Consider the following 72,089-nt stretch of genomic DNA (forward strand, 5'->3'; position numbering starts at 1 on the left):
TATACACAGGCAGGGTCTCAGGGAGAGGTAGGGGGCACCAGTCACAGCCTCATTCTATACACAGGCAGGGTCTCAGAGAGAGGTAGGGGGCACCAGTCACAGCCTCATTCTATACACAGGCAGAGTCGCATGGAGAGTGTTAAGGAGGTCACACTTGTTTCGGACGCCATCTTGACTACTGTCCGCCATCTTGGATACAGCGGCCATGTTCCCTGACCATTGTCAAGTTAATGTCATGATTCAAACTTCATTTTATGTAACATGTTTGCTGCCTGTCAGCTAATACCCTGTGACATTTAATGAGAAGCCAGTCTGTCCTTGATGCTGCATAATAATATGATTCTGGAGCCACTTATCTTCTTCTTAGTATAAACAATATCTGTGTACAAGGTCTCTGAGAACTGAGCACAATTAATTCACTTTTTTCCCAGAATATGCTGATGTCCAATAGCTTTGCAGTATACTATTCACGCCTCTTTGATGACTCTTCTGTCTGATATATATTATGCATTTTTGATGATTAAAAGAGGGAAAGATCTTGACTAAGAGATTGACATGTCTTGGTCTCTATGTTCAATCATGAAAGGGTTAATTAGGACTCACCTTACAAAGGTCAAGAGGGCTGTTGGGGCCCTGCATTAAAAACCCTAACAGAGAGGTAGGGGGCACCAGTCACATCCTCATTCTATACACAGGCAGAGTCTTGGGGAGAGGTAGGGGGCACCAGTCACAGCCTCATTCTATACACAGGCAGAGTCTCGGGGAGAGGTAGGGGGCACCAGTCACAGCCTCATTCTATACACAGGCAGAGTCTCGGGGAGAGGTAGGGGGCACCAGTCACAGCCTCATTCTATACACAGGCAGAGTCTCGGGGAGAGGTAGGGGGCACCAGTCACAGCCTCATTCTATACACAGGCAGAGTCTCGGGGAGAGGTAGGGGGCACCAGTCACAGCCTCATTCTATACACAGGCAGAGTCGCATGGAGAGGTAGGGGGCACCAGTCACAGCCTCATTCTATACACAGGCAGAGTCTCAGGGAGAGGTAGGGGGCACCAGTCACAGCCTCATTCTATACACAGGCAGAGTCTCAGGGAGAGGTAGGGGGCACCAGTCACAGCCTCATTCTATACACAGGCAGAGTCTCAGGGAGAGGTAGGGGGCACCAGTCACAGCCTCATTCTATACACAGGCAGGGTCTCAGGGAGAGGTAGGGGGCACCAGTCACAGCCTCATTCTATACACAGGCAGGGTCTCAGAGAGAGGTAGGGGGCACCAGTCACAGCCTCATTCTATACACAGGCAGGGTCTCAGGGAGAGGTAGGGGGCACCAGTCACAGCCTCATTCTATACACAGGCAGGGTCTCAGAGAGAGGTAGGGGGCACCAGTCACAGCCTCATTCTATACACAGGCAGAGTCGCATGGAGAGTGTTAAGGAGGTCACACTTGTTTCGGACGCCATCTTGACTACTGTCCGCCATCTTGGATACAGCGGCCATGTTCCCTGACCATTGTCAAGTTAATGTCATGATTCAAACTTCATTTTATGTAACATGTTTGCTGCCTGTCAGCTAATACCCTGTGACATTTAATGAGAAGCCAGTCTGTCCTTGATGCTGCATAATAATATGATTCTGGAGCCACTTATCTTCTTCTTAGTATAAACAATATCTGTGTACAAGGTCTCTGAGAACTGAGCACAATTAATTCACTTTTTTCCCAGAATATGCTGATGTCCAATAGCTTTGCAGTATACTATTCACGCCTCTTTGATGACTCTTCTGTCTGATATATATTATGCATTTTTGATGATTAAAAGAGGGAAAGATCTTGACTAAGAGATTGACATGTCTTGGTCTCTATGTTCAATCATGAAAGGGTTAATTAGGACTCACCTTACAAAGGTCAAGAGGGCTGTTGGGGCCCTGCATTAAAAACCCTAACAGAGAGGTAGGGGGCACCAGTCACATCCTCATTCTATACACAGGCAGAGTCTCAGGGAGAGGTAGGGGGCACCAGTCACAGCCTCATTCTATACACAGGAAGAGTCTCGGGGAGAGGTAGGGGGCACCAGTCACAGCCTCATTCTATACACAGGCAGAGTCTCAGGGAGAGTTAGGGGGCACCAGTCACAGCCTCATTCTATACACAGGAAGAGTCTCGGGGAGAGGTAGGGGGCACCAGTCACAGCCTCATTCTATACACAGGAAGAGTCTCGGGGAGAGGTAGGGGGCACCAGTCACAGCCTCATTCTATACACAGGCAGAGTCGCATGGAGAGGTAGGGGGCACCAGTCACATCCTCATTCTATACACAGGAAGAATCTCGGGGAGAGGTAGGGGGCACCAGTCACAGCCTCATTCTATACACAGGCAGAGTCTCAGGGAGAGTTAGGGGGCACCAGTCACAGCCTCATTCTATACACAGGAAGAGTCTCGGGGAGAGGTAGGGGGCACCAGTCACAGCCTCATTCTATACACAGGAAGAGTCTCGGGGAGAGGTAGGGGGCACCAGTCACAGTCTCATTCTATACACAGGCAGAGTCTCGGGGAGAGGTAGGGGGCACCAGTCACAGCCTCATTCTATACACAGGCAGAGTCTTGGGGAGAGGTAGGGGGCACCAGTCACAGCCTCATTCTATACACAGGAAGAGTCTCGGGGAGAGGTAGGGGGCACCAGTCACAGCCTCATTCTATACACAGGCAGAGTCTCGGGGAGAGGTAGGGGGCACCAGTCACAATCTCACTCTATACACAGGCAGAGTCTCAGGGAGAGGTAGGGGGCACCAGACACAGCTTAATTCTATACACAGGCAGAGTATCAGGGGGTGGTAGAAGACACCGGTTACAGCCTCATTCTATACACAGGCCGAGTCTCAGAGAGAAGTAGGGGGCACCAGCCACAATCTCACTCTATACACAGGCAGAGTCTCGGGGAGAGATAGGGGACACCGGTCACAGCCTCATTCTATACACAGGCAGAGTCTCAGGGAGAGGTAGGGGGCACCGGTCACAGCCACAGTCTAACTCTATACACAGAGTCCCAGGAAGAGGTAGGAGGCGCCAGCCACAGCCTCATTCTATACAAAGGCAGAGTCTCAGGGAGAGGTAAGCAGTACCAGGCACATTCCCACTCTATACACAGGCAGGCCTCAGGGGGTGCCACTCCCAGCCTCACAATATACAAATGCAGAGTCTCAGGGAGAGGTAGGGGGCACCAGTCACAGTCTCATTCTATACACAGGCAGAGTCTCATGGAGAGGTAGGGGGCACCAGTAATAGTCTCATTATATACACAGGCAGAGTCTCAGGAAGAGGTAGGGGGCACCAGTCACAGTCTCATTCTATACACAGGCAGAATCTCAGGAAGAGGTAGGGGGCACCAGTCACAGTCTCATTCTATACACAGGCAGAGTCTCAGGAAGAGGTAGGGGGCACCATTCACAGCCTCATTCTATACACAGGCAGAGTCTCAGGGAGAGTTAGGGGGCACCAGTCACAGCCTCATTCTATACACAGACAGAGTTTCAGGGAGAGGTAGGGGGCACCAATCACAGTCTCATTCTATACACAGGCAGAGTTTCAGGGAGAGGGAGGGGGCACCAGTCACAGTCTCATTCTATACACAGGCAGAGTCTCAGGGAGAGGTAGGGGGCACCAGGCACAGCATCATTCTATACACAGGCAGAGTCTCAGGGAGCAGTAGGGGGCACCAGGCACAGCTTCATTCTATACACAGGTAGAGTGTCACAGCCTCATTCTATACACAGGCAGAGTTTCAGGGAGAGGGAGGGGCACCAGTCACAGTTTCACACTATACACAGGCAGAGTCTCAGGGAGAGGTAGGGGGCACCAGTCACCGTCTCATTCTATACACAGGCAGAGTCTCAGGGAGTGTTAGGGGTCAACAGCCACAGCCACATGTGATGCAAAGGCAGAATCTCAGGGAGAGGTAGGGGATACGAGTCACAACCTCATTCTATACACAGGCAGAGTCTCAGGAAGAGGTAGGGGGCACCAGTCACAGCCTCATTCTATACACAGGCAGAGTCTCGGGGAGAGGTAGGGGGCACCAGGCACAGCTTCACTCTATACACAGACAGAGTGTCACGGAGAGGTAGGGGACACCAGTCACAGTCTCATTCTATACACAGGCAGAGTCTCGGGGAGAGGTAGGGGCACCAGTCACAGCCTCATTCTATACACAGGCAGAGTCTCGGGGAGAGGTAGGGGGCACCAGTCACAGCCTCATTCTATACACAGGCAGAATCTCGGGGAGAAGTAGGGGGCACCAATCACAGTCTCATTCTATGCACAGGAAGAGTCTCGGGGAGAGGTAGGGGGGCACCAGTCACAGCCTTATTCTATACACAGGTTGAGTGTCACAGAGAGGTAGGGGACACCAGTCACAGCCTCATTCTATACACAGGCAGAGTCTCGGGGAGAGGTAGGGGGCACCAGTCACAGCCTCATTCTATACACAGGCAGAGTCTCGGGGAGAGGTAGGGGGGCACCAGTCACAGCCTTATTCTATACACAGGTTGAGTGTCACGGAGAGGTAGGGGACACCAGTCACAGTCTCATTCTATACACAGGAAGAGTCTCGGGGAGAGGTAGGGGTCACCAGTCACAGTCTCATTCTATACACAGGAAGAGTCTCGGGGAGAGGTAGGGGGCACCAGTCACAGTCTCATTCTATACACAGGAAGAGTCTCGGGGAGAGGTAGGGGGCACCAGTCACAGCCTCATTCTATGCACAGGAAGAGTCTCAGGGAGAGGTAGGGGGGCACCAGTCACAGTCTCATTCTATACACAGGAAGAGTCTCAGGGAGAGGTAGGGGGGCACCAGTCACAGCCTTATTCTATACACAGGTTGAGTGTCACGGAGAGGTAGGGGACACCAATCACAGTCTCATTCTATGCACAGGAAGAGTCTCGGGGAGAGGTAGGGGGCACACAGTCACAGCCTTATTCTATTCTCAGGGAGACTCTGGTTTGTAGGATAAATGAGGAAAGCCTGGTTATTTTTGCTGTGCGATAGTTTGGTGTTTAGTCGTAAAACTGTCACAAAAAGAGTGCGACACTATGAAAAGGCGCAAAAACAACAGAAAAAACAAGTGATCCACCTCTTTCTGGGCACAGGAAGAAGTGAGATCCGAACAGTCATAGGTTACACACGGGTCAATCATTCTGATGATCATAAAAGAGAAGGATAATTAGACAGATATACGCGATTAGGAAGGTCGAGAGCACACTGGTATTTTTGTCTATGTTTTATCATTGTTACATGTGTTTTTATCTGTTTTATGAGCAAGTTTTAGAGAATATACCAACATATTCCCATTTCACCAGTAGAGGGCAGTATGGAGCCGGCAGAAAAATCAGAAGAGAAAGTAAAAGTTCTGCAATGTCCCCTGTCCCAGCCCTTGTGACAAGAGACTTCTTGTAACTAGCTCCCAGCAGCCGCTCCGGTGCACAGGCAAGTGTGAGGGTGGGGGATGGACACGTACATGGGGCACTTCTCTGTCCTGTCTGCAGATAGATAGATAGATATGCGATAGATAGGAGATAGATAGATAGATAGATAGATAGATAGATAGATATGAGATAGATAGATAGATAGATAGATATGAGATAGATAGATAGATAGATATGAGATAGATAGATATGAGATAGATAGATAGATAGATAGATAGAAGATAGATAGATAGATAGATATGAGATAGATAGATATGAGATAGATAGGAGATAGATAGATAGATAGATAGATATGAGATAGATATGAGATAGATAGATAGATAGATAGATAGATAGATAGATAGATAGATATGAGATAGATAGATAGATAGATAGATAGATAGATATGAGATAGATATGAGATAGATACGAGATACATAGATATGAGATAGATAGGAGATAGATAGATAGATAGATAGACAGGAGATAGATAGATAGATAGATAGATAGATAGATAGATAGATAGATATGAGATAGATATGAGATAGATAGATAGATAGATAGATGGATAGATATGAGATAGATAGGAGATAGATAGATATGAGATGGATAGATATGAGATAGATAGATAGATAGATAGATATGAGATAGATAGATAGATAGATAGATAGATAGATAGATAGATAGATAGATAGATAGAAGATAGATAGATAGATAGATAGATAGATATGAGATAGATAGATAGATAGATAGATAGATAGATATGATATAGATAGATAGATAGATATGAGATAGATAGATAGATAGATAGATAGATAGATAGATAGATAGATAGATAGATATGAGATAGATAGATAGATAGATAGATATGAGATAGATAGATATGAGATAGATAGATATATAGATAGATAAATAGATAGATAGATAGATAGATAGATAGAAGATAGATAGATATATAGATAGATATGAGATAGATAGATAGATAGATAGATATGAGATAGATAGGAGATAGATAGATAGATAGATAGATATGAGATAGATATGAGATAGATAGATAGATAGATAGATAGATAGATATGAGATAGATAGATAGATAGATAGATAGATATGAGATAGATAGATAGATAGATAGATAGATAGATAGATAGATAGATATGAGATAGATAGATATGAGATAGATAGATATATAGGAGATATATAGATAGATAAATAGATAGATAGATAGATAGATAGATAGATAGATAGATAGATAGATAGATAGAAGATAGATAGATAGATATGAGATAGATAGATATGAGATAGATAGATAGATAGATAGATAAGTGTGGGAAAGTCCAGAGCAGCACAGCAACTAAGTTGGGTGCAAAGTCCTTGACACTCTGGCAAGAGCGTCTTCAAAGTATAATTCCAAAAAGCAGGCAGCACTCCAGAATAGTGATCAAAAGCGATGGGGTATCTTTATTCCATGTGCAACGTTTCAGCTCATACAGAGCCTTTATCAAGCATAGTGAGTATGGCCAGTAAACACACATATAAGGGCCAACCTTACATTTCATTGGTCAACAATCAGACCATAGTAATTACATTACAGAGTTAACAAAGTACAAAAACTTCATATATACAAGTGAAAGAGTGTTATACCAAGTTCAATATTGTGTTTAATATAGTGAAATGAAAACATTATATCAGTGAACGATGCATGTGTAGAAAATAGTAAACAGATAAATACCCTCCCATCAGCAATCGGACCGCCCCCTGTCTCGGCTTTTCATTCATAAACATAAATGGCAGATAATAAACAGCTGGTTCTGAGCGCCAGACAAGCAGTGTTTCTGTCGCAACTTCGTCACGTCACCGGAAATTGTAATGGTCACGTGATCGGACCTCAATCATGTGATGTTGGCGCATGGTCACGTGATCGGACCTAAATCATGTGGAAAGTTGGCGCATGTGCACTCGTGAACTGTGCATCGGTCGCCATATTCTTTGAGGGAAAAAACCACACATTCACAGTGAAGACCCCTATCAGGATTTAGCTAATATAGTGACTCTCCAAAACCAGGTACCCATGAGTGAAAACAGGCAGTATTAACACCGCCGTCAACACTCTGTGCGGAGTCGTGGGATTTCATCCGGCATCCAGAAACTGGACTACCGTTGGTCCATCCCTTCATCCTGCCCGGTATTCACTGGAGCCAGGGTCACAGAATGGGGTAAAAACCTCAAACGCTCTCCTTTTAGGGTCATATCACCGGTTAACTGTGTGGAGCAAATGGTCAAAATAAACAATTGTGGTGGTAAGCGACATATATAAGCATAAAGACAGATTAAGGTTATTGGAAGACACGAGACATGTGGGGGATTGAGATCCGTTCGGTGAGGGTCAGAAGTTCCCAAATAAATCTGGAAAACATAAATAATAATTTTACAATAGTATACACCTCTATACACAGTGTTGCTATAGTGTATTAGGAAACAAGTACATATATTTACTGGTGGAGAATTCTTCTCCTGATTATACCTAACCTACTGAAGAATTAGCAAGAGAGCTATGTCATGAGTCACAAGGCGGCATTTCCCATATGAGCACATACACACTATCAAGAGTCACTGTATACGTCTTTAGTCATACTTAAACAAGTCCACTTAAGTTGTATTCGATATTGAGACCTTGGGGCTGTAAAGTCCCCAATTTCTTTATCCATCTCAGTTCACATTTCCTAAGCATGGCTTCCCTATTGCCTCCTCTTTTGAGTATAGGGATATGGTCTATTATCACGCATTTCAGTTCACTCTCCTTGTGTCCTGCTTCGGAAAAGTGCCTACTGACTGGTAAGTCCTTTTTCTTTTTCCGGATGGTATACCTATGCTGCGTAAAACGTGTCTTGAAGTCGAGTGTTGTTTCGCCCACGTATTTAAAGTCACATGGGCAACTGAGCAAATAAACCACATGAGTACTGTTACAGTCGAGGTAGTGTTGTATTTTATATTGTGTCCCTTTGTGTGTAAAAGTGTCACCTTTGATAATGTATGAGCAATTGATACATGCCCGACATGGGTAACATCCTTTACGGATGGGCCCAGAGATGCCCCTTTGTACTAATGTCCTGGTGGGACCTGTGTCCGTTTTTACTACCCGGTCCCTGATGTTTCTGGCTCTTCTATATGAAAGAATCGGGGGGTTATGTAGTGCCGGGACTCCTGTGGGGTCACTTGATAAAATCTTCCAGTGTTTTTTCACTATAGAAGCAACACTTGTGCTGGTGTCACAGAAGGTAGAAATGAAGGGGATTCTGTCCTCTTTGTTTTTTGTTTGTGCGGGCTTTAATAGTTCTTCCCTGCTTTTATTCTCTACTCTATGTTTGTTGTCGAGAAGTACTCTGTTGGGGTAACCTCTCCGTTTAAATCTGGACAACATCACGGTAGTATTTCTCTCCAATTTGTCATTGTCACTGGCTATCCGTTTAACCCTGTAGAGCTGACTTAAGGGAAGAGAATTGACCATGGGGCGTGGATGGTTGCTCTCAAACCGTAAAATGGTATTCCTGTCTGTTGGTTTATAGAACACGTCTGTTGTCAGACCCCGTTGTGTATTTTCAACAAGTACATCTAAAAATTGTAGATGTTGTTGTGATTGGACCATAGTAAATTTAATGTCACTGTCTATAGTGTTAAGGTATTCATAAAAGTCAGTGAGTTGTTTTAAGTCACCGGTCCACAAGAGGAAGACATCGTCTATGTATCGCCACCACCCCGTTACATGCTGGAAGTTGCCCATGTGACTTTAAATACGTGGGCGAAACAACACTCGACTTCAAGACACGTTTTACGCAGCATAGGTATACCATCCGGAAAAAGAAAAAGGACTTACCAGTCAGTAGGCACTTTTCCGAAGCAGGACACAAGGAGAGTGAACTGAAATGCGTGATAATAGACCATATCCCTATACTCAAAAGAGGAGGCAATAGGGAAGCCATGCTTAGGAAATGTGAACTGAGATGGATAAAGAAATTGGGGACTTTACAGCCCCAAGGTCTCAATATCGAATACAACTTAAGTGGACTTGTTTAAGTATGACTAAAGACGTATACAGTGACTCTTGATAGTGTGTATGTGCTCATATGGGAAATGCCGCCTTGTGACTCATGACATAGCTCTCTTGCTAATTCTTCAGTAGGTTAGGTATAATCAGGAGAAGAATTCTCCACCAGTAAATATATGTACTTGTTTCCTAATACACTATAGCAACACTGTGTATAGAGGTGTATACTATTGTAAAACGATATATTGGGAACTTCTGACCCTCACCGAACGGATCTCAATCCCCCACATGTCTCGTGTCTTCCAATAACCTTAATCTGTCTTTATGCTTATATATGTCGCTTACCACCACAATTGTTTATTTTGACCATTTGCTCCACACAGTTAACCGGTGATATGACCCTAAAAGGAGAGCGTTTGAGGTTTTTACCCCATTCTGTGACCCTGGCTCCAGTGAATACCGGGCAGGATGAAGGGATGGACCAACGGTAGTCCAGTTTCTGGATGCCGGATGAAATCCCACGACTCCGCACAGAGTGTTGACGGCGGTGTTAATACTGCCTGTTTTCACTCATGGGTACCTGGTTTTGGAGAGTCACTATATTAGCTAAATCCTGATAGGGGTCTTCACTGTGAATGTGTGGTTTTTTCCCTCAAAGAATATGGCGACCGATGCACAGTTCACGAGTGCACATGCGCCAACTTTCCACATGATTTAGGTCCGATCACGTGACCATGCGCCAACATCACATGATTGAGGTCCGATCACGTGACCATTACAATTTCCGGTGACGTGACGAAGTTGCGACAGAAACACTGCTTGTCTGGCGCTCAGAACCAGCTGTTTATTATCTGCCATTTATGTTTATGAATGAAAAGCCGAGACAGGGGGCGGTCCGATTGCTGATGGGAGGGTATTTATCTGTTTACTATTTTCTACACATGCATCGTTCACTGACATAATGTTTTCATTTCACTATATTAAACACAATATTGAACTTGGTATAACACTCTTTCACTTGTATATATGAAGTTTTTGTACTTTGTTAACTCTGTAATGTAATTACTATGGTCTGATTGTTGACCAATGAAATGTAAGGTTGGCCCTTATATGTGTGTTTACTGGCCATACTCACTATGCTTGATAAAGGCTCTGTGTGAGCTGAAACGTTGCACATGGAATAAAGATACCCCATCGCTTTTGATCACTATTCTGGAGTGCTGCCTGCTTTTTGGAATTAGATAGATAGATAGATATGAGATAGATAGATAGATAGATAGATATGAGATAGATAGATAGATAGATAGATAGATAGATAGATAGATAGATATGAGATAGATAGATAGATAGATAGATAGATAGATAGATAGATAGATAGAAGATAGATAGATAGATAGATATGAGATAGATAGATAGATAGATAGATAGATAGATAGATAGATAGATAGGAGATAGATAGATATGAGATAGATAGATAGGAGATAGATATGAGATAGATAGATAGATGGATAGATATGAGATAGATAGATAGATAGATGGATAGATATGAGATAGATAGATAGGAGATAGATAGATATGAGATAGATAGATAGGAGATAGATATGAGATAGATAGATAGATGGATAGATATGAGATAGATAGGAGATAGATAGATATGAGATGGATAGATATGAGATAGATAGGAGATAGATAGATGGATAGATATGAGATAGATAGGAGATAGATAGATATGAGATGGATAGATATGAGATAGATAGATAGATATGAGATGGATAGATATGAGATAGATAGGAGATAGATAGATATGAGATGGATAGATATGAGATAGATAGATAGATAGATAGATAGATAGATAGATAGATAGATAGATAGGAGATAGATAGATATGAGATAGATAGATAGATAGGAGATAGATAGATAGATATGAGATAGATAGATAGATGGATAGATATGAGATAGATAGGAGATAGATAGATATGAGATGGATAGATATGAGATAGATATGAGATAGATAGATATGAGATAGATAGATAGATAGATAGATAGATAGGAGATAGATAGATATGAGATAGATAGATAGGAGATAGATAGATAGATATGAGATAGATAGATAGATGGATAGATATGAGATAGATAGGAGATAGATAGATATGAGATGGATAGATATGAGATAGATAGATAGATAGATAGATAGATAGATAGATAGATGTGCGAATGTATCCGGAAATTGCGGCAATGTGATTGGCTGCTGTCTTTTGTGATAATTCAGGATCACATCTCATAGTATTCACCATCCACCGAATCCAGGTCATCACAGGACAATAATCTGCAGCTCAGGTGACAAAATCCTTATCATAGATCTATTCCTTGTCTCACCCTGTCCATAGCCCCTCCCCCCACACACAGACCACACCCCCACTGATCCCATCACCTAATTAAACTTATTTAGGAGTTATTTTAAGCCGCAGAGTCGCACCAGTTGGGCTTCTAATCCTCAACAGTTTATCATACTAGCATTCAGTGGAAAATAACAGCGTGAGGCGGCAGCGAGACCCCGAGCCTAACCCACCCCCCCCACCCCCATAGAGAGAGACTAATCACAGCAAGCAGAGAGGGAACAGTCATCGACGCTAAATAGTATTAGCACTGCATAACCTCACATATACATAGGGGGCAGTATTATAGTAGTTATATTCCTGTACATAGGGGGCAGTATTATAGTAGTTATATTCCTGTACATAGGGGGGCAGTATTATAGTAGTTATATTCTTGTACATAGGGGCAGTATTATAGTAGTTATATTCTTGTACATAGGGGCAGTATTATAGTAGTTATATTCTTGTACATAGGGGGCAGTATTATAGTAGTTATATTCTTGTACATAGGGGGCAGTATTATAGTAGTTATATTCCTGTACATAGGGGCAGTATTATAGTAGTTATATTCCTGTACATAGGGGGCAGTATTATAGTAGTTATATTCCTGTACATAGGGGGCAGTATTATAGTAGTTATATTCCTGTACATAGGGGGCAGTATTATAGTAGTTATATTCCTGTACATAGGGGGCAGTATTATAGTAGTTATATTCCTGTACATAGGGGGCAGTATTATAGTAGTTATATTCCTATACATAGGGGGCAGTATTATAGTAGTTATATTCTTGTACATAGGAGCAGTATTATAGTAGTTATATTCCTGTACATAGGGGGCAGTATTATAGTAGTTATATTCTTGTACATAGGGGGCAGTATTATAGTAGTTATATTCCTGTACATAGGGGGCAGTATTATAGTAGTTATATTCCTGTACATAGGGGGGCAGTATTATAGTAGTTATATTCTTGTACATAGGGGGCAGTATTATAGTAGTTATATTCTTGTACATAGGGGGAAGTATTATAGTAGTTATATTCTTGTACATAGGGGGCAGTATTATTGTAGTTATATTCCTGTACATAGGGGGCAGTATTATAGTAGTTATATTCTTGTACATAGGGGGAAGTATTATAGTAGTTATATTCTTGTACATAGGGGGCAGTATTATAGTAGTTATATTCCTGTACATAGGGGGCAGTATTATAGTAGTTATATTCCTGTACATAGGGGGCAGTATTATAGTAGTTATATTCCTGTACATAGGGGGCAGTATTATAGTAGTTATATTCCTGTACATAGGGGGCAGTATTATAGTAGTTATATTCCTATACATAGGGGGCAGTATTATAGTAGTTATATTCTTGTACATAGGAGCAGTATTATAGTAGTTATATTCCTGTACATAGGGGGCACTATTATAGTAGTTATATTCTCGTACATAGGGGCAGTATTATAGTAGTTATATTCTTGTACATAGGGGGAAGTATTATAGTAGTTATATTCTTGTACATAGGGGGCAGTATTATTGTAGTTATATTCCTGTACATAGGGGGCAGTATTATAGTAGTTATATTCTTGTACATAGGGGGAAGTATTATAGTAGTTATATTCTTGTACATAGGGGGCAGTATTATAGTAGTTATATTCCTGTACACAGGGGGCAGTATTATAGTAGTTATATTCCTGTACATAGGGGGCAGTATTATAGTAGTTATATTCCTGTACATAGGGGGCAGTATTATAGTAGTTATATTCCTGTACATAGGGGGAAGTATTATAGTAGTTATATTCTTGTACATAGGGGGCAGTATTATAGTAGTTATATTCCTGTACACAGGGGGCAGTATTATAGTAGTTATATTCCTGTACATAGGGGGCAGTATTATAGTAGTTATATTCTTGTACACAGGGGGCAGTATTATAGTAGTTATATTCCTGTACATAGGGGGCAGTATTATAGTAGTTATATTCCTGTACATAGGGGGGCAGTATTATAGTAGTTATATTCCTGTACATAGGGGGCAGTATTATAGTAGTTATATTCCTGTACATAGGGGGCAGTATTATAGTAGTTATATTCCTGTACATAGGGGGCAGTATTATAGTAGTTATATTCTTGTACATAGGGGGCAGTATTATAGTAGTTATATTCTTGTACACAGGGGGCAGTATTATAGTAGTTATATTCCTGTACATAGAGGGCAGTATTATAGTAGTTATATTCCTGTACATAGGGGGCAGTATTATAGTAGTTATATTCCTGTACATAGAGGGCAGTATTATAGTAGTTATATTCTTGTACATAGGGGGCAGTATTATAGTAGTTATATTCTTGTACATAGGGGGCAGTATTATAGTAGTTATATTCTTGTACACAGGGGGCAGTATTATAGTAGTTATATTCCTGTACATAGGGGGCAGTATTATAGTAGTTATATTCCTGTACATAGGGGCAGTATTATAGTAGTTATATTCCTGTACATAGGGGGCAGTATTATAGTAGTTATATTCCTGTACATAGGGGGGCAGTATTATAGTAGTTATATTCCTGTACATAGGGGGCAGTATTATAGTAGTTATATTCCTGTACATAGGGGGCAGTATTATAGTAGTTATATTCCTGTACATAGAGGGCAGTATTATAGTAGTTATATTCTTGTACATAGGGGGCAGTATTATAGTAGTTATATTCTTGTACATAGGGGGCAGTATTATAGTAGTTATATTCTTGTACACAGGGGGCAGTATTATAGTAGTTATATTCCTGTACATAGGGGGCAGTATTATAGTAGTTATATTCCTGTACATAGGGGGGCAGTATTATAGTAGTTATATTCCTGTACATAGGGGGCAGTATTATAGTAGTTATATTCCTGTACATAGGGGGCAGTATTATAGTAGTTATATTCCTGTACATAGGGGGCAGTATTATAGTAGTTATATTCTTGTAAATAGGGGGCAGTATTATAGTAGTTATATTCTTGTACATAGGGGGCAGTATTATAGTAGTTATATTCTTGTACAGGGGCAGTATTATAGTAGTTATATTCCTGTACATAGGGGGCAGTATTATAGTAGTTATATTCTTGTACATAGGGGGCAGTATTATAGTAGTTATATTCTTGTACATAGGGGGCAGTATTATAATAGTTATATTCTTGTACATAGGGGGCAGTATTATAGTAGTTATATTCTTGTACACAGGGGGCAGTATTATAGTAGTTATATTCCTGTACATAGGGGGCAGTATTATAGTAGTTATATTCCTTTACATAGGGGGGCAGTATTATAGTAGTTATATTCCTGTACATAGGGGGCAGTATTATAGTAGTTATATTCCTGTACATAGGGGGCAGTATTATAGTAGTTATATTCCTGTACATAGGGGGCAGTATTATAGTAGTTATATTCTTGTACATAGGGGGCAGTATTATAGTAGTTATATTCTTGTACATAGGGGGCAGTATTATAGTAGTTATATTCTTGTACAGGGGCAGTATTATAGTAGTTATATTCCTGTACATAGGGGGCAGTATTATAGTAGTTATATTCTTGTACATAGGGGGCAGTATTATAGTAGTTATATTCTTGTACATAGGGGGCAGTATTATAATAGTTATATTCTTGTACATAGGGGGCAGTATTATAGTAGTTATATTCTTGTACATAGGGGCAGTATTATAGTAGTTATATTCTTGTACATAGGGGGCAGTTTCTTCCCCCCTCTTCCACCTTGTGTGTTCTATAATTATCCTTGGACTTATGTAGAAGTATCTGTATAAGCCTGGATTACGTGACATACACATTGTAGTAATACACATACATCTCACCAGTGATACATCAGATACTTGGGATGTGATTGGTTGATATGTTGATGCTGGGGCAGGTAGGTGGTCGCTATGTACAGCACAGGGTGATAAGCAGCAGATATCCCCCTACACCGGGGGTAGTGACCACATGTACCTCCTTCTAATCCTCCAAAGGATCAATTTTCCCTTTGTAAAGCCCTGTATAAGCTCCGCTCTCTGCTGTTCAGTAGCCAATGAACTAAATGCAGCTCCAGGAGGCGAACAACGTGAGTAGAATGTGACGATCAACCGCAGGGAGCGACTCATCCCCATCCAGTTTGTACGGGGCCTATAAGCCCTATGGGGGTCATTTACTAAGGGCCCGATTCGCGTTTTCCCGACTTGTTACCCGAATATTTCAGTTTTGCGCCGATTTCCCTTGTATTGCCCCGGGATTTTGGCACACGCGATCGGATTGTGGTGCATCGGCGTTGGCATGCACGCGCCGGAAATCGGGGGCGTGACCAAATGAAAACCCGACGGATTCAGAAAATCCTCCGCATTTAAAAAAAAAATGTCGCAAGACTTGCACTTACCTTCACTAGGAATACTTGAGTGGACTCCGGCGGGCCTTGGGGAACTTCAGCGCAGCAGCGCCACCTGGTGGACGTCGGAGGATTTACCTTAGTGAATCCCGTCCGGACCCGAATCCACCGCAGAGAACGCGCCGCTGGATCGCGAATGGACCGGGTAAGTAAATCTTCCCCTATATGTCTGTACAGGGGCGGATAAGACCCCCATGGGCCCTGAGCTGTAGGAATATTACCGCCCCTACAAGTCTGGAGTCACCTCCTACATCTGGGACTAGAAGCTTCTTGGGGAATGGAGGACGAGTCCCTTCCGCTGCTTTCTATCTGTGGTTTCAGGACCTTTTGGAGGACCTTCAAAGGTCCTGAAATGGCTCTTGTGTACATGTGTATTGAGGGCAGGACCAGATGTATGAGGATTTCATGATATTTTTCAGTATATAATTTGGTGGGTGGTTTGGGTGCCCGTGGGTCCCCTAGAAGGTTTGTGCCCCGGGCTACCACCCAATCCTCCTGTATTATAATCCCCTATTGTCCTGTACTATAATAATAATAATTCCTTTATTTATATAGCGCACACAGATTCCGCAGCGCTGCACAGAACTTTGCCAAATCAGTCCCTGTCCCCAATGGACCTTACAATCTAATCATCCTACCAGTATGTTTTGGAGTGTGGGAGGAAACTGGAGGACCCGGAGGAAACCCACACAAACACGGAGAGAACATACAAACTCTTTGCAGATGTTGACCCTGGGATTTGAACTCAGGACCCCAGAGCTGCAAGGCTGAAATGCTAACCACTGAGCCACTGTGCATGGAGTCCATGGGGTCTATAGTTCAGTATTACACTTCCCTACTATTTGGGTTGTGCAGTCCCAGGTCCCATTCTCTGTAGTCCCTGAGGTTACACACTACACAGTCCCTATGTTTCCATACTGTCCAGTCCTATGGTTCTGTACCATGCAAGGCCTATGGTTTGTGTAAGGCAGCACCTATAGCTTTGTACTCCACAGTCCTTAGGCTGGCGCCACACGCACCGCTTTGTCTGCGTTTGAAAACGCAAACGCAGACAAAGCCGCACCCACCGGGGCGGGCCGCGGCCCGATCGCATCGGCGTTTCTATGGAAACGCCTGCGATCGGGAACGAGCCGCCGGTGTTTTGCATTAAATTAACGTTCCCGATCGCAGGGGTTTCCATAGGAAATGGTGGGTGCGGCTTTCTCTGCGTTTGCATTTGTAAACGCAGGCAATGCGTCATGTGTGGCACCAGCCTTAAGGTGATGCCACACTTGGTGTTTTGAACCCGTTTTTTGGCCGGTTTTAAGCAGTCCGTTTAAAAACGCATGCGTTTTTGGTAATTTTCAATGACAATAATTCGTAAAACCTGTAAAAAACATTTGCGTTTTTTAATGGACTGCTTATAAATGGGCCAAAAACGGGTTCAAAACGCCACGTGTGGCATCACCCTTAGGCTACAGTCACATGTTGCGTTTTGTTTGCATATAACGCATGCGTTTTAAAACAGCTAAAGAGGAGATTTGCCTAATTACATTGTTGTCAACACTGCGTTTACAAAACGCAAGCATAAACGCAATGTGAGTGAATGCATTAACAAATCGTTAACAAACGTATGTGTTAACATTGCATTAATGCATGCGTTTTGTAAATGCAATGTTGACACCAATGTAATTAGGCAAATCTCCTCTTCAGCTGTTTTAAAACGCATGCGTTATATGCAAACAAAACGCAACATGTGACCACAGCCTTAATGTGCCTTAGGCCGCGGTCACACGTACCGCTAGGCGTCCGTTATAACGCGATGCTAGCGCACAGGGGGAGGTCCTCGGCCCAAACGCACATGCGTTTCCAGGGAAACGCATGCGATTGTTAAGCCGAACACATGTTCGGGCCGAGGACCTCCCCCTGTCCTCTAGCGTAGCGTTAGGAACAGACGCCTAGCGGTACGTGTGACCGCGGCCTTACAGAGCGGTCCCTAGGGTTCCCTGCTATGCATCTCTAGATTTCTCTATTATGTAGTCCTCTTCTCTAGAGCTCTGCATGCAGTCCCTATAGTGAATGACTACACAGTCCCTATAGTTCTGTACTAGACGGTCCCTATAATTCAATGCTACACAGTCCCTATAGTTCTGTACTAGACGGTCCCTATAATTCAATGCTACACAGTCCCTATAGTTCTGTACTAGACGGTCCCTATAATTCAATGCTACACAGTCCCTATAGTTCACTGTTACACAGTCCCAATACTATAGTTCAATACTACATGGTCCCTATAGCTCAATATTGCACAGTCCCTATAGTTCACTACTACACAGTCCCTATGGTTCTATGCTACACAGTCCCTATTGTTCACTACTACACAGTCCCTATGGCTTAATACAATGTGGTCTCATGCAATATTTGTAGTACACAGTCCTATTGCTTCCCTACTATGTAGTCCCTATGTTTCCATTCCATGCAGTTTCTATGGTTCCCTCCATGTGGCGGTGTGTACTATGGTGTGTGACATTGGGGACAATATATTAGGGTCAGCACTTGCTGAGACGGTCACAATTATCTGCCAGAGGTTCTGACTTGCATTGGACCAGAATAGAAATCTACACCAGGGGTCGATCCATTCAGCAGTTCAGCAGTGGGGAGATGGTTCTGGAGATTTCTATCCAATGCCCAGGACCCATAGGTGCCCACTCTCCCCCAGTACTGCCCTTATCGCTAACCTGGAGTTCCCCTTTAAGGATAAATGTTCTACTAATGATGACTCCGCACCCGGCTTAATCCTTCGTACAAACATTGAAATTCTAGAAAATTCCACGGCCAAGGTCACTGAGCGAAAAATAGCAACAAAACATCTGTGAAATCTGCCTTGATACATGAAGACGTTGGCAATCGCCGGCAGCTAAATTTAGCTCCAGGGATCAATTGTGCCGTAGAGTTTATCATTTTTATTTTTCTTCTCCTTAAAGGGACGGTGATGAGGAAGAAGAGGAGGAGGGGGGGGGGATGGAGACAGAAAATTGGTGACTTTAAAAAGACATTCTCAGATTGCTGAACAAAGAGCGGAGACACCTCAGGGAGAAGGAAGGCGGCAGGTAATGGTGGAGGTGGCCGCTGATTGGGCGGCGGGGATGACTGGGCATGAATGTACTCCACAGATGATTGTATCCAAGCACAGACCATTCATGCTTTGGGTGACGTCAGCACCCAGGGGGAGGGGTCCCTGGGTGGACCCTCCCCCCTATGTTATATAAGGCAGGGCAGACCATGCTGTCTGGGACAGAGTCCTCAGTGCTCACACATTCAGGGATTGCTGGCTGCACCTCCTGGGCTTTGTATCTAGAAGACCCCCCTTCTGCGGCGGCCGGACCCCTGTCATTTGTTGTATCTCTTTAAGCTAGGACATTTCCCCCCTGCCTCTCTGGACTTCATGTCTGTATTCTACCCTATTCCTTGGTAAGTAGCTTGATGCTTCTTCCTATGGATTACCCCTTTAAGGCTGCAATTTTTGGATGTTTAGGGTAATTGGGAGGGGGGTGGGGGTTGATTTAGAACTTGTGTCGTCTTCTGGGGGGAAATTGCTGTATTTATAAATAGATACATTGTAACTAACCGGGTCCAAGATGTATAAATAACTGGATGGAATGTTTATAAATCGCTGGATACAATGTAACAATCTGGGGAGAATGTTTATAAATCCCTGGATACATTGGCTCTGGCAGTTAGAGGGTTAAGGAGCCCTCATTGTGTGAGCCAGGGGCAATGTATTCAGGCTGCAGACAGACAGGGAGATTAAAGTGCCGAGCCCAGTCACCCAGTGGTGCCCTGTAGGCTGCGGGTGGCATCTGGTGTCAGGTAGAAATTTGAGGTGCCCTCCGTTCGCTGAGCTGGCATTCATCATGTGCCAAGGCAGCAGCTGGGCGTTGTGTGGTCTGGGGACACTTTCCTCTCTGCTTTCTCTTTGATGAAGTTAATTGTCTGTTGATACTGAAATTAGGGAAGGGTTCAATCCTCATTTGTTGCACTGTTGAGCTCAGTGCTTGGAGGGGCCGGCTGGGGGTGGGGGAAGGCTGGGTACCCAAGGGGGCATGATAGTGGGGCAGGCTGGGGGAAAGAGTGGGTACCTGGGGGTGGGGGAAGTCAGGGGGGAGAGAGGTGGGACCCAGGGGGACATAATGGGGGGGGGGCAAGAGCTGGTACCTGGCGGTGGGGGAAGTCTAAGGGGAGAGAGAGCTGGGACCCAGGAGGGCATGTTAGAGGTGCAGGCTGGGGGTAAACAAGAAGGGGGTAAACAAGACTGTATGATGGGGGTCGGGGAAGGGGGATAGAACCAAGGGGAAGGCAGACTGGGGGGTAAGTGTGTCTACCCTGGAAGACAAGATTGGGTGGAAGGAGGTATCTGGGGGGGGGGGGGTACCCAGGGTGGGCAGGAAAAGGGAAGGGGGCTGGAGGGAGAGTGTTTATCCAGAGACTGGAGGGAAAAAGTAGGTACCCAGAGAAGGTAGACAGGGGGGAGAAATGTGGGTAACTGCGAGGTGATTACTTAGATGACAGGCTGTGGCATTTAGGGAGTGTTAGATGGTATGGGTGAGACACACAAGGATGTGGGTGCTTGGGGCAGGCTGGATAGGGAGCGGGTGTATGGAGGGGCCGATGGGGGTAACTGGGTGCTTAGAATTGTAGGCTGGGGGATATTGGCGCCTGCTGGGACACACAGGGGTAGTTGATGTCTTACAGACTTTTGCAGAAGGTGATTGTAAGGATTGTCAGGGAAAAGCTGCTGTTTGGGAGATGTTGTCTGGGTGGAGAGCGCCACCTGGGTATTGCAGGCGTGTGATGGTATTGCCATGCAGTGGGCTGGTGTTACGGTTTTGTGTAAGTTATACTAGTTAGTATATAGGTTATATTGTATACATAGGAGAGCCTCTAGTTGCATAGAAGCAGGAGACTAGCCAGGAGCTTGCAGTGATCCATAGTAATTGCATTAGTTATGTGGTGGGTGTAGATGTAGCAGAGCTGAATGTGTACATCCTATGCGTATATCACATGTATCCTCCAGACTGCAGATGAATCTATTGTACGACTGCTCTGCGCATCCACCAGCAATTCAGCACATTCAGCTCTGCTACATCTCTGCACCGCAGGAATAGCAGAGTCCTCTGAACTATGCGGACGCCTGGATGCCCGGTGCTGGCAGATTACCCATGGTGAGGGCAGATGCCATGGGCACACAGGGGGCATGACTATACGCAGAGCTGTATCCTTAGCATGTAGTATGTTGTGTCCTGTCATACATGGTGCGTGCAGCTGATGTCATCGCCCGCCTGCGTGGTCGCTATAGCGTGAATGACAATGTTCTGTTCTTGTCGCTGCCAACATCCTCATTGACACTCGGCCGCGATGAATCAGCCGTGGCTCGTGCTCATTGAGACACTGAGAAATCTGCCCAGATCTTCCTGTTAACCCTTGCCAGGCTCAGAATTTCTTAAAGGAATTGTCTATTTATTGTAGAAACAGTCAAGCACCAATTAACCCTGGTGGTCGGGGGTCTTGGCACTGAGACCCCATAATATCAGGTCACCATTGAGAGGAGCAGCCGCCAGATGAGGCAGACTGGTGGACTACGATGTATTGTGTACAGACCATATAGCAGTTCTATAGGGTCATTCTATTGTATATACAGACCATATAGCAGTTCTATAGGGTCAGTCTATTGTATGTATAGACCATATTTTGATTCTATAGGGTTGGTCTATTGTATGTATAGACAATATAGCTCTTCTATTGGATTTAGTCTAGTGGCGGTATAGTCTGGATAACCTCCCCAGTGAACCTGGTAACCTATATCTATACTTTCCACCCTCTATAGATTGAGTGCCGGGTTTGACCATCCCATCCTTGTAGAAGGTGCTCATCCCCTATAGATGTGTGTAGGGACGTGTTTCTATTGTTCCACTATGGACCATCTGAAGGGTCACGCACGCCTACCGTTGTGGTATCGGGAGGTGGGGGGTACACACACTCCTCCCGGAACGGTATCGGGGGTCACACACCTACCGGCGCAGGAGAGTAAGAGGAGTGGGATATGGAAATATCTGAAGTGTCCTATAGTGGGATATGGAGAATAAAGTCCTCATCCATCACCACCTATGGAAGTGGCTGATAACAGAGAACAATACACTCCATTTACTGAACATAAACTAAGCTTTACCACCTCTGTGATTAGTCTATACATTTATAGAACTTTCTAGAAATTGGTGCCTTCCCCAGTCATGTGACTAGATGAGAATCTTCTCCATAAAGATAATTCTAATTTTCAATTGGTTACATTACAAGTGGAGATTATAGGGTAAAGTTTGGGGTATAGTCCTAAAAGCTGATGCTGACCTATCGGGTGTTCTGCCCCTTTAAGTGCCCTTAAAGGCGTGTGTCATGTGTCATGAGGATTACAATGTGGACGTTACATTCCTGTCCTCTGCGGATGTTGTGACAAAGAACCAAACCTGACACAATTGTTGTGAAAAATGCAGACTTGATACTTTTGTAGCAACTTTGTGGACTGTAACTTTTTTGGGCATCTGATTCCCAGAATTAGTTTTCCACTGCATTATTTTAGGTCATGACGGGTGTATATTCCAGGATTGTAAAATTGGGGGTATGTCCTCACACTGCTGTGCTCTGTGCTCTCTGCAACCAGAATTGGGTATTGTCCCTGGAGAGATGTGTAATCATCTATTTGTGTATGTTGTTAGTAGCAGCAGGACTGTGATATATGGATTTATAATCCAAGATTATAGTGTGTGTGTGGGGGGGAGGGTTGTCCTCACACTGCTGTGCTCTGTGCAGGCTGTGTTGGGTATTGTCTATGGAGAGATGTGTAATCAGACCTGTGTGTCTGTCATTAGAAGCAGGACTGTGATATGTGGATTTATATACCAGGATTGTATTGGGGTGGGGGGGTGGGGGGGAGAGAGTGTCCTCACACTTCTGTGCTCTCTGCATCAGTGTTTGGTATTGCCAGGGCATCTTCGTGCAGCTGCAGAGCTTGTTAGTGTGTCAGATCTTTAGCATATGAAATACTCTTCAATTATAATGTAATCCTGGAGAATGGTCTTAGAGCTGATGTTTCGTTGCAGTGTATCAGCGAAGGATGAGAATTTTAATGACTTTCTTCTCTTGCAGCACTGATTACTTGCGATCAGCTGAGATGACTGAGGTTATAATGAACACTCAACCCATGGATGAGATCGGCCTAAGTCCTCGCAAGGATTCTTATCAGGTACGTCTTGCCCAGAGATTTCCGGTGACCCCCGAGGCCGCCTGCTGTTGAAATGTTAATTTCAATTCAGTTGTAACTGTCCCTGGAAAAGCTGGGTGAGGACCAATATGCCGCCATTCTTTGACCTGGGAAAGCTCGGTGCATATCCCTTAAAGTTGAGCTGCATTTGATTTGTCAACCAATAGCAAAAGGCCTGGTTTCAGTTCATGGGAAAGCTGGGTTGTTGTCGATGTGTCCATCATTAGTTCCTTCTTTGTTTGCTCTTGGGACAAGTCCCTGCAAGATGTCCCCTACTTTCCCAAAACTCTTAAGCGTTTGAATGTGTTAGTCTATGGCAGATATGCCATTCAGTGTGTTGGGAAAGCTGGGTAAAGAGGCACTATAATGGCAGCTCTGCTGTTTGCCATCTAGTCATGTATAGTTAGTCTATGGGAAAGTTGGAAGATGAGAATCTGTTACTACATGACTTGGTACCCAGCTTTTCCAGACCCCTGAGTGGTAAATTTCATCCGTTACTACATAGCTGGGCAGATCTGCTTGACATAAGTGGCAACCCAGACGAGAGTATTTATATACAGGGATTGAGTAGTGATGAGACAGACATGAACTAGTGACATCACCTATAGGTTCCCTAACAAAGTATTTGGTGGTGGTTAGAGGGAACCTGTCAGTAGGTAGTATGTATTGGAGATGTGTCCTCACACTGCTGGATATATGGATTTATATTTCAGGATTGTAGTTTACTCCAAGTGCATTGGGAGGTTGTCCTCACACTGCTGTGCTCTGTGCTATCTGCAGCCAGTGTTGACTGTTGTCCCTGGAGAGATGTGAAATAGCTTTGTGCATGTTAGTAGCAGCTGAACTGTGATATATGCATTTATATTCCTGGATTGTACTAGGGGTGTCCTCGCACTGCTGTGCTCTCTGCATCTGTATATAATAGAATGGAGGTTCTTGGTCTTTAAAGGGATCCTGTCCTCAGGTACAACTATATAACCACATTGGTGGTTATTGTCCATGGAGAGATGTGTGATCAGACCTCTGTGTAGGTTAGTAGCAGCAGGACTGTGATACATGGATTTATAGTCCAGGATTATAGCTTCTCCAAGTGCATTGGGGGTGTGTTGTCGCACACGGCTGTGCTCTGTGCGCTCTGCAGTGTTATGTATTGTCCCTGGAGAGATGTGGAATCAGACCTGGATATGGATTTATATTTCAGGATTGTAACTTCACAACATACATAAAGGTCTGATTACACATCTCTCTAGGGACAATACCTAACACTGGCTGCAGAGAGCTCAGAGCACAGCAGTGTGAGGGCTGATTACACATCTCTCTAGGGACAATACCTAACACTGGCTGCAGAGAGCTCAGAGCACAGCAGTGTGAGGTCTGATTACACATCTCTCTAGGGACAATACCTAACACTGGCTGCAGAGAGCTCAGAGCACAGCAGTGTGAGGTCTGATTACACATCTCTCCAGGGACAATACATAACACTGGCTGCAGAGAGCACAGAGCACAGCAGTGTGAGGTCTGATTACACATCTCTCCAGGGACAGTACATAACACTGGCTGCAGAGAGCACAGAGCACAGCAGTGTGAGGTCTGATTACACATCTCTCCAGGGACAATACCTAACACTGGCTGCAGAGAGCTCAGAGCACAGCAGTGTGAGGTCTGATTACACATCTCTCCAGGGACAATACCCAACACTGGCTGCAGAGAGCACAGAGCACAGCAGTGTGAGGTGTGATTACACATATCTCCAGGGACAATACACTGGCTGCAGAAAGCACAGAGCACAGCAGTGTGAGGCCACTTGGAGAAGCTACAATCCTGCAATATAAATCCATAAATCACAATCCTGCTGCTACTAACACATAGGTATATTTATACACCTCTCGGGAACAAACCTGAGAGCACAGAGAACAGCAGTGTTGGGACAGTCTATTTATCTGATTATCCTCCAATTATCTGAACATTGCAAAAATTTCCCCAAGCTTTCGTCTTCGCTGTCCCCCTTTTCTCGTTGCCCTGTGTCGGGGTGCAGTGCGCCCTCATGTGGCCGGTGCTGTTACGCTCCTAGTGGGGAGGTTATTATGAATGAATCTCATTTGTGCATGAAGGGCCCCGGGGTTTGGACGATTTCGAGGAATCCTGCGCAGACCCCACACGCTCTGAGACACTTCATTCAGATTTCTCTTCATTGTCTGGTGCAATGTGCTGCGGCTTCTTAAAGGGGAACCCACAGTTAATTCTTGGGGTGTGGATGTAATAGACTTGATGTGTCGGTCTGTACTGTAATTGTCGCTTTCTATTCATCCATAAGGGATGTTGTCAGGTCGTTTGGATATGAATGTGCCCATAGATCTAGAAAAAATTGCCTATAGGAGACGATATGTAGAGTCAGTGAGGCACCATATGGCGGCACGTTTCATGTATTCCAGCAAGTTTTGTCCCTTTATCCCTCTATGGACGGTGTTCTTCTAGACGGTCTCCATACAGGTCTCATTACTTTCAGAGCACCCCCTTAGCCCGTGTTTGGGGGTCTGCACCCTCCTCTACCTCCGTTCACGTTGCTGTGACGCCATATGATGGGTGTACATTACAAAGCCGCTTATGTCAGCGGTTTCTTATTGGTCACTAGTTCTTGCACCACAGCGATGGATTTACTGTAGACACTTCCTATGTCACAAGGCGGAAACCGTCAGCAAGTCAGAGCGGAGGGGATGCCGAAATCTCATCACTGGTGCACAAGGATCAGCTCAATGCTTTCTTATAGACTTTGTGTGTCCGTTGCTTGCTGTCAGTGAATGGAGAATCTTCAGGACCTGCACCGTTATTTGTTCTGATACATTGTAATAATCAGGAGTCTAGGGGAAAGAGTCTGTGTAATTGGGGTCTGGAGACCCCCATATCTTGGCTTTCTACCCTTAAGCCGATTGTGTGACGATCCTCAGTAGTGCAGCCCCCTCTGTATCTACACATGGGCTCCATCATGTCTGTAGATCCTCAGTAGTGCAGCCTCCTCTGTATCTACACATGGGCTCCATCATGTCTGTAGATCCTCAGTAGTGCAGCCTCCTCTGTATCTACACATGGGCTCCATCATGTCTGTAGATCCTCAGTAGTGCAGCCTCCTCTGTATCTACACATGGGCTCCATCATGTCTGTAGATCCTCAGTAGTGCAGCCTCCTCTGTATCTACACATGGGCTCCATCATGTCTGTAGATCCTCAGTAGTGCAGCCTCCTCTGTATCTACACATGGGCTCCATCATGTCTGTAGATCCTCAGTAGTGCAGCCTCCTCTGTATCTACACATGGGCTCCATCATGTCTGTAGATCCTCAGTAGTGCAGCCTCCTCTGTATCTACACATGGGCTCCATCATGTCTGTAGGTCCTCAGTAGTGCAGCCTCCTCTGTATCTACACATGGGCTCCATCATGTCAGTAGATCCCCAGTAGTGCAGTCTCCTCTGTATCTACACATGGGCTCCATCATGTCTGTAGATCCTCAGTAGTGCAGCCTCCTCTGTATCTACACATGGGCTCCATCATGTCTGTAGATCCTCAGTAGTGCAGCCTCCTCTGTATCTACACATGGGCTCCATCATGTCTGTAGGTCCTCAGTAGTGCAGCCTCCTCTGTATCTACACATGGGCTCCATCATGTCTGTAGATCCTCAGTAGTGCAGCCTCCTCTGTATCTACACATGGGCTCCATCATGTCTGTAGATCCTCAGTAGTGCAGCCTCCTCTGTACCTACACATGGGCTCCATCATGTCTGTAGATCCTCAGTAGTGCAGCCTCCTCTGTACCTACACATGGGCTCCATCATGTCTGTAGATCCTCAGTAGTGCAGCCTCCTCTGTACCTACACATGGGCTCCATCATGTCTGTAGATCCTCAGTAGTGCAGCCTCCTCTGTATCTACACATGGGCTCCATCATGTCTGTAGATCCTCAGTAGTGCAGCCTCCTCTGTATCTACACATGGGCTCCATCATGTCTGTAGGTCCTCAGTAGTGCAGCCTCCTCTGTATCTACACATGGGCTCCATCATGTCTGTAGGTCCTCAGTAGTGCAGCCTCCTCTGTATCTACACATGGGCTCCATCATGTCTGTAGGTCCTCAGTAGTGCAGCCTCCTCTGTACCTACACATGGGCTCCATCATGTCTGTAGATCCTCAGTAGTGCAGCCTCCTCTGTATCTACACATGGGCTCCATCATGTCTGTAGGTCCTCAGTAGTGGAATCTTAGGGGCCCTTATGAGGTGAATACATGATAGTTGGAGGTCTGGTAGAGACTTTGTATTTGGGTACAGTAGCTTTATCACACCCGTTTCTTAAAGGGATCTGCCTTTAATAGCGGCCTATAGACTCTGTCATCGATCCCGGTAGACTGGAAACTTGTATGAATGACCGAGCGGGTGCACAAGGCTCCTCATTCATAAGTTATCACATCCTTCACATTCTCGGCTAATCTTTCATCCTGCGCTTTGTCGCGGAGCCGCGTGTTGACAAGTTCTAAGCTCATAACTAGGACACAAAGCTCCAGGAAGACGGGATTGTTTGCGAGACGCGAAAAATGCGGCTTATAGGTTTAACCCTCTGTAAATAGACCGAGAACATCCTCTATGGGTAACGGGGGGGAGGTTCTGTATCGGGCTCCTCCAGGGAATACAGGATAATAATGTCCAGGCCTCAACCAGAAATGGTCCTTTCTCCGATGGGAAAAGTTCTGTAAAGTTTTGAAAAGCAAAAAAGTTATTTTTGGAAAAAGTTGAGTCAAATCAGTGACCGAAACTGGAAGATTGTGCAATGTCCAAAAATAAGCGGGGGCGGGAAAGGAGGCTAAAAAGTCCATGTTATTTTTAGTTTTTGGTGAAACGTGATGGTCACAAGGGTCATTAACCATGGAACCCCCTCTGGCTTTAAGATGAAGCTGTAGTCTTATAATATAGGAATCGGGGTAGCTGAAGACCATAGCATTGTCCCAACATTTCTCCGATGACCAAACTTGCTATACCCAACTTTTTGGAGAATTGATCAGTTTGTCCTCCAGCTATTCCTCATCATCCCCCCATACACATGCATGCTCATCCATAGCTTTTAGGTGGAGAAGCTTCTCTTGGATTGAATGCCATTTTATTTCCAGCATCTGCTGTTGGTCTTGAGCCTTATTTACCTTTTAATGAATGGTCAAGGGGTCCTTCAAAAATCAGCAGGTCTGGAAATTTGTAAAACCAAACGTTCCGAAGATTTGACTTTGTATTGCTTTCACCCCACATGCCATGGTGGTTGTTGGTGCCTGTTCATGTCTTTACAGGTAGAAAAATGGGTGGCTCATAGGTTGGCCCTCAAGCATGACCAGATAAATCTGGTGATTTGGTGGCTTATCATGACCAACATCTCCTTCACTATTTCCCTAGACCCTATGCCAAGTCTTCATATATGGGGCATCAGCCTGGTGCTCGATTCCAACCTCAAAGTTGCTCATGCTCTCCTATACCAGATGCACGATGTCTACTGTTTGAAACCTCTGATGTCTTAACTTCCTCTAATGTCTACCTTCTCTCTTCTCTTTCAGATCTTCCCAGATCCTTCAGACTTCGAACGATGCTGCAAACTGAAGGATAGACTTCCCTCCATTGTGGTGGAACCCACGGAGGGAGATGTGGAGAGCGGAGAGCTGAGATGGCCTCCAGAAGAGTTCTTGGTGGAAGAAGAGAAGGAATCCAACTGCGACACACAAAACAAAGACCCTAAGGAGCAGTAATCGCGTGATGGCCCCTCGTGTTCTGGAAGAGAATTAGCCCATTAATGGGCCAACAATGAATCGCTTAGGAAAGGATTTTGTTAACGTCAACAAATTCCAAGATGCACCTGTGATGAGTCTTTCTTTTTTTTTCTTCTTTTTCCTCTTGGTGGAAGAATCCAGCCTTCGTTGTGATTTCAAGCCCGAAGTCTCGAAGAAGTGTTTGCTTATTTTTATTTTTATTTTTTTTTCAGTTCAATCATTAGAATCCTATCTGAGGTTTTTCCAAGGCTAGATGCAGTGATAATCTTAGATTAACGTAAGAAGGATTTTCTTGGACTGAGGCATGGACTCTATGACCATTACAAAAAAACTGCCTTTACTGCAAGAACAAAAGGTCAACACATCACTTCATCCGAATGTTGTCTCCTACTGTCCGACGACCCACCGGAGTCTCAGTGGTAACTGTTATAGTTACAATCCAGGCCAACCAAAGTCATCTCCCAGTGAACTGGCTCCACCTTGGCTCCACTCCCCGACAACTTCTAAATGTCATTGATGTGTCGTTTGTAATTGGATCAAAAAGTGGAATCTGTCTCTGTAGTATTAACGCCGGTGTTCCTTCATGCGTACACGGATGCAATAGTGTCACGTATTTGTCCTGTACTATGAGATGTTGGTGTGTTCCTTGGCTTACAGTAAAACTTTGTAGGGTTCGGCAACAAAGTCAACATTTTGTCAACCGGTTTGTAGAGTTTTCTGATATGAAGAATTTTACAAAACCTTGCGCTTCCTCTGTGGATGGGACGGCCATCTTGTGTATCACCGCGTTGTTGTCTGTGCTCAGATGTTTCTACAAGTCTTTGAAGTTGGTGTCTTGAGCGTGACCGCATCTTGGCTTGTACTAGTCTTTCAATGTGGTGGGCTATCGGTTACCGTGAAAAGCAAATTTTTTTGGGAAAGTTTTTGCCAAAATATCAGTGTTGGGCATTGAGCAATGTGCATGTAACTCTAGAAAGATGGATCTCTAAGGGTTTATCTAGGATGTCATCTGGACAATTTCCATGCCTTGAGGGGGGGAAGGTCTTGACCGTCATGTGTGAGACTCTATTCATGATTTCTTCGGATGACTCTGATAGACGATGACAGCTCTAAATATAAACCTCCGGCTTTCGGCAAAGTCCCACATTCCCAATGCGAAATCCTTTGTGTGAGACCCATTGTTCTGTATTCCACCAGATTTGGCATTTTTTTGTTACGGAGAACTTTCCTATTCATTATTTTCCAGTCCTTTCCTTATCCATGGAGAAGAGGTTGCCCTACACCAACACATGACTATGCTTTACCCGTGTAGATCGGCCCCTGTTACAGCAATAATTCCCCGTTCTTCGATCTGTCCAACTCCAAAAAAAAAAAGAAAAATGTAAAAAAAAAATTCTTGTGTGATCTCTTGCACGTGTCCAGTGTTTGTGGTTGTGTCTACATCACCAGCTGTGAGCTCTCCAGGTCTTTGTCGCGGTTCTCCTATGGGTATTGGGTAGTAGGGGGTGCGCCCCCCCCCTTTGGGATGTGCCGTAAACCACGATGAACTTGATACAATTGTGGTGTTCCAGTAGATACGTAGTGACGCTCCACCGAGGGACCTCCTGACCTCCATCCATGAAAAGGTCCTACTGATCTCTCCAAACCTTCAGGTCCACTCGGTGGAAGGTTCTTCTTTGTGTTTTGTCTCGACTTTCTTTGTTTTGTTTTTTTTCCTCTTTCTTGAGAGTATTGTATATTTCCATTTGTTACAAAATGTCTGCGAACAAATGCACTCGAGTCAATTGTTGTATCATAGTTATATATAAATATATATATTTCTGTAATTTTTGAGGCTCAGGGAGACGCTAGCTTTTTTTTTTTCAAAAACTTTTATTGTCACTGTGACAGTTGTAAATAAAGTTTCCAATGACTTTTCAATCTCAGCCGATGTGGTGTTTTTGTTTGCACGTGTGTGTGTGTGTGAGATCTGCGCCTCGCCCCACCGCCGCCACACACTGGATTTCCTGCCTGGAGCGGTCTGAGGAAAAGCAGACTGACATTGTGCTGGATCTGGTATGTGACTGGCGGGGGTGAGGGTCATCAATCAGGGGGTGGAGGCTCACAAAGTCACGAAATGAGCTGCTTACTGGCACACAAAGGGGAGCGGGGAGGCATGTAGTTAGAACATTTTAGTTTCGGTTTTTGAAGTCTAACACAAAGCTGTAGAAATAGGTCTGGCACAACTTTGTCATCCCCACCCCCACAAAAAAGTTGCAAGTGAGAGGGGTCTCTGGGACTTTACCATAAAATAAAGACAGGACACCCAGACAATTAGAATATTCTCCAGATCTGCTCCACCTGATAATCTGATTGTGGGGGACGGACCAACCACTGGATCCCCCCTCCGATCTGGAGAACTGATTTCCACTCATCAATACATAATTTCAACCTGATCCCGATTGTAGAGCAAATCCCCTCCCCACTACAAACTACTTTTTGTATCCCATGATGGCAGCCAGTAGCATCTACTCAATGTCCGACCCTTGACCGAGCCTGGAAACCTCACCAGGAATCTCGACCATAAAGGATTCAATCTGTAGATGGATATTGATTGTCGTTCTTTGATACAGTAGAATCTGAGTACAAATTGTATCTGATATTTTCAAGATTCCTCATCCAGTTGCTAGACTTGGTAAAGGGTTGGACATTGACTTATCGATTCGACCCCCCCCCCCCCCCACCTCAATTTTATACTGGCAGGAACCAAAGTTACTAGTTTGACTTCCTATGGGAAGTCTCCATCCTTCCAAAAGCTGCTCCACTCTATTGTGCACTAAGTGTACCTCCATTCCATAAAACAGAATGGGGCTGAGATGTAATACCACACTCTACCTGGACCCATTCTGACCAATCCCTTTAAGTATGAGATGTTTAGAATGGGTGTAACCCAACATGAATTTAACATTGTTTTAAAATCTACAATGAAAGATGCAAAATGCTCCAAAAGTCTGTGGATGGACCAGCGGGAAGATGCCAAATCTGCTGTTGATTAAAGGAACAGGACCTTTATTCTGCTTTGTGGGTCATAAAAGTAGGATCTCTAACAATCAGCATGTTAGAATTGTTTATTTATAAAGCGCACACAGATTACGCAGCGAATTGGTCCCTGTCCCCAAGGGGCTCACAATCTAAACAACCTAACAGTATGTTGTTTGATTGTGGGAGGAAACCGGAGGAAACCCATACAAACTCTTTCCAGATGTTGACCTGGGTGGGATTCGAACCCATGACCCCAGCGCTGCAAGGCAGAAGTGCTACCCACTCAGCCACCATGCTGCATATTGTTGGGTAATCCAATCATCTGGGGGCTCGGAGTGGGCCCCTATGGTTACAGCCATGATTTGGACCTTTTTATTGCTCCTCTTATATCTACATAACGCACACTTGTAAGTTTCTTATCGCTGGAGTCTTGTGCTATAGCAAAAAATTTAAAGGGGACCTATCACCACCTCTACCAACTCCAGCTCTCTAATTGGCGCTGTTCTGCTGATTCTGACACACTTACATTTTTTTCTCTAGCCTGCGCCATTCCTGAGATATCCAAGGTGACAATTCTCTCATATTGTGCTAATTAGTCTCTACTATCAAGTGGGGTGGAGCTGACAACCTGGCACCGCCCACCTACTTAACATATTAGCTGCCAAAAATAGCCTGGATTTCCCAGGAATGGTGTGGGCTACAGAAAAAATTCCAACTTCCTCGGAATCGGTGGAGAGGCGCCAGTTCGATGACCTACAGAGGTGAGGAGAGGTCCCCTTCAAGGGTTAAGGGGCACTTAAGTCACTGGTGACCCCTGAGGTCTCCTGTATCTGGATACTTTGGGATCTGGGTTTTGTCTCATGCCCCTATTTGGTAAAGGAAACGTTGCGTATAGCGCCCCCCGGGTCATGTATCAGCTCTCAGGAATGTGGCCGGTTTCCCGTTCCTGGCCGGTCCGAGCTTTCATCTCTTTATGCGGCCGCGGGGAATAACTGGATGTGAGGATTTTAGTGTCCGGTTATGAGTTCAGGATAAAAACAGAAGCTAAAATTATCCCGGAATAATCCTGTTATTTAGGATCCCATCTGGTGATGAGCTAGCAAATCCCCAAGGATCAGATGGAAGCGAAGACTCAGTCCAGGAGTGGACACGGCGGTCACATGGTGCGGGACACTGGCCTGCTGATCTGGGAGGAGCAGCAGGACTGTGATGTATGGATTTATTTCCCACTTATTTGTAGCTTCTCTATGTCCACTGGGGCGATACAAAATGTCCAGCATTGGTTACCGTCCCCTCCAGTGCTTTCTCCTCCTCCCCAACCCCAGTGGACATGGAGAAGCTACAAACCTGGAATAGAAATCCATATATCACAGTCCAGATGCTCCTAATGGATTAGCAGTCCACTGTCCCGCACCATGTGAACAATCAGACCAGGAGTGTACCTCTCTCCAGGGACAATACATAATACTGCAGAGAGCACAGCAGTGTGAGGAAACGCCCCCAGTGCAATCCTGGAATATAAATCCATATATCACAGTCCTGCTGCTACTAACCCCTATACACAGAGGTCTGATTACACATCTCTCCAGGGACAATACATAACACTGGCTGCAGAGAGCACAGAGCACAGCAGTGTGAGGTCTGATTACACATCTCTCCAGGGACAGTACATAACACTGGCTGCAGAGAGCACAGAGCACAGCAGTGTGAGGTCTGATTACACATCTCTCCAGGGACCATACATAACACTGACTGCAGAGAGCACAGAGCACAGCAGTGTGAGGTCTGATTACACATCTCTCCAGGGACAATACATAACACTGGCTGCAGAGAGCACAGAGCACAGCAGTGTGAGGTCTGATTACACATCTCTCCAGGGACAATACATAACACTGGCTGCAGAGAGCACAGAGCACAGCAGTGTGAGGTCTGATTACACATCTCTCCAGGGACAATACATAACACTGGCTGCAGAGAGCACAGAGCACAGCAGTGTGAGATCTGATTACACATCTCTCCAGGGACAATACATAACACTGGCTGCAGAGAGCACAGAGCACAGCAGTGTTGGACCCTGGAACCTCAGTGCCCCAATAACCTTTTTCCATGTAAAACACCAGAATTATACAGTAAATGGGGGACAGACGGGCGGTGCAGACTCCTGTGCGGACCCCTCCGCATCACACACAAAGTGCAGCTCCACAGATAACAAGCCTCCCCCTGACACTGCTCACACCCTCCCCCTCACCTCAGTGTCAGGATCTTCTCTGACACCTCTACATAACTTGTGAATGTCACCAGATGTGTTGTCGCTTTTCATCATTTTCTATTTTTGCTTCATTGTTGCTTTAATTTCCATGCGGCTCATTACCGAGACTGACATAATCCTGAGAAACCCAAAAATTCCAGAATAGAAACCATTGTGCTGAAAACAATAGACGCCTGTTCCTCTGCTCCTCTCTGATCTAAGGACTTCCAGGATTACGGGATAATCCCCCAGAGCAAAAGGCGGCAGAGAGCACAACGTCTCCAAATATCAGAGGTTTTCCAAGGAATCAGCCGACAGCATGTGACTGCCCAAAATATAAGGAAAATAGCCCAAAATATATCCAGCAGAAATATAATATGTAATCACTGTTATACAGAGAGCAGGATTATAGTAGTTATATTCCTGTACATAGGGGGCAGTATTATAGTAGTTATATTCCTGTACATAGGGGGCAGTATTATAGTAGTTATATTCCTGTACATAGGGGGCAGTATTATAGTAGTTATATTCCTGTACATAGGAGGCAGTATTATAGTAGTTATATTCTTGTACATAGGGGGCAGTATTATAGTAGTTATATTCTTGTACATAGGGGGCAGTATTATAGTAGTTATATTCTTGTACATAGGGGCAGTATTATAGTAGTTATATTCCTGTACATAGGGGGCAGTATTATAGTAGTTATATTCCTGTACATAGGGGGCAGTATTATAGTAGTTATATTCTTGTACATAGGAGGCAGTATTATAGTAGTTATATTCCTGTACATAGGGGGCAGTATTATAGTAGTTATATTCCTGTACATAGGGGGCAGTATTATAGTAGTTATATTCTTGTACATAGGGGGCAGTATTATAGTAGTTATATTCTTGTACATAGGGGGCAGTATTATAGTAGTTATATTCTTGTACATAGGGGACAGTATTATAGTAGTTATATTCCTGTACATAGGGGGCAGTATTATAGTAGTTATATTCCTGTACATAGGGGGCAGTATTATAGTAGTTATATTCTTGTACATAGGGGCAGTATTATAGTAGTTATATTCCTGTACATAGGGGGCAGTATTATAGTAGTTATATTCCTGTACATAGGGGGCAGTATTATAGTACAGGCAGTCCCCGGGTTACATACAAGATAGGGTCTGGAGGTTTGTTCTTAAGTTGAATTTGTATGTAAGTCGAAACTGTATATTTTATAATGGAAGTTCTAGACGATTTTTTTTCTTTTGCCCCAGTGACAATTGGAGTTTCAAAATTTTTGGTGTAATTGGACCAAGAATTATCAATAAAGCTTCATTACAGACACATTATAGCTGATCATTGCAGTCTGGGACTATAGTGAAGCATCCAGAGAGCTTCACCAGAGGTCACAGTGGGCAGAGGGGTCCGTCTGTAACTATGGGTTGTCTGTAAGTCGGGTGTCCTTAAGTAGGGGACCGCCTGTAGTTATATTCCTGTACATAGGGGGCAGTATTATAGTAGTTATATTCCTGTACATAGGGGGCAGTATTATAGTAGTTATATTCCTGTACATAGGGGGCAGTATTATAGTAGTTATATTCCTGTACATAGGAGGCAGTATTATAGTAGTTATATTCTTGTACATAGGGGGAAGTATTATAGTAGTTATATTCCTGTACATAGGGGGCAGTATTATAGTAGTTATATTCCTGTACATAGGGGGCAGTATTATAGTAGTTATATTCCTGTACATAGGGGGCAGTATTATAGTAGTTATATTCCTGTACATAGGAGGCAGTATTATAGTAGTTATATTCCTGTACATAGGGGGCAGTATTATAGTAGTTATATTCCTGTACATAGGGGGCAGTATTATAGTAGTTATATTCTTGTACATAGGGGGCAGTATTATAGTAGTTATATTCTTGTACATAGGGGCAGTATTATAGTAGTTATATTCCTGTACATAGGGGGCAGTATTATAGTAGTTATATTCCTGTACATAGGGGACAGTATTATAGTAGTTATATTCCTGTACATAGGGGGCAGTATTATAGTAGTTATATTCTTGTACATAGGGGGCAGTATTATAGTAGTTATATTCCTGTACATAGGGGGCAGTATTATAGTAGTTATATTCCTGTACATAGGGGGCAGTATTATAGTAGTTATATTCCTGTACATAGGGGGCAGTATTATAGTAGTTATATTCCTGTACATAGGGGGCAGTATTATAGTAGTTATATTCCTGTACATAGGAGGCAGTATTATAGTAGTTATATTCTTGTACATAGGGGGCAGTATTATAGTAGTTATATTCTTGTACATAGGGGGCAGTATTATAGTAGTTATATTCTTGTACATAGGGGCAGTATTATAGTAGTTATATTCCTGTACATAGGGGGCAGTATTATAGTAGTTATATTCCTGTACATAGGGGGCAGTATTATAGTAGTTATATTCCTGTACATAGGGGGCAGTATTATAGTAGTTATATTCCTGTACATAGGGGGCAGTATTATAGTAGTTATATTCCTGTACATAGGGGGCAGTATTATAGTAGTTATATTCCTGTACATAGGGGGCAGTATTATAGTAGTTATATTCTTGTACATAGGGGCAGTATTATTGTAGTTATATTCTTGTACATAGGGGGCAGTATTATAGTACTTATATTCTTGTACATAGGGGGCAGTATTATAGTACTTATATTCTTGTACATAGGGAGCAGTATTATAGTACTTATATTCTTGTACATAGGGGGCAGTATTATAGTAGTTATATTCCTGTACATAGGGGGCAGTATTATAGTAGTTATATTCCTGTACATAGGGGGCAGTATTATAGTAGTTATATTCCTGTACATAGGGGGCAGTATTATAGTAGTTATATTCCTGTACATAGGGGGCAGTATTATAGTAGTTATATTCCTGTACATAGGGGGCAGTATTATGGTAGTTATATTCTTGTACATAGGGGGCAGTATTATAGTAGTTATATCCCTGTACATAGGGGGCAGTATTATAGTAGTTATATTCCTGTACATAGGGGGCAGTATTATAGTAGTTATATTCCTGTACATAGGGGGCAGTATTATAGTAGTTATATCCCTGTACATAGGGGGCAGTATTCTAGTAGTTATATTCTTGTACATAGGGGGCAGTATTATAGTAGTTATATTCTTGTACATAGGGGGCAGTATTATAGTAGTTATATTCTTGTACATAGGGGGCAGTATTATAGTAGTTATATTCTTGTACATAGGGGGCAGTATTATAGTAGTTATATTCTTGTACATAGGGGGCAGTATTATAGCAGTTATAGTCTTGTACATAGGGGCAGTATTATAGGAGTTATATTCTTGTACATAGGGGCAGTATTATGGTAGTTATATTCCTGTACATAGGGAGCAGTATTATAGTAGTTATATTCCTGTACATAGGGGGCAGTATTATAGTAGTTATATTCTTGTACATAGGGGGCAGTATTATAGTAGTTATATTCTTGTACATAGGGGGCAGTATTATAGTAGTTATATTCTTGTACATAGGGGGCAGTATTATAGTAGTTACATTCTTGTACATAGGGGGCAGTATTATAGTAGTTACATTCTTGTACATAGGGGGCAGTATTATAGTAGTTATATTCCTGTACATAGGGGGCAGTATTATAGTAGTTATATTCCTGTACATAGGGGGCAGTATTATAGTAGTTATATTCCTGTACATAGGGGGCAGTATTATAGTAGTTATATTCCTGTACATAGGAGGCAGTATTATAGTAGTTATATTCTTGTACATAGGGGGCAGTATTATAGTAGTTATATTCTTGTACATAGGGGGCAGTATTATAGTAGTTATATTCTTGTACATAGGGGCAGTATTATAGTAGTTATATTCCTGTACATAGGGGGCAGTATTATAGTAGTTATATTCCTGTACATAGGGGGCAGTATTATAGTAGTTATATTCCTGTACATAGGGGGCAGTATTATAGTAGTTATATTCCTGTACATAGGGGGCAGTATTATAGTAGTTATATTCCTGTACATAGGGGGCAGTATTATAGTAGTTATATTCCTGTACATAGGAGGCAGTATTATAGTAGTTATATTCTTGTACATAGGGGGCAGTATTATAGTAGTTATATTCTTGTACATAGGGGGCAGTATTATAGTAGTTATATTCCTGTACATAGGGGGCAGTATTATAGTAGTTATATTCTTGTACATAGGGGCAGTATTATTGTAGTTATATTCTTGTACATAGGGGGCAGTATTATAGTACTTATATTCTTGTACATAGGGAGCAGTATTATAGTACTTATATTCTTGTACATAGGGGGCAGTATTATAGTACTTATATTCTTGTACATAGGGAGCAGTATTATAGTACTTATATTCTTGTACATAGGGGGCAGTATTATAGTAGTTATATTCCTGTACATAGGGGGCAGTATTATAGTAGTTATATTCCTGTACATAGGGGGCAGTATTATAGTAGTTATATTCCTGTACATAGGGGGCAGTATTATAGTAGTTATATTCCTGTACATAGGGGGCAGTATTATAGTAGTTATATTCCTGTACATAGGGGGCAGTATTATGGTAGTTATATTCTTGTACATAGGGGGCAGTATTATAGTAGTTATATCGCTGTACATAGGGGGCAGTATTATAGTAGTTATATTCCTGTACATAGGGGGCAGTATTATAGTAGTTATATTCCTGTACATAGGGGGCAGTATTATAGTAGTTATATCCCTGTACATAGGGGGCAGTATTATAGTAGTTATATTCTTGTACATAGGGGGCAGTATTATAGTAGTTATATTCTTGTACATAGGGGGCAGTATTATAGTAGTTATATTCTTGTACATAGGGGGCAGTATTATAGTAGTTATATTCTTGTACATAGGGGGCAGTATTATAGCAGTTATAGTCTTGTACATAGGGGCAGTATTATAGGAGTTATATTCTTGTACATAGGGGCAGAATTATGGTAGTTATATTCCTGTACATAGGGAGCAGTATTATAGTAGTTATATTCCTGTACATAGGGGGCAGTATTATAGTAGTTATATCCCTGTACATAGGGGGCAGTATTATAGTAGTTATATTCTTGTACATAGGGGGCAGTATTATAGTAGTTATATTCCTGTACATAGGGGGCAGTATTATAGTAGTTATATTCTTGTACATAGGGGGCAGTATTATAGTAGTTATATTCCTGTACATAGGGGGAAGTATTATGGTAGTTATATTCTTGTACATAGGGGGCAGTATTATAGTAGTTATATCCCTGTACATAGGAGGCAGTATTATAGTAGTCATATCCCTGTACATAGGGGGCAGTATTATAGTAGTTATATTCTTGTACATAGGGGGCAGTATTATAGTAGTTATATTCTTGTACATAGGGGGCAGTATTATAGTAGTTATATTCTTGTACATAGGGGGCAGTATTATAGTAGTTATATTCTTGTACATAGGGGGCAGTATTATAGCAGTTATAGTCTTGTACATAGGGGCAGTATTATAGGAGTTATATTCTTGTACATAGGGGCAGTATTATGGTAGTTATATTCCTGTACATAGGGAGCAGTATTATAGTAGTTATATTCCTGTACATAGGGGGCAGTATTATAGTAGTTATATCCCTGTACATAGGGGGCAGTATTATAGTAGTTATATTCTTGTACATAGGGGGCAGTATTATAGTAGTTATATTCCTGTACATAGGGGGCAGTATTATAGTAGTTATATTCTTGTACATAGGGGGCAGTATTATAGTAGTTATATTCTTGTACATAGGGGGCAGTATTATAGTAGTTATATTCCTGTACATAGGGGGCAGTATTATAGTAGTTATATCCCTGTACATAGGGGGCAGTATTATAGTAGTTATATTCTTGTACATAGGGGGCAGTATTATAGTAGTTATATTCCTGTACATAGGGGGCAGTATTATAGTAGTTATATCCCTGTACATAGGGGGCAGTATTATAGTAGTTATATTCTTGTACATAGGGGGCAGTATTATAGTAGTTATATTCTTGTACATAGGGGGCAGTATTATAGTAGTTATATTCCTGTACATAGGGGGCAGTATTATAGTAGTTATATTCTTGTACATAGGGGGCAGTATTATAGTAGTTATATCCCTGTGCATAGGGGGCAGTATTATAGTAGTTATATTCTTGTACATAGGGGGCAGTATTATAGTAGTTATATTCTTGTACATAGGGGGCAGTATTATAGTAGTTATATTCTTGTACATAGGGGGCAGTATTATAGTAGTTATATTCTTGTACATAGGGGGCAGTATTATAGTAGTTATATTCTTGTACATAGGGGGCAGTATTATAGCAGTTATAGTCTTGTACATAGGGGCAGTATTATAGGAGTTATATTCTTGTACATAGGGGCAGTATTATGGTAGTTATATTCCTGTACATAGGGAGCAGTATTATAGTAGTTATATTCCTGTACATAGGGGGCAGTATTATAGTAGTTATATCCCTGTACATAGGGGGCAGTATTATAGTAGTTATATTCTTGTACATAAGGGGCAGTATTATAGTAGTTATATTCCTGTACATAGGGGGCAGTATTATAGTAGTTATATTCTTGTACATAGGGGGCAGTATTATAGTAGTTATATTCTTGTACATAGGGGGCAGTATTATAGTAGTTATATTCCTGTACATAGGGGGCAGTATTATAGTAGTTATATCCCTGTACATAGGGGGCAGTATTATAGTAGTTATATTCTTGTACATAGGGGGCAGTATTATAGTAGTTATATTCCTGTACATAGGGGGCAGTATTATAGTAGTTATATCCCTGTACATAGGGGGCAGTATTATAGTAGTTATATTCTTGTACATAGGGGGCAGTATTATAGTAGTTATATTCTTGTACATAGGGGGCAGTATTATAGTAGTTATATTCCTGTACATAGGGGGCAGTATTATGGTAGTTATATTCTTGTACATAGGGGGCAGTATTATAGTAGTTATATCCCTGTACATAGGGGGCAGTATTATAGTAGTTATATCCCTGTGCATAGGGGGCAGTATTATAGTAGTTATATTCTTGTACATAGGGGGCAGTATTATAGTAGTTATATTCTTGTACATAGGGGGCAGTATTATAGTAGTTATATTCTTGTACATAGGGGGCAGTATTATAGTAGTTATATTCTTGTACATAGGGGGCAGTATTATAGTAGTTATATTCTTGTACATAGGGGGCAGTATTATAGCAGTTATAGTCTTGTACATAGGGGCAGTATTATAGGAGTTATATTCTTGTACATAGGGGCAGTATGATGGTAGTTATATTCCTGTACATAGGGAGCAGTATTATAGTAGTTATATTCCTGTACATAGGGGGCAGTATTATAGTAGTTATATCCCTGTACATAGGGGGCAGTATTATAGTAGTTATATTCTTGTACATAGGGGGCAGTATTATAGTAGTTATATTCCTGTACATAGGGAGCAGTATTATAGTAGTTATATCCCTGTACATAGGGGGCAGTATTATAGTAGTTATATCCCTGTACATAGGGGGCAGTATTATAGTAGTTATATTCTTGTACATAGGGGGCAGTATTATAGTAGTTATATTCCTGTACATAGGGGGCAGTATTATAGTAGTTATATCCCTGTACATAGGGGGCAGTATTATAGTAGTTATATTCTTGTACATAGGGGCAGTATTATAGTAGTTATATTCCTGTACATAGGGGGCAGTATTATAGTAGTTATATTCCTGTACATAGGGGGCAGTATTATAGTAGTTATATTCTTGTACATAGGGGGCAGTATTATAGTAGTTATATTCTTGTACATAGGGGGCAGTATTATAGTAGTTATATTCTTGTACATAGGGGGCAGTATTATAGTAGTTATATTCTTGTACATAGGGGGCAGTATTATAGTAGTTATATTCTTGTACATAGGGGCAGTATTATAGTAGTTATATTCTTGTACATAGGGGGCAGTATTATAGTAGTTATATTCTTGTACATAGGGGGCAGTATTATAGTAGTTATATTCTTGTACATAGGGGGCAGTATTATAGCAGTTATAGTCTTGTACATAGGGGCAGTATTATAGGAGTTATATTCTTGTACATAGGGGCAGTATGATGGTAGTTATATTCCTGTACATAGGGAGCAGTATTATAGTAGTTATATTCCTGTACATAGGGGGCAGTATTATAGTAGTTATATCCCTGTACATAGGGGGCAGTATTATAGTAGTTATATTCTTGTACATAGGGGGCAGTATTATAGTAGTTATATTCCTGTACATAGGGAGCAGTATTATAGTAGTTATATCCCTGTACATAGGGGGCAGTATTATAGTAGTTATATCCCTGTACATAGGGGGCAGTATTATAGTAGTTATATTCTTGTACATAGGGGGCAGTATTATAGTAGTTATATTCCTGTACATAGGGGGCAGTATTATAGTAGTTATATCCCTGTACATAGGGGGCAGTATTATAGTAGTTATATTCTTGTACATAGGGGCAGTATTATAGTAGTTATATTCCTGTACATAGGGGGCAGTATTATAGTAGTTATATTCCTGTACATAGGGGGCAGTATTATAGTAGTTATATTCTTGTACATAGGGGGCAGTATTATAGTAGTTATATTCTTGTACATAGGGGGCAGTATTATAGTAGTTATATTCTTGTACATAGGGGGCAGTATTATAGTAGTTATATTCTTGTACATAGGGGGCAGTATTATAGTAGTTATATTCTTGTACATAGGGGGCAGTATTATAGTAGTTATATTCTTGTACATAGGGGGCAGTATTATAGTAGTTATATTCTTGTACATAGGGGGCAGTATTATAGTAGTTATATTCTTGTACATAGGGGCAGTATTATAGTAGTTATATTCTTGTACATAGGGGGCAGTATTATAGTAGTTATATTCTTGTACATAGGGGGCAGTATTATAGTAGTTATATTCTTGTACATAGGGGGCAGTATTATAGTAGTTATAGTCCTGTACATAGGGGGAAGTATTATAGTAGTTATATTCTTGTACATAGGGGCAGTATTATAGTAGTTATATCCCTGTACATAGGGGGCAGTATTATAGCACAGGTGGTACATGATCTAGCATCAGGGTGATGTACCTTCTAGTACACTGGTAGCAGGAAGTCACATAAATGATATTTTGGTAAATGATATTTTGTAGGACTGGTCTGGTGGCAGCAGCTTCTCCCTGGTGCTGGTTGTTACATTGTGTTTCTGTTACTATTGATAGTGGATACATTTCTGTGTTGACACATTTGTTGTATGTTGATACTATTTCGTGATTGATACATTTCTGTATCTTTTCTTGTTTCACCTTCAGCATGGGCTTGGGTTGTGGATAATAAGTTGGATTCTCTCCTGTTCTGACCATTGATAATTGATCTTCTGGGTTTATGAATATGACAGTAAGGACTGACACGGGATTCGGTGTTGGAATCATAGATGGCTCAGAGACGCGGAGCGGCGGTCTTCATGATGATGGATACGTGGTGGCTCATTATTGGGAGAATCATAGATCAATATTACTTTTATTTTAAGTGGGAAATTGAATTATATTCACAAGTCAGAACTGAGCCGAAATTTTGTAGCAGTCGTCGCAGCGGGCAGGAAGATTACGCTGAACGCTCGGTTACTCCGGTCAGAGAACCGTAAACATTGATAAAACTTAGTCCGGAGTTATTTTTATTATACAGGAAATGTCATCTCTGGAGGCTTATTTTAGCGCGGCGGGTGGGGGGTGTTTATAGAGGAGCTCCAGGTGCGCGGCAAAGCGGCGACCAGTTAATAAAGGAAAAGCGGAAAAAGATGAAATTGCCCTCGTTCTGTTCTAACTCACCGTCCGCACACTGAATACTAATGTGCACAGCCACAAGTTTTTATTTTTGCACTATTTCCTATCAGGGTCCGGTAACATCCTCCTCTACTTCCATCATCCTCATCCTACATGACTTACCCTGACAGCGTCTCTCAGAAGAGAAAGGTCACATCACGAAGGAGACTCCAATATACACACGTACAATGGAAGCGCAATTACCCCGGCATTAAAGAGACGCAGCGTCCATTATGTGGCACTAAGGGAATCTTACTAATGGCCTCGTCACATATAGATACAAGAACTGGAACTAATGTATAGAAGGTCAGAAAGGACATCACTGCTGGAGGACATTACTTATCCTGTAGATCTTTTAATTTATATAAAAGTAAAAAAAATAACAATACAAACCAAACATAATATACAATATATACAATCTCTTACCTGCTGGTCCAGCCACATTCACACCTAGCAAAAACAATAACTTACAATACACCGAAATGAATAAACACCAAATACCACAACCCCCACCCAACCGATTATCACAACCTAAACCAAACCAATAAACAAAGACAAGCCACACCCACAAATAAACAAAAATGACCATAAATATACATAAACCCACCCCACACCCTCTAATAACAAACCACCCCACACCCATTTTTTTTTTTAAATATATAATAACAAACACATAATACACATAACACTACACTAAACTAAATCCCTCGCCCGCACCCTCCCCTTCCCCCCAGACACTGGTCTAACGTCCAAAGTTTGCTTTAAGTTGTCCAGACCAGTGCCCAGGGTCAGTTCGTAAATCCCAAAATCCCACCACCATCACCCCCCTCCCAACCTAACACTATGTCCCAAACCCCACTATATACAATATATACAGTATTTACAACATAACATAAAGAAAACAGAATACAAATAAAGTCTGAACAACGTAAATACAAACCACATAAAGCCCAGGTTTGGCACCTGCAAGCCGCTACATCACTACACGCCCAGAACACAAAACAAAAATCTACAGTGCAGCATCAGCCCAACACCAGGAGCGGAGATGACAGACTAAGGGACACTAAAGGAGAACCCCCTCCAAAGGAGAGAGGCCCTCCCCGTGCCCCGCCTCTCATACTCCAGAGAGCGCACCTTCACCAGGTCACCCAGAATGTTCCTAACCACCTCATCCACCGGGAGGATTTTACGCTGCGTCGATACTAAACACCGTGCGTTCCACGTGTGGTACCTGACCACTAGACTGACTAAGAATAACGTGCAGCGGTCCCGGCCACCCAGGCCTCTGAATGCTCCATAGGCCCACTCCGCATAGGAGAGACCGGCCAACCCTGGCCAATGGATGGAAGCGCCCACCCGGTTGTACACCTCTGTGTTATAGGGGCACTGAAGCAGGAAGTGGTCCATGCTCTCCAGCAGGCCACCGCACTCCTCCCGGGGACAACCCCTTTCCTCAGAGCTCCTACACTTCAGATTGTCCCTCACACACAGCTTTCCATGGAAGCAGCGCCAAGTCAAGTCCCAAAACTTCAAGGGGATCCTGATGGAATTCAATAAACTCAAACCCACCCCAAGATCCCGACTTGGGCAATCCCTGAGGGCCAGGGGCTTCTGGAAATGGGTCAACAGAACCCTTTTGTCAAGGACTTTCCTCGACATGGTCCTGATCTCCCACATTCCCAGACCCCACCGGCGAATCACCTTCAGAACCGGGGTAGCGTAAGCCGGAAGATGCCCATGCGGTGTACGAAGATCCTTCACTCGCCCTCCTGTCTCCCATTCCTGGAAGAAAGGCCGAAACCATCCCCTGCAGGAGTATACCCACGGAGGAGCCCTCTCTTTCCAGAGGTTTGCTACATTGATCTTAAGAAAGGTATTCACTAGGAATACCACAGGGTTGACCATACACAACCCTCCTTGTCTCCTCGTGCGGTAAGTAACCTCCCTCTTGATAAGGTTCAGCCTATTCCCCCATAACAGCTGGAAGAACAGACTGTAGACCCGAGTCCAGAGGGGTTCTGGCAACATGCACACACTGCCCAGATATATCAGCAATGGGAGCAGGTAAGTTTTAATCAAGTTCACCCTTTCTCTGAGGGTCAAAGACCAACCCTTCCACTGGTCCACCCTCTGAGCGGCGATCTTAAGCCTGCCGTCCCAGTTTTGCATGGGGTAATCCCCCTGGCCAAATTCGATGCCGAGAACTTTGGCAGAGTCTTGGGTCCCTGGAAGAGTGTCCGGGAGATCAAAGCCTGGATCCCCCTCTCCCAGCCAGAGACTCTCACACTTATCCCGGTTGATCTTGGACCCAGAAGCCTCTGAGTAGCGGTCAACCTCTGACATCACCCATTGCGCCTCCCCTCCCGAGGACACGAAAACGGTGACATCATCGGCATACGCTACCACCCTTAGAGTGGCTTCCGGTGCTGCCCGATCCATCCCGACTCCCACCAACGGCCCACGATCAACCCTCCTAAGGAATGGATCAATCGCGAACACGTATAAAAGTGGGCTCAGAGGACAACCCTGGCGAACACCAGACCCGACCTCAAAAGAGCGGCCAATCCAACCGTTCACAAGCGGGAAACTCTCTGCCCCTGTGTACAAAACTTTCAGCCAATTGACAAACTCCCCCGGCAGGCCATACCTCAGAAGGACAGACCAGAGGTACTCGTGGTTAACCCGATCAAACGCTTTTGCCTGATCCAAGGACAGCAAGTACCCCTTCCAGTTACCAGCCCTGCCCTGCTCCACTGCCTCCCGAACACAAAGCACAGCACTAAATGTACTGCGGCCTGGAACAGAGCAGTGCTGGGTCCCCGAAAGGAGCCGGGGCGCAAACTGCACCAGCCGATTAAACAGCACCTTTGCCAAAACCTTTCTGTCCGTATTGAGAAGCGCTATGGGACGCCAGTTCTCAATACGAGATCGGTCCTTACCCTTTGACAGGATGATCAGGGCTGACCTCCTCATTGACTTCGGCAGAGCGCCCAAGGAAAGACACTCATTGAATACCTCAGTCAAGAGGGGAACCAAGGCGTCCTTAAAGGTCTTATAGAACTCAGATGTTAAGCCATCCGGACCTGGCGATTTCTTGAGGCCGAGCCCTTCAATCGCCAGGCTGACTTCCTCTTCCCTGATCATCTCTGTCAAAACATCAAGAGAAGGGTCTACTCCTGGCTCAGGGACAGTTTCAGCCAGGAAAGCCGATATCACATCCCGATCTAGATCCTTCCTGCCCAAGAGGTGCGAGTAGAAGGATCTGACGACCTCCAGAATCCCTGATCTGGACCTTTTCAGGGATCCCGTACTGTCAACCAGTCCTGTGACAACTTTACCATTCACTGACATCTTGCAGTTTCTGTAAGGGTCGGGCGAGCGGTATTTCCCGTAATCCCTCTCAAAAACCAAAGATGCGTGTCTATCGTACTGACACCTCTTCAGCAAGGATTTCACTCTGGAGATGTCCTCACGACTACCTCCAGTCGAGACGAGATGCTCGAGTTTCCTCCTCAGGCCCTGATACAGGCGGTACCTGTCCAGGCTCCTGAGGCTCGAGAGCTGGCGGAAGAATCTCGCCACCCTTTTCTTGAGCATCTCCCACCACTCTGACTTACTGCTACAAAGGCCCAGCAATGGTACCTGGCTCTGAAGAAAGTCCTCAAAGGATTGTCTTATCTCTGCTTCCTCCAGGAGAGACGAATTGAGCTTCCAGTAGCCTCTTCCCATCCGGGGGGTCTCTGTAACATTCAGAGAAAACAAAATTAGACAGTGGTCGGAGAACTCCACCTCAACAACGGACACTGCTGAAGAAATGGCTTCCTCCTTTAAATAAAACCTGTCTATTCTAGACCTGCAGCTACCCCTATAATAGGTGAACCCCGCGTGGCCTGGGGTGTGCCGGATGTGGACATCCACCAGGCGAGCCTCACTGGCTATGCTATTAAGAGCGACGCTATCATAAGTCAGCTTGTCTCTGGAACCTCCCCTATCCTGGGACCTCGTGACAGCATTGAAGTCCCCTCCAAAGACCACCTGCCGACTTGTAAAAAGGTAGGGCTTGATCCTCATAAAGAGACACTTCCTGTCCCACTTGGACTGGGGACCATAGATGTTAATTAGGTGCAGTTCTTGTCCCTTCATGAGGACATCCAGGATCAGGCACCTCCCCATTTCTAACTCAATAACTCGTCAGCATTCTACCGGTGCGGTAAAAAGGACCGCCACTCCGCTATACGGCTCGGCCGCAAGAGACCAATAGGAAGGCCCGTGTCTCCATTCCCTCTTAGCTTTAAACACGGCCGCCAAATCTGGCAGCCTGGTCTCCTGCAAAAATAAAATGTCGGCTTCAACACGGCCGAGAAAATCAAAGGCTGCAAATCTAGCCGCATCAGACTTAATGCTGGCGACATTAATGGACGCCAGCGTCAACGGAGTGGGTGCCGCCATCATGAGTGATTGAGTTAGACGGCTTTTTTCTTACTATTTCCCTTCCCCCGACTCTCCTCTGAAGATGATGCCTTTTCCCTTTTCCCTTCAGAATTGGGGCAACTTCTTTTTAACGAAATTGAGGTGTCCATGTTATTACTGGCCCCCAAGGACCCACCCGGACCACCCTCTCCTTCGTCCTTGTCTCCTGACTCTGAGTCAGTCTCCCACTCTGAGGACCCGGCTTCCCCAGAGGATAGAGACTCGGCGCCCCCTGCAGGCTGCTCCGCCGCCACCTCCAGAACCCCACCCTCAGCCTCTCCTTCCGAGGAGGCGATCTCATCGAGGGTGAGGAACCGGTTGGAAAGCTCAACCAGAGGGGAGGAAGTTTTCCCTTCCTTAGATACGCCGCGTTTTTTCTTTTTCTGCTTGCGCTTATTTTCTAGCCAAATCCTGTTATCCTCATCCATACTTTCATAATGGGAGGACGTGGAGGACATGGCACCTTTCTCGCGTTCCATCCTCCTGACCTCCTCATCCAACTCATCATCCCTCAGGGCCTCAGTAGCAAGACCAGCCTCTGAGGAGGGACCCAGGGTCACCCCAGCAACCTGAGGCTTCCCCAGTTCTCTCCCTTTTTGTCTGGCTTCAAGCCGCCTCAACTGAGAAGGTGACTTATTCTTGCTTTTCTTCACAGGCCCCTCAGCTCCTCCACCTCTGCTGGTACCTTCCCCAGCAGAAGCAACCTCATGGCTCTCCTCCACTGGGGTCACAACCGCATTGGCAAAGGAGCGAGGACAACGGCTGAAAGGGTGACCAAGCTCACCACACAGGTTACACCTAATGTCCTTACAGGATGCAGCGAGATGACCTAGCCCACCACACAAAGCGCACTTCTGCACTTGGCAGCTGGCACTAAAGTGTGTGGGGTCACCGCACCTGTGACAGACCTTCGGCTGCCCCTGGTAGAAAATCAGGATTCTGTCCCGCCCAAGAAAGGCTGAAGAGGGAATGTGGGCGACTGTGCCGCCTGAACACTTCAACTTCATCATGAAGGTCCAGGCCCCAGACCAAATGCCAAATTCATCGCGGTTTTTCTGCGGTACCTGTACAACCTCACCATAACGACTGAGCCACGTCATGATGTCCATGCAAGAAAGTGACTCGTTACGGGTCAAAACGGTCACCTTCTTGACTGTGTTTTGGCGAGACACTGCTTGCACAGCAAAGTCTCGCCAGCCAGGCTCGTTCTTTGCCAGCTCATAATTCGACCAGAAGAGCTCTAAGCCCTCCGGCCGGACAAAGCTGACATCGAACTCCGGAGTACCATAAGGATGTATCAGGGCAAAGATGTCACTAGCCCTGAAGTTCATCTTCAGGAGGAGCTCCACCACCCTTGACCTGGGTGGGCATGCGTCACTGCCCCTCCAGCGAAGACGAACCACATTCCTACGGGCAGCTCCGGGCCCGGTTGTGGGTAAAGACCATACAGTCTTTTCCCCCCTTTTCTCTTGGAAGGCTGCCAGGCCATGCCTGTCTGTCCAGAAGGACAGATCAACCTCTCTCCCCTCTACAGTGATTGACTTTTCCCCTCTCCTGAGAGCCTCCAGAAGACGCCTTTGCAAAACGCTGTTCCCAGAGCCAGGAGACAAGGAGTTAACCCCACTTGCCCCAGCGGTGACACTCGCATAGCTCCTTATGGGAGCGGCCACCACTGGGGGTGCAGATGGATCAGCACAAACCACATGATTAACCCCCTCACCACCATCCACCACTCCCACACTCACCACACTATGTACATTACTGCCTCGCTTCCTTGCATCACTCACACCAGCTGGGCCAGGAGGACCTGGGGTTGCCTCAGCGTCACTGGGCACTGGGGGTAGAGCCACCTCCATAGCTGATTCAGCCTGAGAAGAGGCAGCTCCAACCCCGATCTTACTTGTGCCCTCTGCCTCATTGGCATTAACCCCTTGTTGTCCCGCAGTTTTTCTAAGGTTTGAGCATCGCTGCTCGCTGGATGAAAGAGGCCTCCTGTCTTTATTTACTCCGGACAGTCTCTTTGTGCCATCTCCAGGGTCAGATGAGCCAATACAGAATAACACCTTTCCTGCGCCCTTTCCCGCAGGCTGCACAGGACGCTTGGGAGGCGCCGCACCACAAGCCCCAGCAGCCCCATCACACTGCCGCTGCTTACCGGAGCAAGCAACAGCCACAGCGCTAGGGGCCACAGGAGCCACCGCCACTGCCCCTGGCACAGGGCCACCCCCCCCTCCCACTGGGGGGCAGCGCACAGTACCAGGACCTGCTGGATCGCCCTCACTGTCCGGCCTTTCAGCCGATGCCTTCCCTGCACCATCCTTGCTACTACAAACAAGGCTGGTGCTCTGCGCCATGATGGAACGTGGCTTTGCACTCTCCCCGCACCCTGGCACCGAGTCCACTGCAGGATTCGTGCTGGGCTGGGCAACGGGGCCTACACGACAGGCTGGCACTGCTGCCCGCCCGGAGGGAACAGGGAGGGGACGAAACACCAGATTCACCTCCTGAGACGCCTTGGTCTTCTTGGCTCTCTTCTTTCTCTTTAGGTCGTCATCCGGGATCTCATCGCCGAAGGAGTTCTGGAGGTGAACTGGGGACTCGAGCTGTCGGATCTGAGCCATTAGCGCCCCCCCCTGACCGCTGTCATCACTTTCCTCCTCCAGGTTGGCAGAGCCGCAGCCTGATGGTAATGGCGCTTGCTCTGCAGGCAGCCTGTCGTGCGAGGCCTGCTGGTGTTGGTGCAGGCCACCAGACGGACATGGCAGGTCTTCCTCATCCTCCTCATCATCGCCATCATCCGCCTGGATCTGAAGCCCCTTCAGCTTTCTCAGCTTCTCCTGGCGCATCTCCTCAAATCTGGCGTCATTGTCCAACTTTTCCCTGAACGGACCACTGTGCTCCCGGATCAACCGTCGTTTTTCCTGCAGAGCGGTGACCTCGGCTTTAAGTCTGTCAATGGTGGTAAGAAGATCAGACTTTTTCTTCTGTGTAGCCACCCCCGCTAGGGCCAAGGTCTCCCTTATCTCCTCCTGGAGCCTATTCATCGCCTTGCCAGCTTCCTCGTACTCACGGAGGTGCTCAGCAATCCGGGAGCCATAGATGGAAGCAGACTCCCGGGCCTTTAGATGTCCCCATGCTTTTTGCACACCTCCGTGAGCACCCAGCTTTCCAGCTGAACCACCCAACTTTCCCGCACAGTCACTCAGCTTTCCAGGAGGAGCACTCAGGCTGATGTTACTTGCCTTGATCTTCTGTGTTCCGGAGACCTTGCGGCTTCCCTGGGTCTTGGGGGTGGCAGCCGAGGTCACATCGCTGCGTCCTTGGGTCCGGGCAGATCTTCTCACCCCCTCCATGTTGGCCGGTATCTGGCTTTTCCTGCCCCCCGCCGGCCTAGTCCGAGAGGCAGAAGCCCGGGATTTGCCTGGTTCACTCATCCCAGAAAACCCACTCCCTCCCTGGGGAGGAGAGAGCAGGCCTGGGTGGATTGGTCTTCCACCAGGTGGTGCAGGAGCTCAGTCACAGACAACCACACCCGTCAGCAGTTCACAGGGGAATGAGCCAGCACGAACTATTCTGCTGCTGGTGCAGTCACTGTGTACATACATGACATTACTTATCCTGTACTGATCCTGAGTTACATCCTGTATTATACTCCAGAGCTGCACTCACTATTCTGCTGCTGGTGCAGTCACTGTGTACATACATGACATTACTTATCCTGTACTGATCCTGAGTTACATCCTGTATTATACCCCAGAGCTGCACTCACTATTCTGCTGCTGGTGCAGTCACTGTGTACATACATGACATTACTTATCCTGTACTGATCCTGAGTTACATCCTGTATTATACTCCAGAGCTGCACTCACTATTCTGCTGCTGGTGCAGTCACTGTGTACATACATGACATTACTTATCCTGTACTGATCCTGAGTTACATCCTGTATTATACCCCAGAGCTGCACTCACTATTCTGCTGCTGGTGCAGTCACTGTGTACATACATGACATTACTTATCCTGTACTGATCCTGAGTTACATCCTGTATTATACCTCAGAGCTGCACTCACTATTCTGCTGCTGGTGCAGTCACTGTGTACATACATGACATTACTTATCCTGTACTGATCCTGAGTTACATTCTGTATTATACCCCAGAGCTGCACTCACTATTCTGCTGCTGGTGCAGTCACTGTGTACATACATGACATTACTTATCCTGTACTGATCCTGAGTTACATCCTGTATTATACCCCAGAGCTGCACTCACTATTCTGCTGTGAGTTACTCTGTACAGTGACTTTCCTTACCCCCGCCACTCTTCTTGCTCACGTTGCAGACATTGCGTCTATAATTTAGTTTATGTGTCTGTTTTATTATTTTTTCCATTTTTCCATAAACATTTGCATTTGCTTGCATAACATATTTGACATTTTTCACATAGCGGCGGGGGGAGCAGTGACCCGGTGTGACTGATATGTGGCCTCCCGTGACAGATCCCTATAGATTTACAGCAGTTTTCTGTGTCACCATTTTTTCCATATAAAACTTGACATTTCACACATTTACTTTCATCTGCACTTTGCACCTGTAAGGAGAACACTGAGAACCTTCCACTGCTGATACAAGTTATACTGGGACCATCACACGTAAGAAGAGAAATGGGGAACCTGCTCTTTAATCAAAGGGAACCTGTCAGCAGGTGTGACCATACACACTGCAGCCTGTGTTGGGTATTGTCCCTGGATAGATGTGTGCGCCCGATGTCCACCAGGTGTCGCTGCTGTGCTGAAGTCCGTCGGAGTTCACCAAGCTATTCCTGGGTGCAGGTAAGTGCGTGTCAAGCGACACATTTTTTTAAAAAAATACGGCGTTTTTTCCGAATCCATCGGGTTTTCCAACGGCCACGCCCCCTGATTTCTGTCGCGTGCGCCAAAAACCCAGGGCAATTCAGGGAAAATCGGCACAAAATGGTCATATTCGGTTAACCCGACGGAAAAACGTGATTTGGGCCCTTAGTAAATGACCCCCTGTGTGCTTGGCTCTGAAGGGGTATAACACATATTTTGGGCAACTAAGAGGGTAATATCCATGTGTGGGGCAATATGGGAGCAGTAAACTGTACCGGAGAGTTCGGGGTTAGGGGGTTTGACTTCATTTTTATTAAAATTTAGCAAGAGATGATCAGACCAAATGTTTCCAATTGGGTTTGAGTTCGTCCCTCGCCACCCGAACATAATTCCGGATTGGCAGACGAACATCTGATCCGGCAAACCGGCGCCTCTAGCGTAGATTGTCTTGTTGCGTGGGCCAAGCCCAAATAGAATCATTGGGGCAGATTTACTTACCCGGTCCCGTCGCGATCCCGCAGTGCATTGTCAGACGTGGATTCTGGTTCGCGATTTACTAAGATCATGTGTCCGAGTTCCTGCATGTGTCGCTGCTGCGCCGAGGTCCGCCGGAGTTCACCTTCTTCTTCCCGGTGCATGTAAGTGCTGATCTTGCAACACAACACCTTTTAAAAATTCTGCGGTTTGTCCGAATCCATCGGGTTGTCCGACGGCTACGGCCCCCGATTTCTTTTGCATGCAAGCCGGTGCCGACGCGCCACAATCCGATCGCGTGCGCCAAAAACCCGGGGCAATTTGGCACAAAATGGAAATATTCGGGAAACCCGACAGAATCGCGGTCCTCGGACCCTTAGTAAATGAGCCCCATTGTGTCACCCATCTCTATTCCGGAGGTATAATAACTATCCTTAAGGGCACAATAATAACCTATAACTATCCGAAGGTTCGCTCATCAATATCAATTCTGTGAATGTCCCTTTAACTTGCATGAGCAGCAGTGATTCTCCGGAGCAGCGCTCGCTCGCCCCCCCCCCCTTAAAGGTGCAGTCTTTTACCCACATGCTGTAAGATCCTCCATGGTAACGACATACATTGAATAACTCGTCCTTTTCTAGCGCCATCTGTTTACATCCCGCACTCGCCGCTCCCATCTTATCAGCTTCGCTGCGTGGTGCCGGACAAGAGGCGAGCGACACAACTAATGGAAACTCTGTCTGTACGTTATTTACATTGTCTTCCGTGAGATTGATGAGATCTATGGAGGACGGCGTGTCTCTACGGCAACCAATGACAGACAATTGTATTAGTACAAGCCCGGGCAGGGACCGAGCGCCGCGCACAATAATGAGGCCGGAAAACACGGAAAGATCTCACGTGAGGAAATCGTGCTCCAATGTCAGAGTCTGATGAGATAATGGGACATTCAGAATTATTCCGAGAGGTTCCGGAGAGCTCGCCGTGTTCCGTCTACCAATCACAGCGCCAATTATTCTACAGTGGCCGTGCCTGGTATTGCACATTAGTCCATTCCCCATGTATACACACAATACAGGTTCTACACTTTGGAGCAGCAGGGGGGAGGCAGTGAGAATAAAGTGGCACGTGTCTGTAGCGTCAGGCTACACAAAGCTTATTTGTAGTCTGTAACCATGGAGACACATAACTCTGCGCAGGTGTGCTGTGTACACAATGCAGGAGAAGAATTTTTAAAATCTAGGATTCTAGGCTCTTGAAATGCTTCCCCCCTCTTCCTCAGGACTACAGATGTAGCAGAGCTGAGTTTGTTAATGCAGCAGATCTGATTTTGCCATCACAATATCCCAATAGGTCTGGAAGCCGGAGTAAAGCAGTCAGGGTCGCCCAGTATTAGGAAGATATAGCTGCTTTAGTCCAAAAACATTGCTCTGCCAAATGATAGGGGATCATTTCTTTTGGACTGGACAACCCCTTTAAGTTGCAGTCAGTGCACTTGCTCTCCGGTCATGTTGACCTCAATCCGTCCAGTTTTCCCGGTTTCGATCTTGAAGGGGCACAAGCGGCCGTCGCTCGGGAGGTTTTGTTTTGCTCGGCTTTTTGTTTTCCGAGACGACCTGACATTTTACAAGAAGCGGAGAGAGAGGAGCCTGGGCGGTGGGTGAGGGGTGCGGAGCGCAGCTCTGGAGGAAGTGAAGCGGCCGCAGAGGAAGTCAAAGCACTCGAAATGTTCTGCAGAAGCCGGAGAGCCGCGTCCTCAGCACTAACCACCCGCACCTGCCAGGAACACTCAGCGCTTTTTCCATTCCCAGACAAAAATGTTTCTCTTTTATTGTAGAAAATGGAAACTTGTTCAAAAATAGTCAAAATTAAAGGGATATTCCACTTTAATATGATCTGTCCATCCGGCTACGGCATCAATATCAGATCAGTGGTGGTCTGAGACATGACACCTCTGCAGGCTTACAGAGGAGGGAGATGGGAGCAGACAGCGCCATCCATTGCATAGTGGCCATATCCAGGAACTACAGCTGAGCTCAGATTCCCTTCAGTAGGAGCCGAACTGCAGTACCTCCACTTGACCACTACTAAGTGATGGTTATCAGGGCTGTGTCTTGTGACCAGCCATGCAGCTGGGTCTCCATCACAAGGGCTCCTATTGGATGAAAAGCAAGCAGAGGTCTTAAACAGATGCAAAGAACTGAAAGTATGTCGAAAGTTACATTTAGGATTCTCAAAAATGCAACATTGTATCAAGGGGCATAGAAGAGGGGACCCCTATAAGGGCCCCTCTCCCAGATATGCTCCTCCCACTACAGAACCGGACCCCGCCTCCATATCCATTGTAGACACTGTCACCTCTTCCATGTTACATTGCAATAACTATTCATTTTAAGGCAGGACCTTACTTATGCAAGGTGTCCCTCTACCTTCTCAACACCCAGCTGGCTGCACAATCTATTGTTCTCTGTTATCAGACACGTGAGGAAGTTCAGAGTTGTGAATGTGATATTCTACAGTCTTTCTGTCCCTATTTAAAGGGGTCTTCCAGGATATGGCTACCTTTCTCCAGAAACTGCACCAAACCTGTCTCAGTTCTATTGGAGAGACTGGGGTAAGGTGTAATGCCGCACCCAACCTGCAGACAGAGGTGGCGCTGTTTTTCTCATCCCTGTAATGTGTTTTACATCCTATTATAAGCCATTGCCCTCAGGTGGAGCGGCCTGCGATGTGTCTTTGTGTTGTTCCGCTCTTCTGCTGCGGGTCATATGACAATATATTAGAGATAAGGAAAGCAATGTTCTCTTCCCAATCTCCGGCCTCATCGCTCTCTGCTCAGTCTTCCCGAACAGCTGCCGGAACAATCCTGACTCAGAGTTCATGTTCTAGAGGAAGCGACCTCCATCCTCGCCCCCCGCACAATGGAAGATACAGACATGGAAGGAAGAAAGTCATAAGATGTATCCAAGCCCAGAATCTGCTGTAACCTGGAGATAACAAGGAAGATATGAGATAGATAGATATGAGATAGATAGATAGATAGATAGATAGATATGAGATAGATAGGAGATAGATAGATAGATAGATAGGAGATAGATATGAGATAGATAGATAGATAGATAGATAGGAGATAGATAGATAGATAGATAGGAGATAGATAGATAGATAGATAGGAGATAGATAGATAGATAGATAGATAGGAGATAGATAGATAGATAGATAGATAGATAGATAGATAGGAGATAGATAGATAGATAGATAGATAGATAGATAGATAGGAGATAGATAGATAGATAGATAGATAGATAGATAGGAGATAGATAGATAGATAGGAGATAGATAGGAGATAGATAGGAGATAGATAGATAGATAGATAGGAGAGAGATAGATAGATAGATATGAGATAGATATGAGATAGATAGATAGATAGATAGGAGATAGATAGATAGATAGGAGAGAGATAGATAGATAGATATGAGATAGATAGATAGATAGATAGATAGGAGATAGATATGAGATAGATAGATAGATAGATAGATAGATAGGAGATAGATAGATAGATAGGAGATAGATAGATAGAAAGAAGATAGATATGAGATAGATAGATAGATAGATAGATAGATAGATAGATAGATAGGAGATAGATATGAGATAGATAGATAGATAGATATGAGATAGATGATAGATAGATAGATAGATAGATATGAGATAGATAGATAGGAGAGAGATAGATAGATAGATAGATAGATAGATAGATAGATAGATAGATAGATAGATAGGAGATAGATAGATAGATAGATAGATAGGAGATAGATAGATAGATAGGAGATAGATAGGAGATAGATAGGAGATAGATAGATAGATAGATAGGAGAGAGATAGATAGATAGATAGATAGATAGATAGATAGATAGATAGATAGATAGATAGATAGATAGGAGAGAGATAGATAGATAGATATGAGATAGATATGAGATAGATAGATAGATAGATAGATAGATAGATAGGAGATAGATAGATAGATAGATAGATAGATAGGAGAGAGATAGATAGATATGAGATAGATAGGAGATAGATAGATAGATAGATAGATAGATAGATAGATATGAGATAGATATGAGATAGATAGATAGATATGAGATAGATAGATAGGAGATAGATAGATAGATAGATAGGAGATAGATAGATATGAGATAGATAGAAGATCATTAAACATCTACATCAATGAGCTAGGTATAGCCCTGGGGTCCTCCTCCGCACCCGGACTCCCGGAGAGGTCTCCAGGACAAGCTGGAAATCCTGGAGAAATTTAGCACTACCCATCAACCTAAAGAAAACCAATGTCATGGTGTTCCAGAGGAGAAACCCAAGAGTGTCCGGGCTTCCCTCCTTCACACTGAACAGCTGCCCACTGACTGACAGGTACCTACCTGGAACTGGAAAACCACCAATCAGGAAGCTTCAAGTCGTGCAGGTGCTCATAGACAAGGCCTGCAGAAGCTACCATGCAGTCAGGAGACGATTGTGCAGACTGAAGCCACCGGTCACAGTCTGGCCAACAAATTTTGACAGCATCCTATCCCCCATCCTTCTCTATGGCAGTGAGGTCTGGGGTCCAACACACATACACAGACTGGTCAAGATGGGACTCCAGTCCAACCAAAATATTTTACAAGTAATTACACAAGCCCTATTTGAATAATCGGATCCACATAAGTGTGTCCAAGGGAACTGTACCAAACACCTATAGAATTCAATAATTTACCACAAGGTGAAACTATCTAAAACTTAGCCTTTAATTCAAAATTTATAAAAACCACTGTTGACATAAATATCAATGCACCAAACCTAATAGCCACTGTAAAATGTAAACAAACTATACAGGGCCCATAGAGATATACCATCTAGGCCTCTAGCAAACCATATAAATATACAAGGCTGTACACAATATATGACAGGGTATGCAATACCTGAAATAGGCACCAATAGTCAATAGACCATAGCATCTGCAAGTGTGGCAGCTATCCTGTAATCAGTGCATATAGGGGAAGGACGGACAGAGATAGGTGTACACTGCAGTACTGATGGCAACAATAACCATATGCAGAAGGTAAAAAAAAGGGAACGTTCTTACCAATCCAGGGTTGAGACCTTCAGGCCATCGGATTCTGTATGATATATAAGAACCTAAATATCCCTCGCATACTGATATATCACCTGAATATCGTCCAATATCTCCCGTCCTAACAAGGACGGTCCACAGCTATCCCTGGCGTGTAACTTGCCCTTTCTATAAAGCCCAGGCGTTCTCAGATGGTCATCAAACATCTGAGAACGCCTGGGCTTTATAGAAAGGGCAAGTTACACGCCAGGGATAGCTGTGGACCGTCCTTGTTAGGACGGGAGATATTGGACGATATTCAGGTGATATATCAGTATGCGAGGGATATTTAGGTTCTTATATATCATACAGAATCCGATGGCCTGAAGGTCTCAACCCTGGATTGGTAAGAACGTTCCCTTTTTTTTACCTTCTGCATATGGTTATTGTTGCCATCAGTACTGCAGTGTACACCTATCTCTGTCCGTCCTTCCCCTATATGCACTGATTACAGGATAGCTGCCACACTTGCAGATGCTATGGTCTATTGACTATTGGTGCCTATTTCAGGTATTGCATACCCTGTCATATATTGTGTACAGCCTTGTATATTTATATGGTTTGCTAGAGGCCTAGACGAAATATTTTACCTGCAAATACCTTCTCCAGGTCCATCGGAGCAGCTCAAACAGTGGCTGTAGAGGAGAACTGGGCAGATTCCCTCTATATATCACAGTCCAGAAGAGGGCGCTATCATTCCTGGCACCTACAGAACCGCAGTCCGGATTCCTTCCACCATAAAGCCGGGCAGCACCAGGGAGTCCCTGGCAACCTGGGAACCCAAACCTAGGCAGGCACAAACATGGACTAACAACAACTGCCCAAAACCCAAATCATGGTGATGGTAAACAAGGCCCAGGAGGAACATGTCAGTGACTGGAGGACCACCATAGATACATCCCAGAAGCCGACCATCTACCAGGGTCTACAGACTGGGCCCGCACCTGGAGGAACTACCGGACCCCAGAGACCGCCGGACCCTGAGCCACTACAGACTGAGCGCCCACAACCGGCCATGGAGTCCAAGCGGCACAGACAGTCGTGCCCAGGGAGTGCCAATAGTGCCAGGACCAGGAGGCACCGAAGATGAGCTCCACCTCCTGCTACACTGCTCCAAATACTCAGCAGTGAGGGACCCCCACTCCAGGAGACTCTCAGATCTCCTCCCAGGCTTCTGCTCCATGGAGGAGGGAGAGAAGATCCGTCCTGCTGAGGGAGAGGAGACCACAATGGCCATAGCACAATTTGTCACCTCCTGCCATAGACGGTTATGCGATCGGCACCGGGTCGGCCCAGTCTGTTACAAAACAGAACCAAAACACTAACATGGGACAGCTCCCTAATAGACATCAGTATCAGGTGTAACCACTATACCCCAGTGACACTACTGCCCCCTATGTTTGGGTATTAGGGTTCCTCTTCCCTTCCTGATTGCTGTCTCTTCTCTCCTCCGTGTCGCTGTATACACCGGTGCTGCTATTATCTCCGGGGCTGGTGAACCTTCTATAGGTGATGATCACGTAGGCGACTCCTGGGTGAACTTTACTGAACTTTCTGCTTCCTTTTTCTCTGAGGACAATGTCACATATTAAGATTCTTGTCTCCTGTGACTGTGAATGTTAACCTATACTCCAGTCACATCCAGAGCTGCAGACATCACCCTGCTGGATGACATTTGTGACCATTTAGCAGGGTTCGGGGGGGCTGCATTCAGAATCGTGACCCCCCCCAGTCTACAGCATTGAATAGGCAATATTTAGTTACACACATAATGACACTGCTGTGCTCTGTGTTCTCTGTATCAAACATCTTCTCCCCTCTGCTCTAAGTGATTACTGTAGTATTTCACCAGAAGCCCAGCAACAGCTGTTACTCAGAGGCTGTGGAGCCTTTCAAAGCACAGCAGTGTGAGGATACCCCCCCCCCCCCCTGTGCACTTGGAGAAGCTACAATTGCTGAAATATAAATCCATATATCACAGTCCTGCTGCTACTAACAACATACACAAAGGTCTGATTACACATCTCTGCAGGGACAATGCAGGAACACTAGCTGCAGAGAGCACAGAGCACAGCAGTGTAAGGACACGCCCCCAGTGTAGCTACTATCCTGGAATACAAAATCCATGCATCACAGTCCTGCTGCTACTAATAACCTATACAAAGCCATAATTGCACATCTCTCCAGGGGCAATACCTAACACTGGCTGCAGTGAGTACAGGGCACAGAAGTGTGAGGACTTCTCCCTCTTCCCCAGTGCACGTGAAGCTACAATCCTGTAATACAAATCCATATTTCACAGTTCTGTAGCTACTAACAACATAAACAAAGAGATGATAGCACATCTCTCCAGGGACAATACCTAACACCAGCTTGAGAGCATACAGTGCACAGCAGTGTGAGGACACCCCACGGTACAATCCTGTTATATTAATCCACATATCACAGTCCTGCTGCTACTAAAAACACACACAAAGGTATGATTACACATCTCTCCAGGGACAATACATAACACTGGCTGCTGAGAGCACAGAGCACAGCAGTGTGAGGTCTGATTACACATCTCTCCAGGGACAATACATAACACTGACTGCAGAGAGCACAGAGCACAGCAGTGTGAGGTATGATTACACATGTCTCCAGGGACAATACATAACACTGGCTGCAGAGAGCACAGAGCACAGCAGTGTGAGGTCTGATTACACATCTCTCCAGGGACAATACATAACACTGGCCGCAGAGAGCACAGAGCACAGCAGTGTGAGGTCTGATTACACATCTCTCCATGGACAATACATAACACTGGCTGCAGAGAGCACAGAGCACAGCAGTGTGAGGTCTGATTACACATCTCTCCAGGGACAATACATAACACTGGCTGCAGAGAGCACAGAGCACAGCAGTGTGAGGTCTGATTACACATCTCTCCAGAGACAGTACATAGCACTGGCTGCAGAGAGCACAGCAGTGTGAGGTCTGATTACACATCTCTCCAGGGACATTACATAACACTGGCTGCACAGAGCACAGCAGTGTGAGGTCTGATTACACATCTCTCCAGGGACAGTACATAACACTGGCTGCAGAGAGCACAGAGCACAGCAGTGTGAGGTATGATTACACATTTCTCCAGGGACAATACAAAACACTGGCTGCTGAGAGCACAGAGCACAGCAGTGTGAGGTCTGATTACACATCTCTCCAGGGACAATACAAAACACTGGCTGCTGAGAGCACAGAGCACAGCAGTGTGAGGTCTGATTACACATCTCTCCAGGGATAATACATAACACTGGCTGCAGAGAGCACAGAGCACAGCAGTGTGAGGTCTGATTACACATATCTTCAGGGACAATACATAACACTGGCTGCAGAGGGCACAGAGCACAGCAGTGTGAGGTCTGATTACACATCTCTCCAGGGACAATACATAACACTGGCTGCAAAGAGCACAGAGCACAGCAGTGTGAGGTCTGATTACACATCTCTCCAGGGACAATACATAACACTGGCTGCAGAGAGCACAGAGCACAGCAGTGTGAGGTCTGATTACACATCTCTCCAGGGACAATACAGAACACTGGCTGCAGAGAGCACAGAGCACAGCAGTGTGAGGTCTGATTGCACATCTCTCCAGGGAGAATATACATAACACTGGCTGCTGAGAGCACAGAGCACAGCAGTGTGAGGTCTGATTACACATCTCTCCAGGGACAATACATAACACTGACTGCAGAGAGCACAGAGCACAGCAGTGTGAGGTCTGATTACACATCTCACCAGGGACAATACATAACACTGGCTGCAGAGAGCACAGAGCACAGCAGTGTGAGGTCTGATTACACATCTCTCCAGGGACAATACATAACACTGGCTGCAGAGAGCACAGAGCACAGCAGTGTGAGGTCTGATTACACATCTCTCCAGGGACAATACATAACACTGGCTGCAGAGAGCACAGAGCACAGCAGTGTGAGGTCTGATTACACATCTCTCCAGGGACAATACATAACACTGGCTGCAGAGAGCACAGAGCACAGCAGTGTGAGGTCTGATTACACATCTCTCCAGGGACAATACATAACACTGTCTGCAGAGAGCACAGAGCACAGCAGTGTGAGGTCTGATTACCCATCTCTCCAGGGACAATACATAACACTGGCTGCAGAGAGCACAGAGCACAGCAGTGTGAGGTCTGATTACACATCTCTCCAGGGACAATACATAACACTGTCTGCAGAGAAAGCAGATTTGGATTGCACCCTTCTGCTGATGATATATATATCATACTTGTATCTTCTGTCTTATATAATGTATCTTTATGGTGGCATCTTCGATACAGAAAGATTCAGTGGGGGTCATTTACTAAGCGCCCGAAACGGGTTTTTCCGACGTGTTTCACGAATATTACCGGTTTTTCCCTGAATTGCCCCTGGTTTTTGGTGCATGTGATCGGATTGTGGCGCATCAGCGCCGGCATGCATGCAACGGAAATCGGAGGCGTGGCCGTTGGAAAACCCGACTGATTTGGAAAAACCGACGTATTGTTTTTTTAAAAAATGTATCGCTTGACACGCACTTACCTGCACCCGGGATAGCTTGCTGAACTCTGGCGGACTTCAGCGCAGCAGCGACACCTGGTGGACATCGGGTGTCGCCGGAAGACCCGAATTAGCGTCAAAGAACCCACCGCTGGATCGCGACTGGACCGGGTAAGTAAACCTGCCCCAGTATTTAGACCATGACTGTGCCATACACATTGCTGGTGTCATCTCGGGCTCCACTGCCCCTTCCCCCCAATCCCCTATTTGTGTACACATAGAGATGACATAGTAATGTACCATGTATATATGTATATACGTCCCGAGCTGCTGCAGGTGTTGCGCTATTTCACCAGATCACTGAGGTTGGAGAACTTCCTGTTAGTATAAAACCACAAAGATGATGATAAAAGATACTCCACTACACGAGGATAAAAATACTCATCCACAGCGGGATACACAGTGTTAATGTGTAACACTATAATCACCGGACCATGAGGTCATCATCGGCTCCTGGTGATTGTCTTAGGTTCTCCAGAACGTCTCCTTAAAGGGGTATTCTCATCTGGGCACTCACATTCAGTTTCTTTAATCTGCCATACATAAACATCTCTTCAATTAGATGTTATTAAAAAATATGTTTCTGTGTGAAGATAATTTCTCATAAATATAGTCATTTTGTCCCTAAGAAACGAGATGGGTTCCTCGGATACGACCACCTCTGCTGGAGTGATTGCACAAAGAAACAAAAGGTTTTTGTATATGAAATGTCCGGGAGTTACTACATGTCCCGCAGCCGTCCTGTGGCAATGATTGCTGAATCCAGGAGGTCAGGCAGGACTCTATAGCGCAAGTCTGGCCACCGCTGCCAGAGTGTGACGTGGTCGTAACCGAGGAAGCTATCTCGTTTCTAAGGGACAGAATGACTACATTTATGAGAAATTATCTTCACACAGGAACATTTTTTTTAATAACATCCAATTGAAGAAATGTTTATAAATGGAAGATTAGTGAAACTGAATGTGAATGCCCAGGCGAGAATACCCCTTTAAGTCTTCAGTCTTCTCTGTGATTTGCTCATCACGACGTCTTTGACCCTCTCCAGCCATTTGTTGGATGTCTTTGTCTTTCTATCCAATCACCTCTCCAACTCTGTCTTCTTCATTGGGTCGGTCTTCGAGTGGAAGGTTTAGGTCATAGATTTGTCCACAATCCATCTCGTTGTACTTTACAGTCTCCTCACAAGTCCCAGACAAAGTCCACTGTTCCATAACCATTGGTGTCCTGCTCCTTATGGTGATCCAGGCTATATACTGCATGTCGTCCTCTCCTCCAACTGTTACCTACCCCTAGTTTTTCGTTTGCTTGGTGCTCTGGACCAGTGTCTGTCCACCTGCCATCAGCTATCATCAGGACCAGGACTTCTTCAAGAGGCAGTGAGATGATGCTCTCCTTAGTGAATTGCAGATCCTTGGAGGAGTTGTAGGGTGACAACTAGGAAGGTCATTCGGATAACGCCTTAGGAATGGTCCAAAGTCAAACTGGTTTGGTGACAAAACGAATCTAGACCTGCTGAGTATTACAATAAGGGGTTTAAGGGTTTTTTTGCATGTGAGGGTCACTTTCAACTTGTCTTCTTCATTGGGTTGGGTTTTCATAAAGCTTCAGTTGGCCACAATCAATTTTTTGGTACTTTTCAGTCTCCCCAAAGTCCACACCAAAGTCCACAGTTCTGTGACCACTTGTGTCCTGCTCCTCATGGTGATCAATGCCTCCGAGCTAATTACAGTGTGTAGTACAGGCGGTTCCCTACTTAAGAACACCTGACTTACATACGACTCCTAGTTACAAACGTAACAGTTATCACAGGTGTCTGTAATGAAGCTTTATTGTTACTCCTGGTTCTTATGACAACCCAACATTTATCAAATCCAATTGTCACAGAGAACAAAAAAATTTGGCTCGGGGTTACAATAATAAAGTATACAGTTCCGACTTACATACAAATTCAACTTAAGAACAAACCTACAGACCCTATCTTGTATGTAACCTGGGGACTGCCTGTACTCTCCCCCACCATGACACCCAGCTCAATGCATGTCTTTCACTTCTTGTCCAGCTGTCAGGTGCCCCCAGGGAAGTCCGGGTGACCCCTGGTTATCTGCACCTGTTTTGTGTCCCGGCCGCACTGTGTCCGCCCTGGACCTAAAGGGGCGTCCCAGTGCCGATTTGGATAATTTATTACAGCGACTCGATAGAATTGTGTCACTTGTTGTATGTTAAAGGTGCGGAAAAAAAGTTGGTGCCCACTTCCCGAGCAGTACAGGGGGCGCCAGATTATTGTCGACCGTGAATCCGTATTCTATCATCTGCCATCCCCTGCACATTCGTGTGGCCCATAGTGTGGCTTGCGCTGTTTTTGATCATTCTGGGCCCTTGTCTCTTGCTTTGACCAGTTGTCTGGATCTTAATATACATACAACTCCACCTGCCCTGACCTCAGCCTATATCTTGACTAGGTCCTTTTTTGTCTCCTTGGTGCTCAGGACGAGCGTCTCTCCACCTGCCTGAGTCAACTATCACCAGGATTAGGACTTATCCAAGAGGCGGTGACCTGGTGGTCTATCCTTAGTGAAGTTCAGATCCTTGCAGGAGTCCAAGGGTGACAATAGAGAAGGTCAGTTTGATAACGCCTTAGGAATGGTCCAAAATAAAAAAAACTGGTTTGGTGACACAATGAGGGATATTTATCAGGACTTTTACACCACTAAAGTAGGACCTGGCTTAGAAATAGAACGCTGCACAGCCGGCCGCCAGATCCATCAAGAAGTTTAAGGGAGGGTTCCATCTTAGGGCCCCTTTCATATGCCTTAGGGCACATTCACATGGCCGTCTGCGGGGACGTACATGCGGCAGCATGTACGTCCCCATAGACGGCAATAGCGGGACGGCGGGGAAACGGTGCCACACATGTGTGACACCGATCCGGGCCGCACACCGCAAAAAGATAGAGCATGCTCTATATTTCGGCGTGTGTGTGGCCGTGCGCCGCTATTCTCTATGGAGGGAGGAGGGGTCATCTCCTCCTCCACTCCAGCACACGGCGGGCATACCGCGTGTGAATGGACCCTTACACTATTCAAGTAGATAGGAGAAGGACAAGCTGGGAACGGAGCCAGATTACCCAAAAAACCCAAGGAACATCAAGTCTAAGTCATAGGATATAAGGCGAGTTATTGACTATTAAAGAGAGAAGTCCGTGGCCGTTCATGGGTCATAAAACAAGGAATATAAGACATTTCCGCACCTACAAATCCCACAAACCCCTCCCTAGGGCAATAATATTCATTGTGCCTCCCGGATGTGATATTGGAGAGTGCATGGCGGTGATGGTGAAACTTTAGCGCATCATTATTCCAGACCTTGGCAAGGAGATTTAATATGACAAATTACAATCAAAATGGCAGATGCTAAATTGTTTAATGAAATAACAGTGCGCTCCAAAGTGCGGGGGAGAGAGGACACAGATGCCGAATAACAGCTGTAACCCGATTAAAGAAAGATTGAAAAATGAGGGGAACGGAGGAAGTTACAGGTATGTACGATCTCCTCAGGGCATGAGATTGTGCCTTCTCCAGTTTTGCCTTCGTGTTTTATGTCCACCGTCCACATTAGAAGTCGTGACGCAGAATATATCTGTGGACTGACCTGTTCCAGGACCTGTTGAGGATCATCAGTGCAGATCTGCTCTATCATAAGCTGTTTCCTCTTTTCCATATGTGTAGCACATTCACCTGTGTCCGAAGTCCATAATCATGGCTGAGATATTGGATGACCAGAGATGTCTATCTGTATGTGGCTTGACCAGTTTCAGACTTTCTAACCTCATCAGTGCAGCTCTGCTCCTTCACAAGTCAATTCTTAAAGTTTATTCTATATCTCTGTATATCATGTAGCTATTAACCTGTGTCCAAAGTTAAGATATTTGCTGACCATTAAGATCAGTCTAGGAATTGACCTGTTTCAGGATTTGTAACTCATCAGTAACAGAGTGAGGCTTCTCTTTCACAAGTTTGTTTGTTCCCCATCTCTGTAGCTCATGTAGCTATTTACCTGTGTCCAAAGTCCATATTAGAAGGAACCATGACCACGATATTGGCTGACCAGATTTGCCTATCTTGGTGTGGCTTGACCAGTTTCAGACTTTCCAACCTCATCAGTGCAGGTCTGCTCCTTCACGAGCACATTTTTCATGTTTCTGTCACAATTATGTTACTATTATACTGCGGTGAAAGTCCATGTCAGAAGAAGTCACGATTCAGGTACATGCTGTGTCATGGGTGCCCCCGCAATCCCTGTCTCGGATCGCGGATGCACCTGTGGTCCGCCGTGTGCCCCCGCTGCAGCCCCTGCGCCGGACTCACCAATCCCGGTTCCTGCTATCCTCCGAACTGCCGTCCGCGCACTTCCCCGCTTCCTAGGCCTCCCGAAAATTTAAAGGGTCAGTGCACCGCTGATTGGTGCGCTGGCTGAAAACCTCCACCTTATAGTCCGGCACCTCCCTTGCTGCTCTGCCGGATCTTTGTGCCTCACAGCCTTAAAAAAAGCTCCCCAGCGATATTCCTGCGTTCCTGTGTATTCCTGCATTCCTGTGTATTCCTGCGTTCCTGTGTATTCCTGCATTCCTGTGTATTCCTGCGTTCCTGTGTATTCCTGCGTTCCTGTGTATTCCTGCGTTCCTGTGTATTCCTGCATTCCTGTGTATTCCTGCGTTCCTGTGTATTCCTGCGTTCCTGTGTATTCCTGCGTTCCTGTGTATTCCTGCGTTCCTGTGTATTCCTGCATTCCTGTGTATTCCTGCGTTCCTGTGTATTCCTGCGTTCCTGTGTATTCCTGCATTCCTGTGTATTCCTGCGTTCCTGTGTATTCCTGCGTTCCTGTGTATTCCTGCGTTCCTGTGTATTCCTGCGTTCCTGTGTATTCCTGCATTCCTGTGTATTCCTGCGTTCCTGTGTATTCCTGCGTTCCTGTGTATTCCTGCATTCCTGTGTATTCCTGCATTCCTGTGTATTCCTGCATTCCTGTGTATTCCTGCATTCCTGTGTATTCCTGCATTCCTGCGTTCCTGTGTATTCCTGCATTCCTGTGTATTCCTGCATTCCTGTGTATTCCTGCATTCCTGTGTATTCCTGCATTCCTGTGTATTCCTGCGTTCCTGTGTATTCCTGCATTCCTGTGTATTCCTGCGTTCCTGTGTATTCCTGCGTTCCTGTGTATTCCTGCATTCCTGCGTTCCTGTGTATTCCTGCATTCCTGTGTATTCCTGCATTCCTGTGTATTCCTGCATTCCTGTGTATTCCTGCATTCCTGTGTATTCCTGCGTTCCTGTGTATTCCTGCATTCCTGTGTATTCCTGCGTTCCTGTGTATTCCTGCGTTCCTGTTTATTCCTTCATTCCTGTGTGTTTCTGCTCCAGACTCCTGTTTTACCAGACTTCCTCCGTGTTCCTGTGTTACCAGTCTTCCTCCGTGTTGCTGTGTTCCTGTGTCCCATGTGCCTGTGTTCCTGTTCCTATCTGCTTGGACCTCCCGTTGATGACCCCGGACTGGACTTGACGTTGCCATCCTCCCTGACCCCGTGCCTGGAACCAACCACGAGACTGTCTTCCTTTAAGGTACCTCGACCTCGGCTGCCACCGCGGCCTTGTCACACCTGTGGAACGACCTGGTGGTACCCAGGTGCCACTTAGACTCCGGTCCCAGGTGTCGACTAGTACCACCTCACGCGGTGGTCCAGTGGATCCACTGATCCTCACAGGCTGACCTATAGGCACATTCTGTGGACTGAGCTGTTTCATCCCTTTGAACCTCATCAGCACATGTCTCCTAAAACAGATTAAATCAGTTTTTTTCTGTATTTCTTTGCAAAATCTGTGGCCCTCTAACTGGATCTGAAGTCAGTGTCAAAATGAGTTATGAGATATAAACAGAGACATCCATCATTGGACAGACCTGTTTTTGTCTTTTAAACCTCATCAACAAAAAAGTTTCTCTGTGACGTAAAGTTTATTCTATAACCCTGTAGCTCATGCAGGTATTTACTTAGGTCCAACATCCATATCAGAAGGAGCCATGACTTAGTTATTGTCCTCCTAGAGATACCAGTCTGGGCACTGACCTGTTTCAGCCCTTTGAATCTCATCAGCACCAGTTTTCTATGTCACAGACCATTTTATCACCTTACTCCTTTAAAATTATGAGATTTGCATTGATATTTTGTATCACAGTCACAGTAAAAAGGAGTCTGTGATGCAAGTATGAGATATCCAGAGATATGCACCTGTGGACAGGTCTGTTTCGGTAATTCCAACCTCATCAAACAAATTCTTTGTTTATTCTATATTGTTGCAATTCATGTGCTACTTGTATTTCCCCATGTCTAAAGGTCATAGAACAAGCCATAGCACTGGTGTGGGCCTCCAGAGATACCTGTCTGTAGAATGACCAGTGTCTGTCTTTTGAACCTCATCAGCACAAGTTTTTAACTTTCAAGTAGATTCTTCAGGTTTATTCTATTCTAATTTACAAAATCTTGACACTTTTTCCCAAATCTGAGGTCAATGTTAAAATAACTTAAAGTTTAGGAATAATCAGATACATCATTTACGGAAAGACCTGTCCGAGTTTTTTGAACATCATCAGTTCAATGATGACAAGGATATTCTGATACTAGAATCAATGGTGGACAAAGCTGTTTTGATTCATTGAATCTCATTAATCTTTAAGTTTGCTCTGTATTTCTTCAGTCCACGGTTGAGCTCTGAAGTCTTTGTCCGGATAAATCATAATAAATTGGCATTTAGTAATCAGAAATACTCATAGTCACCAGTGAACAGATCTGTTTCGCTCTTATAAACCTCATTAGCAAATGTCCCTTACAATTGTTCTAAGATTCTACAACATATTTTCTATACATTCCTGTGTATCTTGGGGTTCTGTACTTGAAGTCCACGTCAGAAGATGTTTCGGCTCAGACTTTGGATAAGTAGAGACCCCCCCCCCCGTCTGTAGACAGGTCTGTTTTGGGGCTCCAAACCTCATTATTGTGAACAGGATCCCCAGACCCTTAGAGAATTTATCCAACTAGGATGTGAAGGATCAGAAAGAATCTTGTTTTTGGGAAAAATGTGGGTTTTCTATCAATATTCCACCCCTGAAGCCACCATGGGGGTGCAGTTTTCCCATACACCCCATTACCATTCCCTGAGTACACTGCATTCAGAATGATCCTAGAGGCATCAATGGTTTATTCAGCTCCGTCTGTGCAGGATAGGATAAAGCAATTTTCAAGGTCACTTCAAGGTCATTTGCCTTTTTCTTATTTTTGGGGGGATCTGATGCCTGGGGGGGGGTACATCAGCACTGTATGATGTGACTGTAGCTGGTGGGTACATGGGAGCCCCCGAGCTCCATCTCTCCAGTGTAGTCTGTGGCTGCAGCCTGTTCCTGTATGGATGTGACAGATATCTGGGCTATTTCAGGCACACCAGCCCTTAGCGCTTGTGCGCTCGCATCCTCTGTCCGCTGACGTGTTACATGTCATTGCCTCCTGCAGATAACGGCAGCCGGGCCCCGGCCAGCGATGATGAGCAGAGGATTTAATGTGCACAGGCTGCGCATGTCAATAGGTTGGAGGAAGGAGCCAAGAGCATCCCAAGGACACTCCAGGCACATGTGCCATCTCCACGTCCTCTCCTATCTCCATGACAAAAGATACCGGACCTCAAACCTCTCCGGCTCCATGTTATCTCATCACCGGATGGAGTAACACACACTGGACAGATGATCCGCGCTCCGCATCCGTGAGACCGGAGAATCAGGATCCTTCATGGATTTAGTTGCTATTACAGTCATAGATCACCATCTACATCCATATCTACATCCTACATCCTACCACCCAAATGGTACTGATATTGGGAGCTTTTCCAGGCAGTAGGAGGAAAGTCTTGTGCAACACCCTCGCCGATACAATGGCGAGGTAGTGCTTGCGAATACGTCCCATCTGTAGGTAACACCACATTACACTACATGGTCCTTATAGGA

General features: G+C 44.9%; 1 protein-coding gene across 1 annotated transcript; it reads left to right on the top strand.

Annotated features, from left to right (window-relative positions):
* Positions 1-19,525: 19,525 nt before the first annotated feature.
* Positions 19,526-31,269, top strand: LBH (LBH regulator of WNT signaling pathway). Its single transcript, XM_072139977.1, has 3 exons — positions 19,526-19,717; positions 23,444-23,540; positions 29,135-31,269. The coding sequence occupies exons 1-3, from the start codon at positions 19,692-19,694 to the stop codon at positions 29,321-29,323; spliced, it is 312 nt and encodes a 103-aa protein (XP_071996078.1). The 5' UTR covers positions 19,526-19,691; the 3' UTR covers positions 29,324-31,269.
* Positions 31,270-72,089: the final 40,820 nt, after the last annotated feature.

This window comes from Engystomops pustulosus, chromosome 3 (assembly GCF_040894005.1).
Source record: "Engystomops pustulosus chromosome 3, aEngPut4.maternal, whole genome shotgun sequence".
NCBI lineage: Eukaryota > Metazoa > Chordata > Amphibia > Anura > Leptodactylidae > Engystomops > Engystomops pustulosus.

What these genes read in the sequence shown, in the direction of transcription:
- LBH (XM_072139977.1), top strand. Translation starts at nt 19,692, where the DNA reads ATGTCTGTATTCTACCCTATTCCTTG. An exon ending in GTATTCTACCCTATTCCTTG is followed by an intron (nt 19,718 to 23,443) that starts GTAAGTAGCTTG and finishes CTTCTCTTGCAG; the next exon opens with CACTGATTACTTGCGATCAG. An exon ending in CTCGCAAGGATTCTTATCAG is followed by an intron (nt 23,541 to 29,134) that starts GTACGTCTTGCC and finishes CTTCTCTTTCAG; the next exon opens with ATCTTCCCAGATCCTTCAGA.